The 72,089-nt window shown below is 39.0% G+C and overlaps 2 protein-coding genes and 1 long non-coding RNA gene across 3 annotated transcripts; 1 reads left to right on the forward strand and 2 right to left on the reverse strand.

The window, feature by feature from the left end:
* Positions 1 to 11,858: 11,858 nt before the first annotated feature.
* Positions 11,859 to 17,197, reverse strand: LOC143636169 (uncharacterized). The gene is made up of 4 exons (XM_077103828.1): positions 16,898 to 17,197; positions 13,121 to 13,316; positions 12,961 to 13,047; positions 11,859 to 12,200 (listed from the first exon to the last, which is right to left on the reverse strand). The coding sequence occupies exons 1-4, from the start codon at positions 17,128 to 17,130 to the stop codon at positions 12,066 to 12,068; spliced, it is 651 nt and encodes a 216-aa protein (XP_076959943.1). The 5' UTR covers positions 17,131 to 17,197; the 3' UTR covers positions 11,859 to 12,065.
* Positions 17,198 to 28,952: 11,755 nt separating this feature from the next.
* On the reverse strand, positions 28,953 to 30,785 carry LOC143636212 (branched-chain-amino-acid aminotransferase 2, chloroplastic-like). The gene is made up of 8 exons (XM_077103867.1): positions 30,626 to 30,785; positions 30,299 to 30,475; positions 30,020 to 30,151; positions 29,819 to 29,917; positions 29,616 to 29,732; positions 29,389 to 29,484; positions 29,211 to 29,323; positions 28,953 to 29,130 (listed from the first exon to the last, which is right to left on the reverse strand). The coding sequence occupies exons 1-8, from the start codon at positions 30,731 to 30,733 to the stop codon at positions 29,016 to 29,018; spliced, it is 957 nt and encodes a 318-aa protein (XP_076959982.1). The 5' UTR covers positions 30,734 to 30,785; the 3' UTR covers positions 28,953 to 29,015.
* A 3,154-nt stretch (positions 30,786 to 33,939) lies between these two features.
* On the forward strand, positions 33,940 to 34,633 carry LOC143636213 (uncharacterized). The gene is made up of 3 exons (XR_013154198.1): positions 33,940 to 34,173; positions 34,387 to 34,443; positions 34,530 to 34,633. It is a non-coding gene; the product is annotated as an uncharacterized LOC143636213 (long non-coding RNA).
* Positions 34,634 to 72,089: the final 37,456 nt, after the last annotated feature.

Raw genomic sequence — 72,089 nt, forward strand, 5'->3', positions numbered from 1 at the left:
AACCTAGAAAGAGAATTGGAAATTCTCATACACAAGGTATGTACTAGTCATTTCAAGAGCATACAATAAAGGACAAAATAGTAATATCTAAGTAGAACCTTATCAACAATCATTAAGATATTCTGAAAGAGCTATGATAATTAAGAGATATATGGATATATCATCTTATAAAATTCTTTAATATCATTCTCAGTCAAAAGGGTAAACATATGGATTGTGCCCAACGCAAAACAAATAAACCTTAAGGAAACGTTAAGGTCCGAGAAAAGTTGGGAAGGAAATTCCTCTAAGGATACGACAAATATATGAAACGTTTCTTGTAGCATTAAGTTCACATGTCACGCAGTTTATCATCAGTTTCTTTCATAACTAATGTAATTCCATTTACATAAGGTTGAACCTAAACAATCAGTAAATAATGATGAATTCCCAATCAGATAAGCAACAAGAATATGACGCAATCTGGCCATGAGATTCCTAAACAATATTTAGTCAAAATGCAAGAAAGGATTCATGAGACAATGATCCCTCTTATCGATATAATGAAATGGGAGTTATACAAAATTAAACATTCAAATAAGATAATAATAACTCACACATGCCGAAATCCTTATCATCATGGAAAAACCATTATAGTTTCAATACGGATAGTAAGAACTTCAAGAACCATTTAATAACTTAAGGTTGTAGTTTTAAGAACTTAAAAACCTACGAACCAAAGGAATTCTATTGCAATCAAGGTGTTATACCAACTTTACGATGACTTGAAGAGATCGAGTCCATCGTCATCATTAGTCAATGTACTAAGATCCAAAGTACTTAGTACACATCTTTGAAATTCAAAGGTGAAGCTCTAGAATAGTGGAACATTCTAATCATGAGAAAGGACAGAGAAACCTTGTATCAAATAAAATGGGAAGTATTTAAAGAACTCGTATTATAGAAGTTTTTCCCCATACATGAAGACAATCATATTCAAACCAAGTCTCTAAAACATAAGGTGGATGCTACAAATCTCATGGATTATAATACTAAGTTTCTTGAATGTTATCAATCAACTCCGCATCTAGACAACTCAGAATACAACAAAGCTATTCAATACATATAAAGGTTACCCAAAGAGATAGGAGATATAGTAAGAACCCATATGCCACAAACTACCTCCTCGGCTATGGAATTGGCCAGATATTTGATCAATAGTATGGTAAGAAATACGGAGGTTAAAGAGAAAAATAGTGTGTGAAAGAAAGAAAAGACAACAATCAAACAAAAGAATAACATCAACAAGGAGAAACCATTTAAATTCAAAAGACCAATCTGTCAGAACTGTGATAAACGACATTATGGAAAGTGTCGAAAACAAAACAAGAACAATACATCAGTCAGATGTACATTCTATAACAAAAACGGTCATTCTGAAGACGATTGTGGAAGGAAAACAGTTGTATGCTTCATTTATGGAGAAAAAGGACATTTAAAAAAAATGTTCAAAGACGCAATTAAAGGATCAACAATAGGAAAGAAGGAAAACACAAGGAGCATCTGGCAATCAAGAATAGAAACAAACAAGAGTAGTCTGAAACTCAAAAGCATTAGAAATAGTTAGTTAACTCTTATAAACTACTTGTTAACTCGTATTTAAGTAAGAAGTTTTGTCACAATAAAAGGGTAAATTAAATCCCTTAGCATACAGAATAAGAAAAGAGATAATTAAATTTCGAAAGTTCTCGAAATATAAGAAACTATGTTATTTAATAAATCATCATCTATAGAAATATAAAATAAAGAGAATGATGAATTTAACTAGACATAAAAGTATGTCTTCTCAAAGGAAAATCAGTTAGCAGACATTTGAAAGGTTTAAAGGTATAATCAATGGAAATAAACAGAAGGAAACCGTCAAGATCATGAAGTAAAGGATTACATGATTCAAGAATGGATATCTTGAAAGTTGTCAAGATGAATAAAGGACTCGATGGACCGAATTCAAGATACAATCGAGTTAACATCAGTAAATGTTTAGAATACACAAGGTAAGGTAAATAGTTAAACACAACTGGCCACTGCGCTTAGCAATTTACAATTACTTATGACATTCTGAACTATTGACTGAATACATCATCCAAAGATGTGAGTTAACAACAAATCAAGAATTCAAATCATTCAAGCATCTCTAGTTAAAAACAAGAAACAAATTTGATAGAATCTGATTATAAATCAAGATTTATGAAATCACTTACAACGAATCTCGAGGACGAGATTCATTCCAAGGTGGGGAGGAAGCAACATCCCCAAAATTTTGATCCAAATTTGACAACTTAGTTAAGTTAAAGGATCAAAACTATTCCCTAAAATAAGTGTTGGGAAAATTTAAAGAAAACAAGATCATTCTATAAAATATCCCATAAATAAAGTCACATAATGTTAAGGATATGGGATAAAGAAATTCCATCCCACATTGAAAGATGTAAGAAAGTGGAAGCATTCCACATGGGTATAAATAAGGAAATTAAAACCCATCCCACATGGAAAGTGGTAAAGAAATGGAAGCTCTTTATAAGGAAGAGATTTTCCATAATAATATTCTTATATGCCTAGCATGCACCCAGTGGTCCAAGCGGAGGGTGCGAAGAACCCGAAGCGCACGCGCACGGGCTCGGCCTCGAGCGAAGGGCGTTGGGCGATGGGCGTAATGTGGCGCTTTGATGGCGCACTTTGCACTTCGCACGCTCGCATCGCCGCAAGCCGCTTGAGAGCCGCCTTAGTATTTTTGGACAATGGGAGTTAGGCCTAGAAGTGACAAGCTATCAAAGACTAGGGACCAAAAATAAAAATTTGTATCCAAGGACCCATCGCCATACGCGATGAGTCTGAGGACCGGCCATCGCGTAGCGCGATGGTCCGTGATGACTCAGGGATACGTGTCACACGTGGCAGCAGGGAAGGACACGTGGCGCCCATGTAGAATTGGTGGCTTTGCGGTACGCGACGGCCAAGGGAGAGGACCCATCGCGTACCGCGATGGGACCCAAAATCAGCCTATTAAGGGAGGGCTCACGACTCCTACATTCTAACACCAAAACTTTCTCTCTCTAGAAATATACTCTCTCACTCCTCGGTTTCCATGCCCCAACCCGACAATCGTCACCTCGTAATCCGTGACATACACCGACGATACCTCGAAGCGCGTGCCACCCGAAAATAACCCAACATTCTCTCTCGAAGTACGTGCACGTCATGAGAGACGCCATATGTTGCCTTGTTTTACGTGCCAACCTCGAAGTTCGTGCTAAGCCCAGAAGTTCTGACAATTTAAGCACCAGTACGCGACATAGAGTATAAGTGCTGCTCGTACAAACTTAGGTATCTAACTTCGAATACCCGTGTAAGGTAAGGGTTCTGACCTAAGTCGTTATGGTATTATTATTATATGGCTTAGACCATAATCAGGGGTATAGCCCAAACCTTGATCATAATTACGTTTGCATAAGCTTTAAACATACAAAGGATTATACTAGTGTTTCTTTACAACTAAGAAACATCAGTTTTACATTCATAAGGAAATATAGTTTCCTCACGATTAAGAAACATAGCATTCGTATACAAAGAATATAGTTAAAACATTGTTTCTTCATGTGTAAGAAAGATAAGATTTTACATGCATAGCAGTCAATGAATATTTCTTCTTGAAGAAGAAACATAATATAGATGTTTCTTCATGAAGAAGAAACTCATCATATGATTTGGTAAATAAACAGAAAGACTACGGGTCTAAATATTTTATTCAAACAAATGATCAATCAAGGTTTAAAGCTATTTAAACCAGACTAAAGGTCTATAGCCGGATCAAGAGACGATCCGGATATTTATATACCTATTTTATTATAGGTCAATCAGTCAGTTAGTCAGTCAATCAATCATTCATTCACAGTCAAGGTTTCAAACGAAATCACCATATCATTCAGAACAGACAATCACAGGTGAATACGTTCAACCCTTTTATAACGTGAATACGTTAACCTTTTCAATAAGTCAAAACATATTTATTCTCGATAAGATGAACGGGTGTTTGTCTTAACGAGTTAATCAAATTTCTATATGAGATCAAGTAATCTCTAAAACTTTATAATACAAAAAAGAAAATAAAGTCAACTCAGACCTAATACACATGTGTCTGGATCCGAACATAACCGTTTAGCCTAATCATTATAAGGCTACGTGGCCGCGGGCTAATGGTCATAACTAGTCTCCCAGTAAGGCTACGTGGCTCGGGAACAATTGTTTGTGTAGGGCAGTGGTACATAGAATAGAAGTAGAAATGCTTCTGCTGAGCTTGTAGAGAAAACTATATTTGTATTATAATGTCATTCAAAATGTTTTATCGAGTCATACGTGTTCACCAGCATATAGCTGACGTATTTTTCCCACATTTCAGGGAATACAGATTAGTACAAGTAGCAAGACATTCAGGGAGTTAGATGCTCGCAAGGTAATGATGGCTCAGTTTTTAATTATTAAAATATTACAAACGGTATTTCAACAAGCTTTATAAATCAAACACCGGGTATTTATTATCCGAGAAGTTTTCAAATAAATTAATATTCTATTCAACCAAAGTCTTCAGCTAAAATAACCCACAACTCTGATGTATTTACAAAACAGGTACCAACTTGTGGTCATACGCCTAGGCCCTAAACCGGGGTGTGACAAATAGGGTTGGCATATCGTGTATACCCGTACACGATAAGAGACGAACACGATAAGAGACGAACACGAAATGGGTATACCTGTACACGACACGAAACTTATCGTGTTCCTGTAACCCAAACACGAACACGAACCTGTTAATACCTGGTATACACAATAATACACGATAGTACACGATTATAGCTGTTTAGAAACACATATTTGACAACCTTTTAGCGAAACAAAAGTCGACGAAAGTTCATAAAAGTCTTAAAATAAAATATAAATCCATGTTCCTTAACAAATTTAAGACAAAAACACATAGAATTTAAATCAAAACCTATATTGAAAACAAGTTCCAAACTTTCAAGTTCCAATTGGTCTTCCTTCTCAAATCTTCAATTCCAAACAATCAAACCTACAAACAAAATAAGGATAGTCAATTAGTCATATTAATCATGGACAATTGAGCATATTCATATAGTTTTATCAAGTAACACTATTTGAAAGTTTTAGAGTGAGGTACCTTAGGATTGTTCATTGTTTTTAGCGAGCAACACTACTTGAAGCATTTGGATTTGGTACCTTAGGATTGTTCACCATGTTTGAAGCATTTAATAGAATCAAACTCATATTATTAACTATTTAACTCAGCAACCCACCGAGTCACCAAATCGTTCACCTCAATCTCTTTAATCGTTGGAAGGGTCAAAACCTTCGTGTTGACTGTTTAAAATAATTAATACGTAATCATATTTTATATTATAATAGCAATATATCAAACTGTATTGTTATTTGTTAAAAAAATAATACAAAATATCAAAGTATAATAATAATAAAGTAGAAAATGTGGACTTAAAGTAGAATAAATATTGATGAACGATATGCATCCACGGTGCCATTGAAAGTCCATTTCATTTACAGCCTTTTTGTGAACTAACTAAACTAAAACAGCCTTACCAAGAATGAATAATGAACGGAACTGGAGGCGACGAGTGACGGCATGAGATGGAAGGCCGGTGTGAGAGGGAAGGTCGGCGACTGGCCGACGACGGGAATTCTGGTGATGGCCGGCGACGGGCCAGCGTGAGAGGGAAGAACTGTGTGAATGCGTGAGGGGCTGAGAAGGAGGGATTTTGAGAGTGGCTGTAAGAAATAAGAATTAGGGTTAGGGATAATATAAGTTATACTTATAAATATTATAATTTATTTAATTTAAAAAATAAACAGGTACCTAACAGGTTATACCTGTTTAGACACGAAAATTAACAGGTAATTTCGTGTCTACCTGTTTAGTACACGAAACTTGTTAAGGTCTTACCTGTTACCTGTTAAAGTCGTGTAGGTACGTGTCGTGTATTCGTGTCTCGTGTATAAATTGCCAGCCCTAGTGACAGATCAAAAGTATAATTTTTCCATGAACAACTATGAATATTTTTATAATCTTTAAAAACTCATAAAATTATCATAAATATCATAAATTATAATATTTACACATTAAACCCTATACTTTCATAAATGTCAATAAATATCATTGATTATAATATTTACACTTTAAACCCTATACTTTCATAAATGTCAATAAACATCCTAAACTATAATAATTACACTTTAAACCCTATACTTTCCTAAACGATAATAAATACACAAAACTATATGATATTACAGTTTTAACCTCGTACCTTCTTATTTATCAAAACCATTCTAAGACATTTTGAGTTAGTATACAAATAGAGTATAAACCGGGTATGTATGTATCTGACAAGCAAACGGTTCTGCCTAAGGTAAGAGTGGCGTAAATAATCCCATTGGACCCGTGACTCTTACCTGGGAATCAACTTGCTAGAGGTCATGCTCTTGGTTTAGAACATTCTAGTATGCGACACTCTAACTAATTTAAAAATCGAAACTTAATCTAGGGCATCTCGTAACCGGTTCAACTAACTCTTGCTCGTGTTCGTGTTCATCTATCAAGAAAGGTGAGATCATAGCCCCTTTTACATGCTTTTAAATTCTTTATACTTTGGGATGGAAACATGCAACATTTTATTCTATGTTTTATAAATGCTATTTGATTCAAACTTTATTCATAATATTCATTGTGTGTGATCATTACAAGCATATACTTAATCGCATGTACAACCATTAACTTGTTAAGCCCGTGGTAGTATGATGATAGATCTATTGGCCCGACCCGCCCACTCAGGCCTCAGGTAGAGGCCTGTGTGTTCAGAATCCGACAATCGTTAAACATTAATCATAATAGTCTAATCATGGATTAGACGACTCGCTAATCGTGTCAGATGTTTGGTTGTAATCACTAAAGTATATAAAGTAACTTAACACATATGAAATATTTTCAACATAATAAATATTTTTCTATTTTAAAACCTATGTTCTCCCCAACTATTTTTAGTTGATACTCTCGCATGTTTTCAGGTAATGAAAATTAAGGAAGACTCTTGAAGTTTCATATAGGGAATAAGTCAGACTTAGAAGTTTAATGAATAAATTGCTATGTCATGTTTTCTATTTTGGATTATGGTTGGTTTTAACAACTTGTTGGTTTATTTCAAGAAGAGTTTTTACATTTAATACCATATGCATGATTTCAATCTACGCACGCCCCGGCGTTTCCGCCTTCGGCCGGGGTGTGACACTTACTTACCGCTAGTCGAATTTTCGTACAACAATAGTTATCATTCAAGCATCAGTATGCCACCGTACGAAATGCTATATGGTCGGAAATGCCGAACCCCTGTATGTTGGGGTGAATTTGGACCACGAGAACTAGCACACAAGGATGTGGTGAGAGCCACAAACGAAAAGATTGACGCGGTCTGGGCCTATTTAAAAGCGGCTGAGGATCGACAAAAGTCCTAGCGGATAAAAGACGAAGGCCCATTGAATTTCAAATAGGGGATAAAGTAATGTTGAAGGTATCTCCATGGAAAGGGGTCATCCGTTTTAGAAAATAGGGGAAACTGAGCTCGCGGTTCATTGGACCATTCAAGATTATTGACCGGGTGGGCAAGGTGGCTTACCGTCTTGAACTACCAGAAGAATTAAGCGGGATTCACAATACATTTCATGTTTCGCATCTCCGAAAGTGTTTAGCCGATGAGACGGCATATGTCCCCCTCGACGACATAGAAGTTGACACAAAGCTCAACTATGTGGCACGGCCTATCGCAATACTTGACCGGAAGGTCAAAGGCCTAAGAAACAAGGAAATTGATCAAGTCAAAGTGAGATGGGAGCACCGGAAGGGATCAGACACCACTTGGGAGTCCGAAGAAGAAATGAAGAGACTATACCCTTCTCTTTTCGTTACGTATACATGTTTTGGGGATGAAACTCTTTTAAGGGGGGTGGACTTGTAACACCCCAAAATTTTTAAATTTATATAATTACACACACACACACGATTATCGGTTATTAACGATACGATAAGTAGGAGATCTTGAACCTAGTTAAAATTGTGGGAAAAAAATTCTAATAAAAGGATAGGTTCTATCCATTAAAAAGTAAAATGTTAAATTAAAAGGGCCAAAGTGGTTAAAATGAAGCCTAAAGTTCTAAAAAGAAAAATTTAAAACAAACACACACTTGTGTGTGTGCATAGAACGACTAGAGAGAGAGAAGAAGAAGACACCTTCTCAAATCCTAATACTGTGTTCTAGAGTCTCATTTAACGAGGGGGTGGGAGGGGGAGGAAATTAGGAGAGAAAAGAAAGGAGACGAAAAGCTTTTTATTGTGTGTTCCCGAGTTTAATGAGAAGGAAAGGAAAATCAAGGAATTTACATATTTCATGTGATCCCGAGTTGAGAGGAAAAGAAAAGAAAGTTATAGTTTTACTATCATACCCTTTAAGTAAAACTAAAATAGAATTAGTTTTAAGGGTAATTTAGTTTTTGAAAATATTTTCTCTCCTAATTTCTCCAATTTGAGAGGATGAATATATGTTTAAATTTTTTAGTATTTTCCCTCCCCTCCCCTCCCATTCTCTTCTTAAAAAAATCTCTGTAACATGATATTTTAACATTTTCTTCACCTTCCTCTCCTCTCCCCTCATTAAATGATACTCTGGAACACACCGTAAAATCAACAAATTGAAAGGGTAATCAGGCTATGAACCAATGCATGTGTAGAGATAATCAATCATCCATACATATGTAACCAAAGGTATGTTGAAATTTTCGTTTTGGTTGATTAATTTTGTGCACATGAACTTGAGAGATTGAGTTCTTGAGTAATTGATGTTAGTATGGCCTAAGAAGGGTGTTATAGAGACCCATAGCCTTAATCCTAACTGAAATTGTAAATAAATTAGCAATAATCAAGTGTTAGAGTATCATCTTGGTGTAGGAGGAAATGAGTTCTATGAGAAAAAAGAAATTATTGTAGCTTAATTGGATTAGTTTCCATCTAATGGATTGAGAATCCAACACTAATGTGATTATAGAGAACATACCTACTAGTTGGGTATAAATCACTTGGTTAGAAACCTCTAAATTGAACTATTATGGCTAGCCAAATGTTATGCCCACAAGGTGTTTGACAAAATGCCTAAGTGGGTTATTAGTTATGAATAATGAATGAGAGTTGTTAATAAAACATATGGTAATGTGATTTGGCAAATTACTTGCTTTAGACACGAACCGGAATGGTTCTAATTATAATTGGGTTGTGCTCTTTAGGCAACTCGAGGGAAGCTTCGGGAGGTCAAGTCGGGACGGACGCACGCTTGAAAGGAAAAGCTTAAGGTACGTGGCTATATGCTTCGTTATTGATTTCAATTATATAATCTTGTTAATTCAAAGGATTTGTCGTAAAAAAATGTTTATAAGTGTGAATGGTTTGCTCATAAGTGATAGTATTCACAAAAGCAAACCAAACGGGTCAAAGATATGTACACGCAAACCGGGTAACAGAAGTGTGATTAATAAGGACGATGAGCCCGGATAATGGGTTGTAATTAATATAAACGCAGACCGAGTAACGAGAGCGTGGGCCATAAAATAATTAACCCGGATAATGGGTTATAGTTGGAAAAAAGAATAGTTTCTTGAAAACAATATGAATGAATCAAGTTTAAGTACTTGAACATATACCGGGTCAAATTAGTGTAAACGCAAACCGGGTAACAGAAGCATGGAACACGAGATTAATAAGCCCGGGTAATGGGTTGTAAATGTAGAGAAATAAACCTATAAATAGATTGCGTACGATTTAAGTTATAATGCTTAAATGTCAAAACGAGTTAAATAAACGCAAACGCAAACCGGGTAATGGGAGCGTAAAAACCTAAGAAATTTGAATCCGGTTAATGGATTATGGTTTAGATATCTTAGACACGATTTTCTAATGATTAAATTGAGTTTGGATGAGTTTTGGATAGATTTGGATGCAAATTGGGTGAAAAGAAAGCATGCCCAGGTGACCCGGACGGGTTGAAAACTGACACGGCCGGGTAAAGGTTCTGACAGAAAGCATGCATAGGTGACCCGGCCTGGTTGAAAACTAACACGGCCGGCTAAAGGTTCTGAGAGAAAGCATGCCCAGGTGACCCGCCCGGGTTGGAAACTGACACGGTCGGGTAAAGGTTCTGATAGAAAACATATCCTGGTGACCCGGGCGGGTTGAATTCTGACACGGCCTGGTCAGGAAGAAAAATAAAAGTAAATAAATAAATAAAATAACAAAAAAATATATATATATATTTGTTCAAATGCTTTGATTTCTAATCGTTTGAATGAAATTGTATGATAGGTAATTATTAGGGGTGGCAAATGTGACCCATTGGGTTGAATGAGTTGTATCACAATGTATATAATGGGTCACAATGGGTCAAAGTAAAAAAGGAAAATGATTGAAACGGGTCAAAACGGGTTGAAATTTCTCAAGTTTTTTTTTTATTTTTTTTTATGAAAAGAGAAAAACGGATGAAACTTTTTAGTACTTTTACTTTTTGATTTATTTTACGAGTTATGATTTTTTACTTATTTTTTTATTTTTTTAGTGAGGGGTTTTTGAAATGAGTCAAAGTGGGTTTTTGAAAGCTCAACCCATTTTGATCCATTTCAAAAACCACTCACTAAAAAATTCAAAAAAATAAGTAAAAAAATCATAACTCGAAATATAAATCAAAAAGTCAAAAAGTATTAAAAAGTTTCCTCCTTTTTTCTCGTTCCATAAAAAAAACTTGAGAAATTTCAACCCGTTTTGACCCGTTTCAATCATTTTCTTTTTTTTAGTTTGACCCATTGTGACCCATTGTATACATTGTGATACAACTCATTCAATCTAATGGGTCACATTTGCCACCCCTAGTAATTATGCACTTTAGACCCCGGATGAAGATCGAGCCATGACAAGAACCGAACACTTCCCGAAAGTTATTTAGCTTCCGTTGTTCTTTAAGTATTTTGTTCTTGAACTAGTGGGCTTGTATTTTGGATAAGGATTAATTAGTAGTTCACGTGTTTTTTTATATATTATCGTACGCTTAATCGTTTGTTTAAATTCGCTCGTTAAAGACGTTATATTTATTTGTTTTTGAGACGAGCCTTACACCATCATTCCATCTTCAACTCACATTATCGTGTATTATCGTGTATACCAGGTAGTAACAGGTTCGTGTTCGTGTTTGAATTACAGGTACACGATAAGTTTTCGTGTCGTGTACAAGTATACACAATTCGTGTTCGTGTCTTATCGTGTAGGGGTATACACGATATGCCAGCCCTAGTTCTTGCGAGAGCTCAAAACAACCGAACGTTTAACAATAAATCAACCACTGCGCAAATGTTTTCTTGGAAGAGATCAAGCTGCATGCATATTTATGGTTGAAGAATCAAGCGAAATGTGCTAGTCTTAAATGGAAATCATGGCGTGATTTCAATTTTATTTATGAGTGAATATTTGGTGTTTGTATCAACCCTACAAATGCCAAAAGCTACCTATTTGTTTATTTATTTTAACGACGAATTTCTTCTAATACTTGTAGTCAATGGGGCATGAACCCATGACCTCCCGCTTAAATGTTTAAATGTTTTGCCACTGCCAACACAAAATCTACCTATTTTTAATGACCAAAATATAAATGATCTGGTTTGGGCCGTTTGGCTTGCATAAATTGATTTGATTTAGGTTTAGAGGCTTAAAACTATTACTTGGCTCATGATTTGACATGAAACTCATCAAACACATACCCCCAAACACCCCTAGACCGCACATTGCTTCCGACACAACTAGATTACAAAACAATCCTTCTGACAATCGACACAGATACAATATTCGATCAAACTCCTACATTAACCAAAAGTCAACTACCATTAACCTTACAACACCCGCTGTTAGCATCGAATAATCATATTCACCTCTTCCTCTTCTTTTTGGTGGATTTAATATCAGTGTTGAATGATGCTTCAATCTTTGCTCCAATAGCAGAACTCCATAAAGCTCTTTCTACATCTGAGGGTGTGAACACATCCCCATCTGCACTTAAATCCTATACAAGAGAATGAACCAAGAAACACAGTAAACATTGGTGTTGCCAAAATACTGTTAAGAATAATATCTATTACAGTGCAATTTCATATATACTCCTAAAAACTTGCAATACTAACAAAAAAGATATATCAAATGTACCAATTTATAAGACTTCAAATTTCATATTCACTCATTTTGCTAAATACAATTTATGATATGACCATTATACCCTTCTTTTCCTTTTACAAGTCAAACCTTCGTAACCGAAATCCTTACATAAGATAAAGGTATTTATGTCAAAAGACAAAAGAATATGAGATTATTCAAGTTTTGACAAAAAGGGATGAAATTAGAGGAATGCTAGATAACGAACTTGAGAAGATGGGATGAATATACTTAGTTATACCGACATGTTTTCTTTAGAAAGATAATGATATTGTAACAATTGAAGTGGTGTTTGGATTTTCATTTTGCGATAATCAGTTTTTAATGTTTGGATAGACGGATTCTGCTTCTGAGTATTCAACTATTTAGTGGTCAATTAACATGGGCTGCAGCCAACCCGACTGTCTTTATCCTAAGTTTATATATGATTATTACATATTCACACAACATAAAGCACATTTAAATCGTATTTCCACCACCCGGTTCCACTAATTAACCGGACCAAGAGCAAACTTTAACTATAAATTCATCCATGACAGAAACAAGTGAAAGATCAAATTAACTTAAATCAAAGATCACATTTCTTGCAACCATAAAGCAAATGCAAAACTAACCTTTGCTTTCGCCTGAAGTTTGTCAACAAACACAAGGTATTGTTTCAAAGTATAATCTTTCGAGTTACCAAGAGCTGCCACCATTGCCTTCATCATCATTAACAACCAGTTTTCAATCAAACAAGCATTAAACTTCAAATCAAAAAACAATAACTCGTACCTCATCGGACATGAAAGGCGCAACATCCGGTGCATAAGCAGCCAAAACAGCAGAAGCAGTTGCAGGACCAACACCTTTCAATACAGTCAACTCCGAAACAGCTTTCGAAACATCCGGTAATGCTTCAAAAGCCTTCTGAGAAGCCGATTTCACAGTCTCCTCATCCAACGATGACACAAAATCCAGCAATCTAGGCCTGCAATTAACAATTTCAAAAACCTATGATAACTGTTGGAACTAATTGTACCAATTAGTCAATTACAATAGAGAGACCGGTAAGCGGCCACCCCCCTTTTGCATGGACAGCTTATTGAGGGCCCCTAGCAGTTACGTAGCCAGAAAATTTTTCTTACGGGTTCGGAAAATTTCAATGGACGGACAACCGGTTGTGTATCACTTAAGTTTGAGTTTTCTAAGAGTTCGATGTCGAAATTTCTATGGATACGATGTTAAAATACATGAATATATAACACTAAAAAGAAATTTGTACAGGTTCAGCCGAACCCATTCTCCAAAAGCTACCTTCGCCCCTGTGTTGGCCTGTTTTTGGCGCGGTAGTGTAAATTAACCTGTTTTTTCCCCCAAAAAATGTACACGTAGTGTAAATTTACACTGAGCCCGCCCCCTCGCATATGCGAATTTCCATACAACTTGAGTCCCCCTCCCCCCCTCCCCGGCAGCATTTCCGTCTAAGCTTCGCCACTGCCCTTTTGTATGGCAAAACCGATCCTTCTGAAAACAAAGTCAAAGTTATAGTTCTTCGGTGTCGATAAGTGTTATGTACAACCAGGTGAACTCTTTTCAGAAAAACGAATAACTCTAAACATTAAAACACTAATAAATAAATAAAGTAAACTTGCCCTTAACCCCTTCAACTTTCTTTTAACGCGAAATATGCCCCTAAGGGCATGTGTAGTGGGGCGACAAAATGAAGGTTTTGGGGCGAGAAACAGATGTCGCCCATTCTTCCTTCTCTTTTATTATTATTATGTTCATATGTGTCTAACACATATTTACCTAATTCGCGGTATGCCTCGGTACGGGTTCGCGAATCGGGTACGCAATTCGTAGATGCTTACGTTTTCGGTTCGCGGGGGGGGTAGGTTCATTTCGGTACGAACCGGTACAAACCGGTACGATGTACCATGTATTTCAATTCGATGTATTCGTTTTCTACTAAAGTTCAAACTATAATGCCTTTCATATATATATTAATACTTGCAATTTAAAGTTCAAATTTCGAAACTTCAAATATAAGTTCAAAAATACATAATACTAGAGTCTAGACATTCAAGATAAAACTTCAAAACATAAGTTCAAAAATATAATGCCTTTCATATACTTATTAACATAGTTGTCAATGGCGAATAGCGATAAATAGCGACGGGTCACCTATATGCTACATAGCGAATAGTGCTAAATAGCGATCGCTATTTCACATTTAGCGATAAAGGAGTAGAAAATTTGTAAGCAAATAATTAGGCTTTATATTCACAAAATAAGCTTTTACGGTGGAACTTGTGGTAGGTGCAGCTATTTGGTCGATAAACAAGCCTTAAAAATAGGTTTCTACAATTTTTTATATTAAAAACTAAAATAAAAATAAAAAAGAACCCTAAATACCGCTATAATCACGCTAAATGACCGATATTTAGTATATAGCGGCCTATAGCCGCATCGCTACATAGCGCGCTATAGCGCCCGCTATCACTGCTATTGACACCTATGCTTATTAATACTTGCAATTAGGCCGTTGTTTTCCAAACACCATCCTAAAACCTTACAATTGGAATTTAGATTGCTAAAAGATTGGAATTGGGTTTTAGGAAATTGGAATTGTATATGTAATGTAATTACCGCCCAAGAAATTACCGCCAAAAATTACCGCCGATCCAAGTACGTATGTACCATTTGGATTTGGAACGGCGATTTTAAATGCGTAAGTTCGCCGAATCGGGCTTAATCGGAACGCCGAATCAGGCTTAATCGGAACGCCGAACCAAAGCGATTGAATTCGCTTTCGAATTCCGATTCGGTACGAACCGATCCAATACGAAATTCGCGGCTAGGGTAGCGAATTAGGTAACTATGGTCTAACATATATATATAGGGGCTACAACACTGATAGAATCTAGAATCTGGACTCAAGCAAAAGATTCGATTACTTAGATAAAAGACCCAATTCGAGAAGGGTTAGTCTCCATATTACAATTACAATAGACTTGATATATTTTAGATAACTTAGACTCCTTGAAATAGAAGAGACCTAGATTTATTTATACTAAAAAGGTCATAAGGAGTTTCTCCACTAAATACGCCTCTTGACTTTGACTCCCCTAATTCAGCATTTCAGCCCTTGACTCCCCTAATTAAGCGACTTTGACTCCTTATAGATGACTTTGACTAGGTCCAATAAATATCTTTGACTTTGACCCGACCCTTCTTGTGTGATGGGTTCGTATCAATACTTCCCTCCCGCAGAAACGACTTGTCCCCAAGTCGAGTCGAAACGGATTGATGAGGTTCTTGTAGACCAGGATCAAAAACCTTGAATGATGACACCACCAATGGAGCTGACTTTGGTAGCCAAGCATTTGGTGATAAATGAGCTGTCATGAGCTACTGGAAGGTAACTAAAACCATCGTCCCCGCTGCTGTCATTTGTTACTTAAGAGTTTGGCCGTTAATAGAGCAAACCATGAGCATCACCTTCAAATTTGCTTGTAGTGGAAAGCACCCACTCCCGATCTCCATGTTGTTCAGCGTACCCTGAAACTTCATTGTTGTGTTTGTTTCACAAAAGAGTGCATGTAGGCTGATTTCAGGGATGTCTTCATGGTGGTTGATGGATTCGTCATCTTTTTCAACAATCTGATCTTCTTTCTCAACAACTTCAAGTGTGAGGGTTTGAAGGTCGGTCTTGGGATGGTGTTTGTTGCTGAAATCAGGGAGTATGTGAGGTGTAGATATGCAAGAGGTGATGATGTTTGGCACAATAGTAGTTGGAACCTTGAAAGTGGTAGGTTGCATCCCTTTTATGTGTTGAGCATCATCAAATCTGCCAGAATCGTGACCTGATTTCCCATGTTGTGGAAGGTAGTGTGCTTTAAGGGCCGCTATCTCATCCCTAAAATGACATTCTATAGCTTCAAGGCGAGAGTTAATGGCCGCTAGTTGGGCAACAATGGAATCATTATAAGAACCTCCGTCTTCAGTGGTGGAATGTGCCATCGTTTCCCGACAATGGAACCAAATGATAGAGACCAAAACATAAACAAGAAATTAAAGGATAGTTGGCCCGATTCGAGATGGGCTATTCTCCAATTAATCCTATTCGAGAAGGATTAGATCTCCATTACAAGGATTTTAACCAAGTAAATTCATAAATACAAAAATCGACCTCCCTAAACCTAGAACAAATAATATAAATAAGCATCAACAGAATAATAACCGGCCCTAAAATTAAGCTAATAGAATAATAACCGGCCCTAATCTTCAGCATCTCATTTACTCACTTTCCCCCTTTTTCAATAGCATCTTTGACCAAGATTTGGTATCTTATCAAACACCATTACACCCCAAAAACAAAAATACCTACCATTTGCTGACCGGGCGTCACATGGCGCAAAACGCCCCATTTTGTAGCCCCTCCACTACACATAGGCTAATTGAATAAAGTAAACTTGCACTTAACACCTTCTACTTTCTTTTGAGATTAACTTTCAACAATAAGCATTTCGAGTGTATGAGAAATAAGAAAAAGTAAAAAAGCAGTACCTCCATTTACCGCGAGTGAGCTTCCATTTCATGAGGGTGGTGAGGTCGGAAGTGGTGATATATGGGTTAGGGTTTCGTTGGTGGATAAGTGATGGTAGGTCGGTGCGGTAGAAGTGGTCTAGGCTTACCAGATCTGCTTTATTATTACTACTGACGGATTGGATTCTGGTATCGTATGATGATAAAGCCTCCTTCCATTCATTCAAGTCGCTGCTCTTCAACTTCAACTCCATCTTTGATCAGTGTAACGCTGCGTTTGTGTTTGTTTTGAGTTTGAAATTATTCTCTCAAAACTAATTGTTGACGTTTTGGCGGCCGGACTAAAAAATGCCCCCGTTCTCAATTAAATAATTTGACAATTATGTTAAAATAACAGGCCTTTCAAAAGCCGAAAACGAATCAAATAATAATAAAAACATCATTCAACCAATGAGTCCTTTTGTAAGATTTTCTTTTAAAACAAAATTATATACAAAATATAGATATATAAATATTTTAACAATTACGGGTCTTTCGAGAGTGAGTCTGGGTCTGTCGCCCTCCTCTCCCCCCCTTTGGGCCGGGCCTGAGTGATATCAAGACATATAAAATTGTTGTCTTTCATAAGACTCCAAAGCAAAGGATTTACGCTAGACGCTTAAGTATCAACATTAAGGCAAGGCTTAAGGGGTGTTGATGGCGTCATTTTGGGTGGTGATGTGCTTAGCTTTGGAGATGCCTAGGTATCAACGTCTCGACTCTCGACTCAATCCTGGCCTATGCAGAGTCGACTCTAGCATAGCCAAGCTAATCATTTCCTTTTAGGCTCATATAGTCATATGTGCTTGTCCAGGACACATGTCAGAAAAAAGTTATGACACATCAGTTTTTATAGTTTTAAGTGACGGTTTAAACGATGTCTAATTAAGCCTAACTCTCTTATTTGTCTTAATGTGATTGACATGTTTCCTTTATTGACTAGTTTTGAAAACCTAAGACTCTATGCCTATTTAAGATTTTTAGTCAATATGTGTATTTTTAAAAGGTTACAATAAAAATAAAATTATAATAAAATATAAAATTTTATTTTGTATAAATTCTTAAATAAATGATAGTATCTTGTAACGATGCAAGCCAGCAGTGTATGCGACAATACGAGAATTGCCATTTGTTATTACAAAACAAGCCTTTTTATATGTTTTGCTCGTCTTACAAGATTTGAACTAGATTTTATTCAACTCTGTTTTCCAGTGACAACTGACAAGTGAGGTGGATTGAGGACCATGAATCCATGATTATGTGAGAGCCGAATGATTAAAGCCCAAAGCCCATGATGAGCATTGAAGGTTTACTATCTAGTATTAGCTTGAGTCCTTGTAGTTGTAAGGGCCCAATTAATATAGCCAAAAGCCCATGAAAAAACATTATTATTGATTAAAGCTTCAATAAATTGACTAAATCATCCATAAAATGCATATCCTTTAATCCTACTTTTCAATCTATACATTTTATTTTCTATGAAACTTAAACCCTCACCACTAGACGAAAAAAAAGCCTTCAATTCCTATACTGTTCCATTTATTTTATAATTCTTTTCTTTCAAACTGTTTTATGGTCATTACTTTAGATACCATGATGTTAAAACATCATACTTTATATTATGAACAAATAAGCCGGTACACTGTTTGTAAAGATTAACCGGTGAACAAAGTTTGTCGTATATTTTTTCATGTGTCACACCATATCATATGTACATGTTGTATCTCTATAACCTATACCATTATCATCAACAGTTCAACAACACAACAGATACAACAATAAAACAAATTAATGCTCAAAGACGTGACGTCCTTACGCGCAGTACGCAAGCTGGTCCCGCAGGAAATGCCTCCCAATGGTGAAGGACTCCGCCTGTCCCCGCAGCCTCGGATACAAGCCATTAGGGAAGGCCACCCGCGCAGCATGGCTACACGCACAAGGCACTTAGCTCTCGATCACAGTGTCACCTGAAGGAATGAGCAAAGCCGGGAGCAATCCCGCACAGAGGCGGGAGGGGGAATACTCCTGCCCAAATAAGCCAGTCTGTATACTGAAGGATCTTTTACTGTACCTGACGAGGTATGGGCGAAAGATCTGATCAGGGATACGACAGCTCACTGATACAGTATGGCGAGCAGCATGCTCCTGTACTGTGTCACTATTAGCCGCTGCCTACTCACCAACTACTGTCATACCACGTGCGTAGCCGGCAGTTGGTGGAAAGGGAATAGTATACAGCAGGCCTGGTCACTATCAGCCGCTGCCTACCCACCAACTACCAGCAGGGCACGTGCGTAGGCTACTGTTGGTGAATAGGAACACTGTAGCAGCCGGCCATACCTCCTTGGAAACCTACCTTCGGCTATAAATACCTCAAATGGTATGATCATCCAAACACACATTATTACATTATTATCTTATCATATTATACCTGATATCTGCTCTAGCAATCTCTTAATATACTTTTATATTTAAAGAGCAATCTAGTCTGATTCTCACGCCGGAGGGTGGTCACAAGGAGGAACCCCCCCCCTTCTCAGTGACGAGCTCACGGTGTCTGTTTTGCAGGTTATCAGAAGAACCATCTTCCAAGGGTCTAACCCCTCGTGGGAAACAGCTATCCAACCCCCAGGTTACCAGTAATCTGCCCGGGGTCCGGTTAGTGTTTCTTCATTGGCGCCATCCGTGCATAAAGCTAGAACTACAATTTTCTCCAGTTTTTTCAAACTTCTACAAAGATGGTTAAAGAAATTCCGGTAACCACAACCCCAGCTACTGGGAGGAATACCGGCAACACAGTTTTTACGAACACTACCCCGGCTACCGAAGCCGGGGCAAGTGAAGTAAATTTTACGAACACTACCCCACTTACCAAAGCTAGGGCAAGTGCAGTAAATGATCGCCTACTGAGATCCACCGATACCCAGTTTGAGAAACGAAGACTCCCCCGCCAGACTCTCGATGAAGTTAAGGCATGGGCGGAGGCACGACAAAAGGAATTCCAGGCTGAGTTGGACGAACGCTTGCGTTCCTTGCAACAGGCCGACGAATTCGAATACTGGGAGGATGACTCGGAGGAATCCGACTCCGACGCGAACCCTCGCCATAGGGCAAAAGGGAAGCGTAAGGAAACGGAATCCCAACCGAAAAGGCATTTTGGACAAGCCTTCAAACCAAAAAGCACAGGTGGAAGTCCACGAAACTTCTCCAAAACGTTCAGACCAAACGTTGCAAATGCAGGAACGTCCAAGTTTGCAAGGGACATTGCGGAAGCAATCGCCCCAAAGAGTGCCAAACAAATGCCTAACATAGGCACATATGACGGTTTATCTGATCCAGACGATCATTTGAACAGGTTCATAGCGGGGGCAACCGTCAGCAATTGGACGGAACCCACGTGGTGCTACATGTTCCAAATGACGCTTGTTGGGGCTGCTAGAGCTTGGTTTGATCGTCTACCGGTCAACCACATCTACGACTAGGCAGACTTCCAACAGAAGTTTAGCCAACACTTCAGCCAGCAACGGAAGTATACCGAGGAGCAATGGACAATCCTCAAATGCATACGAGAAGAAGATGAATCTCTGCCAAACTTCATCACTCGCTTCAACTCAAAGAAGCTAAGTTTGGGCAATATCAGCGAAGATCTTGTTCGCGCTGCCTTCATCCAGGGCGCGCATGACCCAGAGCTCATCCGCACCCTAACGGGTAAAGATGGCATGCCATCCACATGGGATGCCATCATGACAGCAGCAAAGCGCTATGCGGAAACGGAGAAGCAACTGGGTAGAGATCTCCCACAGAGCACAAACCTCTACACTCAGAAGACGAGAGAAGACAATGTCCTCACTGCCCGACTAAATAAAAAGCGGAAGCTAGGCATTTGGCAGTCAAGGGTAAACTTTGACACCTCATCCGGCTTGCAACATCGATTGGGCGGAAGGGATAATGTACAGCCGCACCGAAACTCCAGATGGACGCCACTCACCAAAAGCGTCACTGAGATATTCGCCACTGAAGAGCTCCCGTGGCCAAAGCCTCCAATAATCCGACATCGTCACGATGCTGATCGAAGCAAATACTGTGACTTTCACAAGACAAAAGGCCATAACACTGAAGAATGCATAGACGTAAAAGACATGGTCGAAGCATTTGTCAGAGATGGGACGCTCGCGCACCTCGTGGCGCAATAAAGGCTGAGCTGGCGGGTGCGTGTAGAACCCCAGATGGGGATAAACGAATAAAAATTCCAGCTTCAATGTCGAGACTACATGCTGCGTAAAGAACGAGATCCCGAACCAGGTGCGTATCGGCTCGATGGCACTCCCATCCCAACAACATGGAAGGGAGCTCATTTACACAATTTGCATGTAAATCAATTCCAATTTGTAAAGAAAAGGCCAAGAGCCACTTCTAATGGAAATGATTCTCTTTAGAACATCGAAGCTGATGATTTTACATTTAATACTTTTCTGAACACTGGTGACGGCATTCACATTACGTCGAGTCGTTGCGTGGGAAGGCGGTCCTACCCGCACGAACCCAAAAGCGTGACAAACCTTCACGCAGGTCAGTTGAAGGGGAAAAGTTCAGCACCCAAAAATGAAAGTGCCGGTCTATCCGCACGAATCATAATGAGGAAACTGAACAATAACCTATCAACAACCGCGCGTCGAACGGTTAAACTATGCAACACTGGTGACGGCATTCACATTACGTGGATTCGTTGCGTGGGAAGGCGGTCCTACCCGCACGAACCCAAAAGCGTGACAAACCTTCACGCAGGTCAGTTGAAGGGGAAAAGTTCAGTTATCCCATTAAATGAAAGTGCCGGTCTATCCGCATGAATCATGAAAGGAAACTGAACACTAACCTATTGACAACCGCGCGTCGAACGGTTCAAAATAAAATCCTTAAAAGGATGAAGAAAACCTACACGCAGGTCAGATATGGGTAAAGTTTTGCCATCCTACTAAGTGCAAGTGACGGTTCTACCCGCACAATCACGAAAGAGGAAGCAAAACCTCACCTGTTATCAACCACGTTCAAAGGTTAACTCATCCTCAAAGGATGAAGAAAACCTACACGCAGGTCAGATATGGGTAAAGTTTTGCCATCCTACTAAGTGCAAGTGACGGTTCTACCCGCACAATCACGAAAGAGGAAGCAAAACTTCACACCTAATATCTACCACGTTCAAAGGTTAACTCATCCTCAAAGGATGAAGAAAACCTACACGCAGGTCAGATATGGGTAAAGTTTTGCCATCCTACTAAGTGCAAGTGACGGTTCTACCCGCACAATCACGAAAGAGGAAGCAAAACTTCACACTTAATATCTACCACGTTCAAAGGTTAACTCATCCTCAAAGGATGAAGAAAACCTACACGCAGGTCAGATATGGGTAAAGTTTTGCCATCCTACCAAGTGCAAGTGACGGTTCTACCCGCACAATAACGAAAGAGGGAGCGAAACTTTAACCCACTATCAACCACGTTCAACAGGTTAACTTATTCTAAAACACTTGGAAAATTGCTAACTTAAACTAAGTATGCAAGTCATATGAGTTTATAAAGCAAGGAACCCAAAAAGGGAAATAACAATCTTATCCGCAAAAAGATTTATATTTCAATAATATATTACAAGAAGGGCCGGGTTACTACCCGCCTAAAAGAGTAAATCTATACAAGTCTATCTTAGCAATGGGAAAGGATCTTCAGGATCAAGCTTCAGGGCCGCTTCCACTTGGACCCACTCCGTCAGAGGAACGGGGTGGTTCGAGGAAAGCTTTGAGGACAGCTAACCCATCATCAGCAACAGCTACTTCGTCCACCTTTTCCACCACTGGATGCGGGAAGGCGGCGTATTGGTTCAATGCTTGGTCATAAATGGCTTCGGTATCCACATCGAACAAAGGGAAGTTGGAAGGCGGGACGCCTTTCTCAACAAACCCTAGACCAAGCAGGAAGCCGGCCTTTTCCCCATCCTCATGAGAAGCGTTGAGGGCTGCGCTCATGGCATCATCGTAAGAGGTCTCTGAAAAGACCCGATGCACAACCTACAAAGAAAAAATACAAAGTATTAGAACCTTTTCTCTTACAAAGAAAAGCGTGAAGACAAAGCTAAACATACCTGAGGCAACGCTTCTCGAAGAAGCCATTGGAGGGCAGCTTGAGCTTCGTTACGGGCGCGTTCGGCTTCGCTCTTGTTGAGGTTGGCAAGTAGCACTTCCTTTGCGGCAGCCTCTTCGACGCCCTTAAGCTTCCGCTCGGTCTGGTCAAGCACCCCCCTCTGGTCCAGGATTTCCTGGAGTTTCTTGGCATCTTCCATTGCCAAGGCATCATGAGCGCGTTGGAGAGCCTCTAATTTGCCTTTCAGCTCCTCATTCTCCACCCGCAAAGGCTCAGCAACGGCTTCAGCCTTGGCAGCCCTCTCGGTTGCGTTTCGCGCAGTCTCCCTGGCCTGCCGAAGCTGTTCATTCACAGCTTGGGCAGCCTTGGAGCGGGCCTCGAGTCGCGCCTGAACTTCAACTTCGAGGGCCTTGAAGGCCTTCTCCTTGTCGGCGGCAGCTGTCGCCAGCTGTTGGTTCTCCTCCCGAAGAGCCCGCGTTTCAGATACTTCCTTTGCGCGAGCTGCTTTTAACTTGTCATTTTCACGACAAAGCAGCTCGACGCGTGGCTGCATCCGGGCCAGGAGAACCCGAAGCTCATTGGTTAGCCTACCCTCCTGGTAGCTAACCATGGCTTCCCCCAACGCACCATGAGGAGCAGCGTGGCGAGCCCAGTCCACGCACTCCACAGGTGTGCGAAGGGTTGTTCCTCGGCGGATGTTCCATCGTGGAACATACACTTCATTGGAATCCGACACTGCAAAAGAAACAAAGGCAGTAAGGAAAAGATGATAAAAAACATAACGGAAAAAGAAAGGAACCCTACGCACCTGTAGGGTCAATGACAGGCCGATAGCCGCCAAACCCATCACCTGAACCTAAAGGAAATCCATCCAACAGGTCAGGCCACCTTCGCCTTCCCCTTCCCGCCGGCAGCCTTCTTTTTCCGCACCAACGGAGGACCATCTGCGGATTCCTCATCAGAACACAAGATTAGAGGAATTCCAGCAGAGGTTTCAGCATTGAGGGGTCGAGGGTTGAATAACGCCTTACCTGGCCGCCTGGCGCTCAGGATCTCGTGGCCTGGCGGGTAGACCTCCACGAACCGATCCGCCGTCTGTTCAAGGATGGGCAACTCGTTCTCATCTAGAGCACGAGTACCCATCTGAGCGGGACTATCAGCCTCCCGCGGATGCAGGAGCGACTGCAAGTCGTTCCCCTCTGAAATAAAAGAAAAACAGTTAGAAGACAAACCTATATAAACAAAGAAGACAGAGCATACCGTAAGGGACAGAGTTCAAACCGTATTCAAGGACGATCGGGATCTTTTGCGCCTCCGCATCCTTCCACACCCGGCTCATCTCGAGCATCACCATCCCGGACTCCGCAAAACGGTAAACCGGAGATTGGACTCGGGAAATCTTTGAGAACCATTCCGCCTCCTGGTAGTTGGAGGCGTGAAGGCTGGGGAGTGCTTGCCCATTCTTAAACTGCATGGCAAGGGGGATGGCGCGAGCGGAGATATAAAAGAACTCCCGCTTTCATGAACAAAGACTGCGCTCGGTTGCGCAAATCTTCAAACCCTTGATCCGGGTTATCAGAGTATACCACCCCTGGATGCACCTCCAAGAGTAGAAGGTCATCAGGCGGTCGACGAAGGGCTCAACGCCCAGAATCCGGCACACCCACTCGAAGTGGCGAATCTTTGCGATCGCCATCGGGTGTACCTCGGTCAGGTGTACACCGTGCCTCTCCAGAACACGGTACACAAACTTCGTCAAGGGGAACCTAAGATTCCCATAGACAAAGAATGCGGCATATACCCCGATCTTGCCTCTGGGGGCATCATACACCGTCTGATGAGGTTCAGGAAACTCAGGCTCGAAAGACTCGAGCATGAACTTCCTGACGATGTACTGATATAGATCGACAGGGAGAGCACACTGGCACTCGCCAGCAGTACTCTTGTCATCCTTGTCGGACGTGGATGACGGGTTCTCGGCGTACACCCCAGCCTCCTGGGCTGTAGCCTCAAGATCGTGAGCAGAAGACATCTTGCAGGTATGAAAGAAGAGAACGATTTCAAGAGAATGCTCGACTGAAAAGGTGAGTATTCGCCGGAAATCGTTTTGAAGATGAAGAGAAAAGTGAAAGTGTGGATTACAAATGACCCTCTCCCCCTTTATATACTAATCGCAATCAATGCGATGAATTTAATGCGGAAGAGAGAGAAATCGCAGGTGCAATGAAACTATGACACGTGGCAAAAAGCAAGCTGGCAACAGCTGTTGAAAGGACGCGTGCAATTAATTTCGCGGCCACGCGCCCGAAAAATCGCGCCCACGCGCCTGAAAAAGCGTCTGGAATGACCATGTACTGTCACGTCACCATAACTTCCTGCACGTCCTGACACAGTCAGAAGAAACCGTCGGACGACGTTTCAACAGTTTGGACTGTTCTTATCCTTTCACCAACTCTTCGAATTTCAAAAATTCAAAAAGATTCAAAAGTAGCAGGAAAATACCCCTTACCTTGGCAACCAAGTAACTGTAAGACAGGTGCGATTACAGTGTCAAGGCAAAACCCTTCACATACTTAGCACCTGCAGGGAATTAAAGCTAAGAATACCTCGGCGACCAAGTAACTATAAGACGGGTGCGGGTACAGTGTCAAGGCAAAACCCTTCACATACTTAGCACCCGCAAGGAATTGACGCCAGGAATACCTTGAAAGTAAAGTAACCGTAAGACAAGTGCGGGTACAGTGTTAAGGCAAAACCCTTCACATACTTAGCGCTCCGCAGGGAATTGAAACCAAGAAGGATCTTCTGGGCAATGCTTGCGGAAACGGGAATAACATCCCCACATAGCGGGAACGTCGAGAACTACATTGTTTGAAGCTCCAAGATGGAATTGGTGGTTTTAACATAATTGATCACCATGTTCAAAACTACCAAAACCTCATGGAGAATCCACACAAGTGGGACTCAACGCTCCTGACTTGCGAGGAGGTTACAGACCTACCCGCATCATACCCAAAGATCAAGCAGGAAAGTCGGGAATTTCTGCAAGTGACATTAGGACTTCCGCAGGAAGAATCCCCATGGAAAACCTTAAAACTAAACCCTTTTCAAAACCCTTTGCTTAAGTCCAAAAGTTCACCTCACTTTATTAAACATTCATGAGAAGAACATTGGACTGGGGGGACTTGAAGAGGTAGGTCCCAGCAGAGCCCAGTTGGACCCGCAGGACTCACCTTGAAGAGAGACGTCTGCGCAGAAACCAACTGGATCCGCAGGACCCACCATGCTCAGAGACGTGACGTCCTTACGCGCAGTACGCAAGCTGTTCCCGCAGGAAATGCCTCCCAATGGTGAAGTACTCCGCCTGTTCCCGCAGCTGCGGATACAAGCCATCAGGGAAGGCCACCCGCGCAGCAAGGCTACACGCACAAGGCACTTAGCTCTCAATAATTCAGTAGTCACCTGAAGGAATGAGCAAAGCCGGGAACAATCCCGCACAAAGGCGGGAGGGGGAATACTCCCGCCCAAATAAGCCAGTCCGTACGATACTGGAGGATCTTTTGTACTGTACCTGACGAGGTATGGGCAAAAGATCTGACCAGAGATACGACAGCTCATTGACAACAGTATGGCGAGCAGCATGCTCTTGTACTGTATGTCACTATTAGCCGCTGCCTACTCACCAACTCCTGTCATACCACGTGCATAGCCGGCAGTTGGTGGAAAATGAATAGTACACAGCAGGCCTGGTCACTGTCAGCCGCTGCCTACCCACCACTACCAGCATGGCACGTGCGTAGGCCACAGTTGGTAGAACAGGAATACTATTCAGCCGGCTATACCTTCTTGGAAACCTACCTTCGGCTATAAATACCCCAAATGGTATGATCATCTCATCTTATCTTGTATCTTACATCTTATACCTGATATCTGCTCTAGCAATCTCTTAATATACACTTATATTCAAGAGCAATCTAGTCTGATTTTCACGCCGGAGGGTGGTCACAAGGAGGTACCCCCCCTTCTCAGTGACGAGCTCACGGTGTCTGTTTTGCAGGTTATCAGAAGAACCATCTTTGCTGGGTCTAACCCCTCGTGGGAAACATCTATTTAACCCCCAGATTATCCGTAATCTGCCCGGGGTCGATTAGTGTTTCTTCAATGCCCAACAGACATTGCACCCCGCTTTTGCATGAATGGGTGCACATGAGGGCAGTTTTACAAAAAGCCCGACTATGTATCAATTAATCTTCGATTAATCGTTACTCTCCACTCTACTGATTAATTTTAGGTTAGTCGGACAATTAATCGGTCAATGGTCCAATCTGGACAAAATCGCGACTAATCGGATTTAATCGGCGTTTTCTAGTGAGATTCTGGTCAAAATCGGCGGTTGCCGACGAGATTTCGACCAACATCAACGATTTCCAATGAGATTCGAGCCAATTTGCGGCAAAAAATGTATATGTGTATATATAACTGAAAATTACATATAAAAATGCATGTGTGTGTATAATTGAAAATTATACATTAAAGTTTGATCCGATCAATCCTAACTAATCCCGATTAATCAATAGTGACTAGCGATTTCTATGATCTGGATGAGGGCCACCACGCACTTCAATCTCATTTTATGACCCCCACCACTTACTACCTCAACTAATTTTATTTTTTTTAAATAATATCAAATAAATTGAATGATAGATAATTGAGTATAACATGGGTTGAGTGGTGGATTGAATAATGGAGAAGGGGACGAGGTGATACTGACGTGGCGTGATGAATGATGGAGAATAATGGAGGGTGACCCATAATACATGTATAAACTTAATTATTCAATTCATTTAAGCCTATTTATATATATATATATATATATATATATATATATATATATATTCTTCGTCCAATAAAATGATTTACAAAATTTAATTGTTTAAACCTTATATAAAAACCATTTTAGTTAAGACCCAAATTATTTCTCGTCTTTGATCCAAAACATTTCAATAATTCTCAAGGACGGCTCTGGTAGCCATGGACGTAATATGTATGTCCCTTCAGACGATCTGATCATCTAAAAGACTAGTAATGTATAAATGTGTTATTATTGTGAGGGAATATGTCATATGTGTATGCGCTTTGGTTTATTTCAATTGGGTCTATAGTTTGTTTATTGAATAAAATTTCAACAAGGTAAATTAAAATAGTAAGAAATGTATACATAAATCTTATTATATATAATTTTTAACAAACGATGTGTCTTATACCTACGGGTAATTACATGACAATTAAATGTACTTATAAATCCTAACGGATAATTTTTAACAAATTAATTGGGTCAGGTACAAGAAATGGATGGCATGAAGTTACCAATATTTGTTTCAAAATTAAAGTTGTAAGAAATGTCAGACAACCGGAGTAATGACAAATGAATCATTATGTAACTTATGTTAATCACGTGTAATCGACTAATCATCAATTCATCTTTCAAATATATCTTATACGTCCCCTTATTTATGCATCCTAATATAGACTGGATATATTTATATTAAAATGCCAGAGTGATGAGAAAAGAACATTAAGAGATAACAAACTCTTAATTGATAACCAATTTGATAACTAATGTAATTATGTCTTGATAATATAGATGGATCGTTGTTGTGTAGAAGGAACCGTATCGATAGGGAGATTCGTAAATGTAGTCATGTTCGTAATGTGTTCCCTTCAGACAGTCTCATCATCTAAAAGACCAATATTGTGTTATTATTTTGAGGGGGATGTGTGTATACTCTTTGCCTCTTTGATTTATTTCAATCGGGTCTAAAGTGTGTTTATCGAATGAAATTTCAACGGGGTTTACGGTTTAGGCGTCGGAAATGGTTACCTAATTTATAAATTTCGAAATAAAGTTAACTTTATTTTTTAAATAAAACATGAATTTCTCGTTACAAATATAAAAGATATCAAGATCTCTAGTTTATCTCAACAACCCAATTAAATTTGTCTTCGGTCTTCCCATGTTGAATCCCTACTAGTGTTTTGTACAACTTCTGACTCACCAACTCATCACCGGTTTTATACTCCACTCTGCAAACATAATAACACAATAACTTAGGATGTAAACAAAAAAAAAATTATGAAATATTGTAAGTATTTTTATTCTTTACTTTCGATCATTGTATGTTACGCTACCAACGGTAGCAACACTAACAGCTGTTCCAGTAGTGAAAACTTCGTCGGCTTCCATTAATTCATCTACCGTAACCAGACGTTCCTCAACCTATAACATTTGAAACACTTTTAGACTATTGTCAGAAAATACATCTAACTATATACAACTTTTACCTTGTATCCTAAATCACTTGCAATATCAATGATGCTCTTTCTAGTGATTCCTTCAAGAATTGTGCCTACCGTTGCAGGAGTTGAAATAACATTTCCCTATACACAATTGAATATTTAGTTAGATATATAGAGTGACATTCATTACTAATCATTTTAAATTTGTGAATTGTAAGAACTGGATAAACAAATATGTAAGTGCAAAATTGGATAAAATTTGGAAGACTTACCTTAACAAGGAAAATATTACAAGAACTAACTTCTTCGATGTACTTTTTATGAACCGAATCAAGATACACTACGTCGGAGAACCCTTGTTCCTTTGCTCTTTGTATAGCTTTCATTACCTACACAATCATAAGTCATGTGCTTAATCTTAATATTCTACGTGACTAGTGTTTAAAAACGTCACGTTAATAAGTTGTTTTTGTACCGGGGCATAATTGGTTATACTTTTGACGCCTCCTGCCCCACCACGAGTTGCACGATGAAACTCGTTGTTAACGTATAAGTTCAATGGTGCCGTACCCTCCTGTATTTTTGTAAACCAAGACCGTATAGTGCAAAGTTAAGTTTTATATATTCAAGAAAAACAATTAATAAAAAATTATGTGATATAAAGAGAAATAAAAACCTTAAAATAATTGCCTACAGGTGAGGCATATACTAAGAATGTGTACTCCGGAGCAGGAGATACACCTAATGTTGGTCCACTTCCAATGAGCAATGGCCTAAGGTATAGTGATCCTTTTCCTGGTGGTGGAATCTATAACAAAACAAAGTTAAATTAAAGAAACAAAATTGTTATAAGATTTGTCAAAAGTTAAAATCTTTAAAATTTATTAAAGTTAACTTTATTTTGTTCTTTTGTTGAGTTTCAATTGATTTATTGTTATCTAGGAAAGTGAAATACCCATCGTTTGTTTGCTATAGTGGTTTGTTTCACCGCATCTACAAATTGTTGTACTGATGGGGCTTGCATGCACATTCTCTCGGCTCCAATTTGCATACGAATTGCATTTTGATCTGGTCGAAATAGCAAAATCCGACCGTCTTCTCCCCTGAAAGCCTTAGTGCCTTCGAAAATCCCCTGTGTCACCAGTTCTTTTAATTATTAATATTATTATCATGATCGTTATCACAATAAGTAAAACTCTAGTATATCCATACAAAATGTTGCAATCGTATCCCTCCCCCCTTTTTTCTTCTAGAAAAATCTTTAACACGGACTATAAATTACCTGGCCATAGTTTAGAACTCCAGCAGCCGGGCTTAATTCAACGTTGCCATAATCAGTCACTTGGCCTTGTTCAAAGGTGTTGTTCAATGTGCATTTAGACTTGTACATGTAATCGGTTCGGGTCAAACCAAAACCCAAGTTGTGCCAATCAACATCAGCATATTCTTCGTATCTAAAAAATAAAAAAAATTAAAATTTTGATATAAAAATGAAGGTGAAAAGTATTAATTTTATGAGCGGGTGAAAACTATTAATAACTTTTCATTTTATATATTAAGAAAAGTAAAAAAAGACAACACTATATATCACTTATTAATTACCTGATCATATGTTCACTTTCTCTAAGAGCAGAAGCAGCCAGTGCTGTCAAGGATCTTGCTGCAACCTTATTAATAACAAAACCACAGTTAAATTTAGGTTTAATTCATACGCTTATTAAGTAAACATAATAATTGTGATACGACCTAGTTCGAGACGATCGATCTAAAAAAAATAAAAAGTAATAGAGAATGAAAGATTGCATGAGACAATTTTCTAATAATTTTATTCCAAAACAAAAGAGTATTTAAAGGAAAACAAAAGTTGAGCAAAAACAAACAATCTTCTACAAAGATACGAAATTCAAATAACATTAATTAACGTAAGTAAATAATTATATTTTTCTCTTAAAGTTAAAATTCTCCAGTTTTGCTACATCATTCTTGTAAACGGGCCAATTTACGACTAGTTCGTTTAGGCCTTTTATTGTAGTTTTGTACTTTTTGGCCTGTTTTCGGTTTCTCTTGGCCCTGATCAATCAAACCCGATGGCATAGGTCTTATTGAATTCAACGTATCAAATTGTTAATTTGTTATAGTTGTTTAATGAAAAAAAGCTGAGTCGATTCAACATAAACTTGTGCTCGAGTTCATAACTGCGCTCGACCTCAGTATACCTGACCCGAGATATTTTGGTTGAATTTAAAATAATTAATATATATTAAAAACATAGCGGTTGCTTGGCAAGTTTGTGTTGAACATTAAGAGTCTGATCGATTAAGAGATCATCTCTAAATCGTTCAATTCTGAAACTTACCCATTAATAGGTTCCATAAATCATTAAAGATATGTTTTAAGTTAACTAAATATAGTCCTCTAACCGATTTAAAGTAGCCTTTTAGTGAAATCATTAAGATACTACCAACCAGCCTCCTGAGTTTTGTTTGAAAATATACATCTCGTAATTTTCAAAAAGTCCCACTTGACCCCTGCAACAATTTATATCGTGTTGTTCTGTTTTGACTTTTTCATTTTTCCGTTATCAATTATATTATTTAAAAAACTTTTGATTTTGTAACTATTAAAGTATTAACGGATCGATACGCAAAAATCCCGGACCACGTGCCAGTTTCATGGGAAAAAAGGAAAAAAAAATAAATCCAAAACTAATAATAATAATAATTATAATAATAAAAGCTTCTTAAAACATATTATCACAACGACATGCTATACAAATTCTCACCTACAATTTCCTTATTTGAATCACCAAATAACAATATACACATCATGCATACAATTTGTATATTGAAATTGGAAATGAGATATTAATGAAATGGGGTTTACATGTGCACAAGAAACATCAGGTCTTTCTTCGCAAAATCTAGTATGACATTAAGCGTAAACACGTATCTTAATTTCCTCAAAATCTCCATTAAAATGGAGATTAATAATAAACATGATCATTGATTGTAAAAATAAAAGACAACGGATTTTTTATAAAAAAAAATGATACCTTTGACGAAGAAATCTGAATCATGCGACAAGGATGGGACTTGATCGAATCATCGTGTAGGATGTGTCGAAAAATTGAAACCAGAGAAAAATATGGAGAACTCAAGAATGAAAGTGATTTGAGGAAGTAGAAGGTTTGGTTGGCATTTTATAGGACGTGAGCACCGTGTTGTCACCAAATTGTTAATTACCGAATTTAATATATTAAGGAATGATCTACTATTGACTTAAATTGTAATCTAAAATATTAATATATTAATACATATAAGAATCACTCGTTCTAAGTATGGATATTAATTTTTATAACCACATGATATCGAATATGATGCTTAATAATCTAATATGATATGGTAATGGCTAGTTTAAAAACTAATTTTTATAACCACATGATATCGAATATGATGCTTAATAATCTAATATGATATGGTAATGGCTAGTTTAAAAACTTGAAGTGGCTTAGCTGGAAAAAATCGTTTAATAAACGAATTGGTGTTTAGGTTGTATAGAAAAGTAGATACATCAATTCGTTGATACGATCAATATTTGTTTAAGAAACAAAAATTTTAATATACAGGTATAAATTTAGAGTATAAATAACTTTAATGACTCAAAAAGTGCTTTTTGTCAAACGTACTTATTGATTTTTTCAATATAGTTTTTAAAAATCGTTGGCTTAACTTTTGTGATGCGAAAAACCAATAAATCAATAAATTGTTTTTTAAAAAGTATTTGGGTAAGCTCATTTGTGGAGTTTTAGGATAAAGGGTTGGTGAATATGTAATTTTTCAATCATAAAGTTAAAAGATATTTCTAAAAGTCAATATTTGACTTTTAAAAAACAAGTTTATAACATTTTTCAAAAAAACTAAACTAAAGACGACAATTGTAAATTTGTAATTGTCTCACACTTTTTTTTAATTTAGTGACTATTTACAAAAAGTTAATTTTTCAATCTCAGTCTAATCCATGCTTTTCATAATTACTCATTTTAAGTATGGGTGTTAATTTTTACCAACACATGATCGGGAAATGATATCTAATATGATTCATTCAATTATATATATTATTGTTTTCAATGCAAGTAATCATATTTTGTTTGAATCTCAGCCCTTAGATGAAGCTGAGAAGCAATCTCAGCCGTTATAAGTCATGAAATATCTTCTAGAAGGGGAGGATACCAGCAGTTTGCCAACTTCAACTCCCGCTCATGTCTCTCCGCATAACACTCCTCTCAAACCCTAATATGTACACAAATGAGGGAGTGGTTCCTTGCTCTCTCATACGCACATCTTCACTTCATCTTTCGATTGTGAATTGACGAATAATGATCATACAACAATCAAGTTTCTCATACCAATGGTAAGTTTTAAATTTCTACCAATCCAACAATCTATTGTTAAATTCGTGTGTTTCTTCTGGGATTGCACCAAACCTTAGGGTTCATATTGACAAAACCAGATTGCAGGTTTAATTGTCAAATTGCAGATGCATGGATAGCCAAAATTGCAGATTCGGTTACCAAAAATAAAGGAATTTGAACAAGTGTTCATTGTGGCGTCGTCATTAATTCTATGGCTTACAATTTTTGGTTGCGATTGGTATAGCATCAAGTAACATTTGCATCAATAAGATTTCAGAAGTTATTAGATTGCTCCATTTTGATTATGATTATGTCACTCTTCTAATCCTTTGGTGACATTTTTTTATTTAATTGCAGTATTTGCTCATGCTATGCTTGGTTTTGGTGGGGATTATTATCTATAGAAATGGTTATTTCAGGTTAGAGATCCTAATCTGCATTTAATTTCTTTGCTCAAACATAAATTTGACTTGAATGTAAACCAATATTCAGTTGAGCTTACACGGTTAACCTAATGTTCTTTATGATTTACCATTTTATTTGAAAATAATTATATAATTACCATGATAAAAAAAAACTTTCATGTGACTTTATAATGATATTTGGAATGTTTGTTTCTTCATACTTTTTAGGCCGAACAGGACACCGATGAAGTTATTGCTCAAATCACTTTACTCCGAGAGAAAAATGTAAGAAGTTTGATGATAGTTTACATTAAAATAACAAATTGTTGTTTTTTCTAATTATAAATTATAATGTAAAATTATGCTGCAAGGTGATCTGAGGAGTCTGGACGAATGCGTACCCTAACAAAATATTGATATCCTTAGATACTCACTCATGATGGGATCTCGGTGCTCCGATAACACACAAATGAGTTCGTACCTGCTTTGGTAAATTAGCTATTCATTTTTCTTCCTTTTACTTAAAGTAATGATTAGCTTTTAATAGAAATAAAAACTAAATATAGATCCTTTTATATATAACACAAACTGAACTACATCTGGATAATGGGTAAGCGAGCAACAAGCTGCGCCGCTATCCCCTTTTGAATTGCAAAGCCTATTCTACTAAATATAAATCCTTGGTTCCTCGGGCTCTGCGAGTCACTGTGGACCACCTTCTGCACCCGCTCCAAAAAGCGAACCGCCTCGGGAGCTAGGGATCCAAAAGTGTCAAAGACAAATGGAATGAACACGTGCTGATTCTCCAAACACAATGTCTCATGCTTAGCAACCTTCCTAGACTCCGCTCTCAAAACCGCATGTCCCGGTACGAAGCTACTGTCTCTTAGCCCCACCAACGGGGACACTCCAGTGAGGTCAACACACGCATGCTTACCCCCTGCCCAGCCAAACACAAGAACATCCGCAGGATGCAGGGTAAATCTTCCCTCACGCGGATCAGTCAAAAAGTTAACAGGTGCCACTTTCTTGGCTGAGATCCCGGCACGTCTAAGCACATCCCATAACACATCTCTAACCCAGTCATGACGATACTTGAATCCCGGCAATTTCTTACAGTGGAGGGCATGCTCACCGAATCTATCCAAACAAGCTTTTTTACAAATGGGGCATAATTCATCTGGAGGGAAAAAGGGAATCATAAGCCGGTATTTAAGGATGGCTCTGTATTCAACTGCCGACATCCGTTGCCCAAGACCTTCAATGGGCACAACAGTCAAAAAATCCTGAGCATGAGCCCTCTTGAGACAAGATAAAACTGCCTTTTGTCTCGGGGTCATATCGAATCGCTCCTCCAAATCATATACGTGTTTACCATAAAAAGCACTCGCCAAGGTTTGTTGAGGTTTCTTGGGGGCGGTCTCCTTATCAATAAAACCGCCTATATCAAGGTTTGGGAGAGTTGTTTCAATATTACCAAGTGCAAAAGAGTAGTCAGGATCTACCCCCGTAACACCAGCGTTTCGCAGGACGTGGTCTTGCAATTTCCACGACTGAGACCTGGAAGCCACAAATGCATATGCGGAGACATCCTCAGCCGAGAAAATTCCTAAGCCTCCGCAACGCATAGGAAAGGAAGCCAACCTCCACTGGAGGTCCCCAAAATGCGGTCCTCCACACACAACAATATCTTCAATTGCCCCCCCCCCCCGCGGGCCCGCATCAAAGATGGACACAGCCTCTTTGACATGTTTAGGTTGACAGGTCCGGAGCCCAAACACTAACTTAGCAACCCCCATGCACGAGCGTAACAAAAGGAGCTCACTTTGGGGGTCTCTCAGGTCCGGCAGGCGTTTCATAAGTTCAACCGCCCTCAAAGCTCTTTTAGTTGCCAAATACCGAATAAACCCTGCATCCCGACTAACCGCTCCCCCCCAAGAGTTTAACTCTCATCGCAGGCCTGCTAATCTCTCCAGGGAATAAACCCGACACTTTCTTCGAATCATCACATGACGGCCAAAAAAACCTCTGTTTTTCGAACATTAAGCCTAAGCCCTAGAGACGCCCCCTCTGAGCGAATAATGCCCAACGCTCTAGCGACCTCCTCAGCCTTACCAATAATAGTGTCATCGTCTAAATACCAAGCTTGGAAGGGCAATGGGCAGGTCCCCTGCACCCTAAAGATGAGCGGATGAAGAACCAACGCAAAAAGAAGAGGGCCAAGGGGGTCCCTTTGCTGCACCCTAGTAAAATCCCCGATATGAGTATCCCTCACATATAAACGGGTGGGGCGGGCATATAAAAACTGGACCATGGGAAGATGGATGGACATATGCAGCTAACTTCCCTGAGAAGGGTCGTCCGATCCACCTCGTTGAAGGCGTTAGAAAAATCAACAGTGAGCATAGCCAGGGACCCGTCAGAATGAAACGCGCTCAAAAATCTGTTAGCACTATGCAATACCGCTTCTGCCCCATTAGGGATCCCAACCCCGAATAGGAAATCCCCTAGATAAGCAGCAACCTATTTCCCTATTTTACTCATAGCGACTTTCGACACCAATCTTCTCCAAATGGCCACCACTGCGATGGGTCTAATTCCATTGTCAGGCTTCAACAGGGGGGTCAACGGTGCCGAAGCAATGAACTCCGCTAGAACTTTTGGACAAAGCCCCCCAAGCCACAAGTTGACAACATCAGTGATGTCCTTTAAGAGCCTGGAGGCGGTCGGAGACCCCTGGCCACAGAAAGCATCTAAACTATGTTGGGCCCGCAAACCATCCCTCCCACAAGATGTACCTATCGGGAAGGTTTTAATACATTCCAACACACAATCACCGTCCACCTGCAAGGCTGGTTCCGATGGCACGACGGAGGGCATGGCCGGGGGGTCCACCACAGAATGTTTATCAATCAATGCTCTCAAAGTATCCCCCCCGGCAGGCGCGACCCCGGATGAACACAGGACTTTGATTGCCGCTGTGTAATGGTCGTCCACTACCTTCCGGAGGCACTGCTTGATATTGCCCCCTCCCTCTTCTTTATGTTGGCATTCCCACATCACTGTAAGTTCAAGGAGCGGTAGCACCAACTCTTCTAAACCTGCCCCATCTTTCCAAATAGCCAAAGCCCGCATAATGGAGCTACATTGAAGCGATTTCCTGTTACCGGACCTTCGTTCTTGCCTAGTAGCTGGTTTGACAACACGTAACGTGCAACGAGGCAACAACAAAAGTTTAACCCAAGCCTCAATAGACCTCGGGGAATCCACCACTTTACGGAGCCCCCTGACAAAGCCTGGGGCAAAAGCCATGCGACACGCGGGCGGGATACTCTTGACAGTGGCAATAGGAATGGCGAGGACGCGCTCAAGGAGAGCGACATCTACCACAAACGTCTCAGACTGACCACTCCCAAGTTCCACCTGCGAATCGCGGGGTTGAGGGATCCACACAATAAAATCAAAGTCGTCTCCTGCACGTGGGGTGCATTTAACAACTTCTTTTCCGTGCAGACAAGGCCTATTCAAGGCATGCAGGGTCATGCACTCCCCGCATAACCAGTTCTTAAGCAAGCGCAAGGTTTCGACAACGTCATTGTAGAGTTCCAAGTCCGAAGCAAGACGCTCCTTTAACTGATCTCTCCTTTCCTTTACATTGAAGTGATCCCGCTGAAAATACATGAGTAACCTAGAGTACCCCTTGTATCCCGGGATACCATCTTTGCAAACATGAAAATTTTTAAAAGGGCAACGCCAAATCCCCGTGCCCGAGCTAGGACCGGGCTCTCCACCACATGCCCTCATAAATCACTTAAGAAATTAAAATTTTTTTGTTTTTGGAAACAAAGGAAATTAAAATAAAATTTGGTGTTGGCATTTAATCAAACACCTGACGGGCATTACTAGCGAAACCTCCAAACTAATGCCATTCAAAACAAATCGTCCAGAAAATGAAATGCTAGAAGACCAAATAAGCAAAAACCGAGAATGGGTGATGACGGTGGCAAAATAAGGGTGGAGATGGGGGGTAACGGCAGTGGCGGTGGTGGGTGAGAGGCGGAGACGGAAAGGGAGGGTTACGGTGGAGCTGTGAGGCGGAGATGGAGGTGGTGGGTTAGGGAACGTTAAATGCGTTGGGAATCTTGTTAGTACAACTATTTGTGCATACGTACACCACTAGGGTTTCCTATCCATTTTGTCCTAATTGCTACTAATGTGCAAACGAACACCTTTTGAAATGCGAAAGAAATGCAAATTCAAAATTCAAATGCAGATTCAGATTCAGATTCAGATTCAAATGAAATTGGGATGTGGAGCCTGTTGTAATCAACTTAATTCCTTATTAAGTATATTATCTTTTGATTAACATCCATCAATTTTTTAGAATATTTTTGATTGGATCTTTTTATTTACTTCCAAATGTTATTTCTATATCATAATGTATCATCAAAATAAATATTATTTTAGTTTCAGGTGTATGCCAGTAAAACCGAGAGGTGACTGGCCGAGCTGCTTACATGCTCAATAAAAGGGTGGTCCTAAAGGGTAGGTTGTATCACATACTTAGTGTAAAGCAGGATGTTCTGATCTTAAAAAATGATGCGTAAAACATTTTTTTTCAGGGTTTCCCTTTCATAGATTTTGCTGACTATGATGCATTGAACAAGGCTATTGAACTCTATGGAACTAAATTTAATTGAAGAAACACAAGTGTGCAGGAAGCAAACCAAGAGGTGATGGAGAAGGTTCTGGACGTGGTGGAGTTTGTAATGGCTTAATCGCGGTAGGAGTGGCGGAAGAGGTAGGTTTGGTGGCAGAGATGGTGGTTGTGGTGGTGGCAGAGGACATGGACCTAGCGCGCCTCGCTTGAGAACACCCGTTACAGGTTTATGCTCTTTATATTCCCTTTTAGTTTAACCAAGTCATTAGGCAAAAGCAGATTCTTACAAGCAAATGGTATTATTTTTCAGGAAAGAAGACAACTTGTGGTGACGATTAAATCCTAAACGTGTGTTCATGTAGGCTCTGATGCCTGTTTGGTTAAATATAATAAACATTTACAAGCTACATGCTATGAATTTGACCGTATACCATTTCAAATACAAGGTTATACATCCATTCGTATCTTCTCGGGAGGGTGAGTTCAAGGACAATGAAGCCGATGGCGACGTGATAGAAGAAAGAGGCTTACATGGACGCTGTTGCAATAGACGGAAAAGGTTTGTTTTCCGTCTTCATCCATTATATGATTTTAATTTTAATTTTAAATATAAAACTGATAATTGTTACCTAAAAAAAAAAAAAATGGTAACAGCAGCAACATGTCAATCATCTACCGACAAGATCCAGCTTGATGTAAAGCTGATCGAATCGGAGGTACGACTATTTATTTTTATTTTTTTTAGTTAGCTTTGTAATGGCACACTTCTATTTCAATTTATATTTTTGTTTGAAAGATGTAAAACCCGGTCTTGGATACCAGAAGTGATTGAATTGTTGAAGTTTCATGCAAAACAAGGTAATAGCTGGAAGTATATAGCCGGAGAGCTCGGTAAGCATATGTTTCAAGTATAGGACAAATGGTGGCAAATGATTAAACTTACAAATTTAGAAAGAGGAAAATGGAGTTTGTTTTTGGTGTTGTAGTTAATTTTCTTTTGTTATGCACATATGTTTTTGATCTGAAGTGGATACTTTGCAGTTTGCAGAATTTTTATGTAGCGAGGGTGTTAATAATGTTAATTTAGTAATGCGTTTTTTGGGTGAATATATCTGTTAATTTTTAACTTTATTAATACTAAGAAGATAAAATACATCTACTTGATACTTGGTTCTGTATTGTACAGATAACGTGAATAAAATATACTTATGTCATAATAACAATAAAATGCCCGTCCACCGGATGGGTATAAAAATAGTTTAATTGGCTAAGCAATATATATATATATATACATATATATATAGTATTAGTATCATTACAGAACTCTTAAATTATATAAGAACTTGAAGGAACCCTTGAAAATTAACGTTTTTTACAAATTTTTTTGTATGTTAGTGCTATTTGAGTATAGTTTTATCATTTTTTATATCTATAATTACGATTACAATATTGAAAAATAGTTTTTACACATATCTAAACTTTTTTCTGCATATATGTAAATTTGTTATTACATAAATTTTACACATATGTAAACTTGTAATTTATATATGTAATAACAAATTTATATATAAAATATGGTAAAACTAGTCGTAAACAATGTTAATATATGAAAAAAATTAAAAAAAAAATATTTGTTTCTTATGAGTTCCTATAAGTTCTTAACTTTTTTAAAGTTCTCAAATGATACTAACCCTATATATATATATACACACGTAGGTTTAAGTTCAAGAAAGAAATCAAATTATTGCAAGAAATGAAAGAAATAAATATGAACCACTAGTTTTATTTTAGGTTTTAAATATTTAAAAACAAATAAAAAAGATGTAAATGCAACAATAAATACAATCTCTCTCTCCAATTAATACAACTAATATAACCATAATAAATCTCTCTCTAATTAGTATATCTAACTAATTTAACTATAATAATTAAAACGATAAAAACACTACTTTAGTTCTATTTTTTATTTACACATTCTTCATTTTATTCAACATGAATACAATTTATTCATATAATAATATGTTTTATATTAAAAAAATATTTTTTACTCAATTTATTAGCATGTTTTTTAACACTAAATATCAAAACATAATATATATTTTTTTTCAAATGGTATGTCTATAAAAATTATTGTCATAAATAATAATAAAAAAATATCATACAAATGTGTCCATTAAATGTAAACAATAAATATACAACCTATACAAAGTTATATAACCTAAACTTGTTTTGAGCGATAAAAACGTACAACATACAAAAAGCCTACAGCTTACATATGTAATTCGATATCAACAATTATATAAACTACACAAAGTACACATATCCTACACATGCGTAGGTTACATATTTTTCCTATGTAGGTTATATGTTTTTTTATTCTTAGAACAAGTGTTAGTTATATATTTTGTGTAGGTTGTATATTTTTATTGACATTTAAAGCAAACAAGTGTAAGATAGTTTTTATATTATTCATCACAATGTAACTACGTGTTAATGGATATTGATATGTTGAGTTTGAAGAAATTGATTTTGAATAAAAAGAAATTAATGTATTAATAAATTGTATTTGTGTAAGATAAAATTTTCGTATGTAGGTTATATGTTTTTCGTGTGTAGGTTATATGTTTTCGTGTGCATATGTATTTCATTGATGATAAATTTTGTGTGTAGGTTATATGTTTTTCGTGTGTAAGTTATATGTTGTCTTATTCTTAGAACAAGTGTAGATTATACGTTTTTGTATAAGTTGTATGTTTTTTGTTGATTTTTAATGCAAACACATGTAAAATAGTTTTTTGGTATTATTCATTATAATGTAAGTATGTTTTGATGGATATTAATATATTGAGTTGGAAGAAATTAGTTTTGGATAGAAAGAAATTTTAATGTATGAATAAATTATACTTGTGTAGGATAAAAATTTAGGACACAAAAAATAAGTTATAAAAATAAATGAGTTTTTAATATTACCTAATTATAATAATTTAATTAGTTATATTAATTAAATATATATGTATTATGGTTTATTAGTTATATTAATTGAAGAAAGAGAATAATTAATATTTTCTTTATTTAGCTTTAAGCATTTAAAAATTAAAACAAAACTAGTGGTCCATATTCATTAATCACATTTCTTGCAATAATATCATTTCTCTCTTGAACCATCCCCTATATATATATATAATACATATAAATGAAGACATAAAAATCCTACGTGTCGCGATGTGGTCGCTCCCCCTTTTTTTGGAGTTACCAGATTTGCTTGATTTTTAAATGGAGGCTTCTCATGCATTTGACCCGAATTCATGGGTATGGGTCTTACCAAAACCTGATATTCATTAAACGAGTTATAACATCTCATTAAATTAAAAATTATTCTCACCAAATTATTTATGTAAAAATCCTATAAAATAGGATATAATAAAAAATAATATCTTATTTAATTTATATATATTATTTAAATTAAAAAACCAATTTGATAGTAAAAGAAATAAACGGGTCTTGGGTCTCATACAACCATAAGTATATTATTAACTTTTATAAATACTATTTAATATAAACGAAGACATAAAAATCTTACGTGTCGCGATGTGGTCGCTCTTCCTTTTTTTGGAGTCACCAGATTTGCTTGATTTTTAAATAGAGGCTTCTCATGCATTTGACCCGAATTCATGGGTATGGGTCTTACCAAACCCTGATATTCCTTAAACGGGTTATAACATCTCATTAAATTAAAAAATTATTCTCACCAAATTATTTATGTGAAAATCCTATAAAATAGGATATAATAAAAAATAATATCTTATTTAATTTATATATATTATTTAAATTAAAAAACCAATTTGATAGTAAAAGAAATAAACGGGTCTTGGGTCTCATACAACCATAAGTATATTATTAACTTTTATAAATACTATTTAATGTAAACGAAGACATAAAAATCTTACGTGTCGCGATGTGGTCGCTCCCCCTTTTTTGGAGTCACCAGATTTGCTTGATTTTTAAATGGAGGCTTCTCATGCATTTGACCCGAATTCATGGGTATGGGTCTTACCAAAACCTGATATTCCTTAAACGAGTTATAACATCTCATTAAATTAAAAATTATTCTCACCAAATTATTTATGTAAAAATCCTATAAAATAGGATATAATAAAAAATAATATCTTATTTAATTTATATATATTATTTAAATTAAAAAACCAATTTGATAGTAAAAGAAATAAACGGGTCTTGGGTCTCATACAACCATAAGTATATTATTAACTTTTATAAATACTATTTAATATAAACGAAGACATAAAAATCTTACGTGTCGCGATGTGGTCGCTCCTCCTTTTTTTGGAGTCACCAGATTTGCTTGATTTTTAAATAGAGGCTTCTCATGCATTTGACCCGAATTCATGGGTATGGGTCTTACCAAACCCTGATATTCCTTAAACGGGTTATAACATCTCATTAAATTAAAAAATTATTCTCACCAAATTATTTATGTGAAAATCCTATAAAATAGGATATAATAAAAAATAATATCTTATTTAATTTATATATATTATTTAAATTAAAAAACCAATTTGATAGTAAAAGAAATAAACGGGTCTTGGGTCTCATACAACCATAAGCATATTATTAACTTTTATAAATACTATTTAATGTAAACGAAGACATAAAAATCTCACGTGTCGCGATGTGGTCGCTCCCCCTTTTTTGGAGTCACCAGATTTGCTTGATTTTTAAATGGAGGCTTCTCATGCATTTGACCCGAATTCATGGGTATGGGTCTTACCAAACCCTAATATTCCTTAAACGGGTTATAACCTCTCATTAAATTAAAAATTATTCTCACCAAATTATTTATGTAAAAATCCTATAAAATAGGATATAATAAAAAATAATATCTTATTTAATTTATATATATTATTTAAATTAAAAAACCAATTTGATAGTAAAAGAAATAAACGGGTCTTGGGTCTCATACAACCATAAGTATATTATTAACTTTTATAAATACTATTTATAATTAAAAAACCAATTTCATAGTAAAAAAAATAAACGGGTCTTGGGTCTCATAAAAACCATATAGCTTTTAAACCAGGTTATAACATCTCATTTATTTGTGAAACAAATTATCATCAAACCATAAGTATATTATTAACTTTCATACAATAAAAAAAATATAAATTAAAAAAATAAATAAATATTAGAACAAACAATATAAAACAACCCTCGTAATACGGGGGATAAAAATCCTACGTGTCGCGATGTGGTCACTCCCCCTTCTTTTGGAGTCACCAGATTTGCTTGATTTTTAAATTGAGGCTTCTCGTGCATTCGACCCGAATTCATGGGTATGGGTCTTACCAAACCCAGATATTCTTTAAACGGGTTATAATATCTCATTAAATTAAAAATTATTCTCACCAAATTATTTATGTAAAAATCCTATAAAATAGGATATAATAAAAAAGAATATCTTATTTATTTTAAAAAAGATATATATGTATATATATATTATTTAAATTAAAAAATCAATTTGATAGTAAAAGAAATAAACGGGTCTTGGGTCTCATACAACCATACGTATATTATTAACTTTTATAAATACTATTTATAATTAAAAAACCAATTTCATAGTAAAAAAAATAAACGGGTCTTGGGTCTCATCAAAACCATATAGCTTTTAAACCAGGTTATAACATCTCATTTATTTGTGAAACAAATTATCATCAAATCATAATTATATTATTAACTTTCATACAATAAAAAAATATAAATTAAAAAAATAAATAAATATTAGAATAAACAATATAAAACAACCCCCGTAATATGGGGGATAAAAACTAGTGTATATATATATATATATATATATAAATATAACTTTAGAGTTTGTTTAATAACTTTTATAACTTTAAAAGTGTTTTATGTTAAAAGTGTTTATTGACTTAAGACTTTTCTAATAAGTATTTTTTTTAAACGGATTAGCTTTTGTGGTGAAAAAGTAATAAGTCAACTTTTTTGTTTATATATATATATATATATATATATATATATATATGGTTTGGGTTAGCTTATTTGAGGTGTTCTAGGGCAAGGGGTGGTTCCTTTAGTAAATTTTTAATTTAAAAAAAAACTTCTTAAAAATGCATGATTTGTGACTATAAAAACTAACTTTTAAACATTTTCAAAAGGTTATAATAAAAAAGATTTGGTGATTGACAAATATTATTTTTTAACTTATTGACTTTATAAAAAAAATCTAATAAATCAATAAATTGTTTTTAAACTCAATCCTAAAACAATTACTCCTAAGTATGTGTGTTAAATTATATCACCACATGATACAGAATATGATATCTATTTTTTTTATTTGTATATTCTTTCTCTAGTTTTTAATTTAGTTTTGGTCCAATAATCTATGCTTGATTAAATGGATTATAGATAAAAAAAAAAGTATGATACCAATAATTATAAGATTTTTATTTTTAATTATATATTTTATTTATAAGATTTTTATTTTTAATTATATATAAAACTTTTGACCCCGTAGAGTGTGGCTCGCCTACCCCAAAGTCGGCCCTACAATTAGTGAATAAATTAACTCAGCATGTACAAAACAAGGGAAAAACTTCACACATCACTTTACAACTCTAAAACTAGTTTTGTTATAAACTCGTGTAAACTGTTTAAATAAATATGTCACATAGACATGTCGGAGCTACATGCATATGATTTTAAGTATATATGGTTACAATTTTACATCATCAATCCACAGAAAAAACATGTCTAGAACGTACCACCCAAAGTGTTATATATGGAAAGAAAATGATAAGTAAAAGTAAAAGTGTAAAACCATATAAAATAGTTGTATGTCACTTTAGAAAGAGATGTAATCCTCACACGTCACCCTCATGCTGACTAGACATGCCTATACGGGCCGTATAGACTACGCATGACTGACATGAGACAAAAAACAACTTTTTGCAGCTTATATGACTATATAGGTCTAGACGAGCCGTATAAGAGTGTAATGCCTCGTATTGCTCCCTAACACACCATAAAACATATACGGTCGTATAGGGCTATAAGACCGTATGAAAAACTTTCGTAGAAAAAGTCAGCCCACTGTTAAGCGCTGTCGAAAAACGACTATGCAAGCCCATACGAGCCGTATAGTGCTCCAAATTGCTTAGCCAAATATGTTATGCAAATTTTAGTAGACAATTTGTTTTATTCTAAAATATCATATACTTCAACTTTTTAAGTGAAACAAAACATGAAAGTGTAGAAAAGGAAAGTGGCTAAAATTGCTAAAAAAATATGGTGCAAGTCAAATAATATATTTGGATGATGGCTACGTATGATGTTAAAGTCATAAATCACATAAATATATGGTCGTTAAAAATCCGTGTCCAAAAAATTGTTTGTACCGCCTGTATATGTGTATACGACCATATATGCCTATATGACCCGTATAGGGCTATACGAGGTACTGCAAACAATGACCGACACAAACTGACACAATTCAAGTGTTATACGACCGTATAGCGTATACAAGCCGTATAGTGAAAAAATGGTGTGAGAAAATCCTAAGCCTTTTTGAAATCAATATGACAATCTAAAATAGAATAAACTGTAAGAAAATACTAAGTACATAAATATATAATTTTTTTTCTCGTGAAAGAAAGTAACATGTTTTTTCTATCAACTTAAGATTTTTAATAAAAGAAGCCCTTTTTTATTTAAAAAGAGTTTTCCTTACTAAGTTAAAAAAATATATATCCACTAAAAAAATTATTCACAAACAAATTGCAAATCTCGTTGCATGTGACCAATCCATATATTGTGCGGTGGAATAATATCTTCGAAGACTTTGGTAGCTGTAGCCTGTAAATCTGTAATACTTAAATTGCATGCATCTCTCTCAGTATGTAAATTTGTATTTAAATTAATTAGTTAAAATATATCGGCGCGGTTTAATGCTAACTTTATCTAACATGCGTATATTAACTCGTTTAAAATGCACTTGTTGCGTTCAAAATAATTAATGCGCTCGAACGAACAAATTAAGTTAGTTATAACAACTACCAAGAACCGGCCGGCATATATATATCTATAATATATATAAACGAAGACATAAAAATCCTATGTATTTGCAGTCACCAGATTTGCTTGATTTTTAAATTGAGGTTTCTCATGTATTTGACACGAATTCATGGGTATTGGTCTTACCAAACCCAGATATTCCTTAAACGGGTTATAATATCTCATTAAATTAAAAATTATTCTCACCAAATTATTGATGTAAAAATCCTATAAAATAGGATATACTAAAAATTAATATCTTATTTATTTTAAAAAATATATATATATTATTTAAATTAAAAAACCAATTTTATTAATAAAAAAAATAAACGGGTCTTGGGTTTCATCAAACCATAAGTATATTACTAACTTTCATAAGTATTATTTATAATTAAAAAAAACAATTTTATAGTAAAAAAAATAAACGGGTCTTGGGTCTTATCAAAACAATTTAAACCAGGTTATAACATCTCATTTATTTGTGAGATAGTTTATCCTAAAATCATAAGTATCTTATTAACTTTCATACAATAAAAAAAATATAAATTCAAAAAATAAATAAATATTAGAACAAAAAATATAAAACAACCCCCGTAATACGGGGGATAAAAACCAGTATATCATAAAAGAAAGTAAATTATCAGTATTTTTGTTAGGTGTGTCGTGTGTTGTTGACTAATTCTTTGCTTTAAACTTTAATCCCATACTTAGTTTTAAATATGGGTCTCGCACCGCACATGCACAAGTATTATAATTAATACAAGCTCTATTTTATTATTCGTATTGAAGAAACACTAATCGACCCCGGGCAGATTACGGATAATCTGGGGGTTAAATAGATGTTTCCCACGAGGATGAGGTCCAGCAAAGAAAGTTGTTCTTCAGGTGACCTGCAAAACAGACACCGTAAGCTCGTCACTGAGAAGGGGGGGGGGTTCCTCCTTGTGACCACCCTCCGGCGTGAGAATCAGACTAGATTGCTCTGAATATAAGTGTATATTAAGAGATTGCTAGAGAAGATAAGATAATGAGATATCAGATGATGTCCTTGCCATTCCAAGGTGTTGGAGTATTTATAGCCGAAGGTAGGTTTCCAAGAAGGTACAGCCGGCTGAATAGTATTCCTGTTCTACCAACAGTGGGCTACGCACAAGCCATGCTGGTTGGTGGATAGGCTGCGGCCTGACAAGGCCGGCTGTATACTGTTCCACCAACTGTAGGCTACGCACGTCCCATAGTAAGGGTTGGTGAGTAGGCAGCGGCTAATAGTGACAAACAGTACTAGAGGGTGCTCCTCCTCGTACTGTTGTCGGTGAGCTGTCACCCTGTGATTGGTTCATGGGCTGTTTTGGTCAGATCGTCTGTTTTGCCCATACCTTGGCAGGTATAGTACAAAAGATCTTCCAGAAGCATACGGACTGGCTCATTTGGGCGGGAGTATTCCCGCCTTGCTCATTCCTTCAGGTGACATTACTGAAGTATCAAGAGTTAGTGCCTTGTGCGTGTAGCCTTGCTATCAGTGCGGGTAGCCTTCCCTGATGGCTTGTATCCGCAACTGCGGGAACAAGCGGGGTACACCATTGGGAGGCTTTCCCTGCGGGAACAGCTGGCGTACTGCGCGTAAGGTCTTCATCTCTGAGCATGGTGGGTCCTGCGGAAGCAGTTGGTCGTTGCGCAGACGTCCCTCTTCAAGGTGAGTCTTGCGGGTCCAACTGGGCTCTGCTGGGACCTACCTCTTCAAGTCCCCCCAGTCCAATGTTCTTCTCATGAATTATTAATAAGTGAGGTGAACTTTTGGACTTTAGCATGGGGTTTTGAAAAGGGTTTTAGTTTTAAGGTTTTCCGTGGGGATTCTTCCCGCGGTTTTCCTAATGTCACGCAGAAATTCCCGGCTTTTCTGCTTGATCTTTGGGTATGAAGCGGGTAGGTCTGTAACCTCCTCGCAAGTCAAGAGCGTTGAGTCCCACTTATGTGGATTCTCCATGGGGTTTTGGTAGTTTTGAACATAGTGATCAATTATGTTAAAACCACCAATTCCATCTAGGAGTTTCAAACAATATAGTTCTCGACGTTCCCGCTATGCGGGGATGTTATTCCCGTTTCCGCAAGCATGGCCCAGAAGATCCTTCTTGGTTTGAATTCCCTGCGGAGCGTTAAGTATGTGAAGGGTTTTGCCTTGACACTGTACCCGCACTCGTCTTACGGTTACTTTACTTCCAAGGTATTCCTGACGTCAATTCCCTGCGGGTGCTAAGTATGTGAAGGGTTTTGCCTTAACACTGTACCCGCACCTGTCTTATAGTTACTTGGTTACCAAGGTAAGGGGTATTTTCCTGCTTTTGAATCTTTTTGAAATTTTGAAATTCGAAGAGTTGGTGAAAGGATAAGAACAGTCCAAACTATTGAAACGTCGTCCGACGGTTTCTTCTGACAGTGTCAGGACGTGCAGGAAGTTATGGCGACGTGACAGTATATGGTCATTCCAGGCGCTTTTCAGGCGCGTGGGCACGAATTTTCGGGCGCGTGGCCGCGAAATTAATGGCACACGTCCTTTCAACAGCTGTTGCCAGCTTGCTTATTGCCACGTGTCATAGTTTCATTGCACCTGCGATTTCTCTCTCTTCCGCATTAAATTCATCGCATTGATTGCGATTAGTATATAAAGGGGGAGAGGGTCCTTTGTAATCCACACTTTCACTTTTCTCTTCATCTTCAAAACGATTTCCAGCGAATACTCACCTTTTCAGTCGAGCATTCTCTTGAAATCGTTCTCTTCTTTCATATCTGCAAGATGTCTTCTGCTCACGATCTTGAGGCTACAGCCCAGGAGGCTGGGGTGTACGCCGAGAACCCGTCATCCACGTCCGACAAGGATGACAAGAGTATTGCTGGCGAGTGCCAGTGTGCTCTGCCTGTCGATCTATATCAGTACATCGTCAGGAAGTTCATGCTCGAGTCTTTCGAGCCTGAGTTTCCTGAACCTCATCAGACGGTGTATGATGCCCCCAGAGGCAAGATCGGGGTATATGTCGCATTCTTTGTCTATGGGAATCTTAGGTTCCCCTTGACGAAGTTTGTGTACCGTGTTCTGGAGAGGCACGGTGTACACCTGACCGAGGTACACCCGATGGCGATCGCAAAGATTCGCCACTTCGAGTGGGTGTGCCGGATTCTGGGCGTTGAGCCCTTCGTCGACTGCCTGATGACCTTCTACTCTTGGAGGTGCATCCAGGGGTGGTATACTCTGATAACCCGGATCAAGGGTTTGAAGATTTCCGCAACCGAGCGCAGTCTTCGTTCATGGAAGCGGGAGTTCTTTTATATCTCCGCTCGTGCCATCCCCCTTGCCATGAAGTTTAAGAATGGGCAAGCACTCCCCAGCCTTCACGCCTCCAACTACCAGGAGGCGGAATGGTTCTCAAAGATTTCCCGAGTCCAATCTCCGGTTTACCGCTTTGCGGAGTCCGGGATGGTGATGCTCGGGATGAGCCGGGTGTGGAAGGATGCGGAGGCGCAAAAGATCCCGATCGTCCTTGAATACGGTTTGAACTTTGTTCCTTACGGTATGCTCTGTCTTCTTTGTTTATATAGGTTTGTCTTCTAACTGTTTTTCTTTTATTTCAGAGGGGAACGACTGCTGCATCCGCGGGAGGCTGATAGTCCCGCTCGGATGGGTACTCGTGCTCTAGATGAGAACGAGTTGCCCATCCTTGAACAGACGGCGGATCGGTTCGTGGAGGTCTACCCGCCAGGCCACGAGATCCTGAGCGCCAGGCTGCCAGGTAAGGCGTTATTCAACCCTCGACCCCTCAATGCTGAAACCTCTGCTGGAATTCCTCTAATCTTGTGTTCTGATGAGGAATCCGCAGATGGTCCTCCGTTGGTGCGGAATAAGAAGGCTGCCGGCGGGAAGGGGAAGGCGAAGGTGGCCTCCACTGCCGATCCGGTGCCTCGGTCTGATTCAGAGACCGAGAGCGAGGAGGTGGCGGGGAACCCTGGTGGTGATAAGACCACTGCTCCGGAGGCTGCGACGACTGTCACCTCCGGAGAGCCCAGGATGACGACGGTGAGCGGCGTAAAGAGGTCGGCTCCATCGGGTTCGTCCCCGCCTGTTCGCACTTTTAGGCTCAAGAAAACCCGTAAGTACAAACTTCCTTTATTTTTAACTTCATAGCTTTCCATCATTAATACTTATCTTCTTTGTGCAGGCGTGGATGCTACCGCATTCCAGGGTGGAGCGGGGAGGAATACCTCCGGACCCATGACGGTAGGCTTGGTCAGCCTACCTGAGGCGACGACCCAGGCGGCTGCGCCTGCTTCAGTTGGTTCAGTTGCTCACCCAGTTGAGCCAACTGTTCCAATTGTGATGACATCACCGCCGGCTGTCAGTGCCATATTTACTGAATCTTTCACTGAGCCGGCGGTGACTTTTTCTGCGGACTCCTCCGCAGCGGCGACCACGGTTGTGAGTTCACCTACGGTGAGTTCACCTCCGTTGGTTTCTACTACCGCGGCGGCCTTCACCATACCTCCTCCGTCATCGGCAACGACGGCCGATCCTTCAGGTATGCTTGGGGCTTCTCGCCAACCTCTGCCTCCTTCCCATCTGCCTGACCTCTTGGACGGATTTCCCTTTTGTTCAGGTGATGGGTTTGGCGGCTATCGGCCTGTTGTCGACCCTACAGGTGCGTAGGGTTCTTTTGGCCTTTTTTTTTTTTTTTTTTTTGTATCATCTTTTCCTAACTGCTTTTTGTTTTTTGCAGTGTCGAATTCCAATGAAGTGTATGTTCCACGATGGAACATCCGCCGAGGAACAACCCTTCGCACGCCTGTGGAGTGCGTGGAGTGGGCTCGTCACGCAGCTCCCAGTGGTGCGTTGGGGGAAGCCATGGCTAGCTACCAGGAGGGTAGGCTAACCAATGAGCTTCGGGTTCTCCTGGCCCGGATGCAGCCGCGCGTCGAGCTGCTTTGTCGTGAAAACGACAAGTTAAAAGCAGCTCGTATCCAAGAAGTAGCTCAGGCGCGGGCTGTCCGGGAGGAGAATAGGAGGCTCTCCGCCGTTGCTGCGGAGAAGGAAAAGGCCTTCAAGGCCCTTGAAGTTGAAGTTCAGGCCCGTCTCGAGGCCCGTTCCAAGGCTGACCAAGCTGTTAACGAACAGCTTCGGCTGGCTAAGGAAACTGCTCGGAACGCAACTGAAAGGGCCACCAAGGCTGAAGCTGTTGCTGAGCCTCTACGCCTCGAGAATGAGGAACTTAAAGCCAAACTAGAGGCGCTCCAACAGGCTCATGATGCCTTGGCGATGGAAGACGCCAAGAAGCTCCAAGAGATCCTGGACCAGAGGGGGGTGCTCGACCACACTGAGCGGAAGCTAAAGGGCGTTGAAGAGGCTGCGGCTAAAGAAGTGTTGCTTGCCAACCTCAACAAAAGTGAAGCCGAACGCGCCCGTAACCAAGCTCAAGCTGCCCTCCAGGAAGCTCTGGTTACCAAGGAATGGCTTCTTCGAGAAGCGTTGTCTCAGGTATGCGTAATTTCATATCTTTACACTTTTCTTTGCACATAGAAGAGATTTTGACACTTGTATTTTTTCTTGTAGGTTGTGCATCGAGTCTTCACGGACACATCATACGACGATGCCATGAGCGCAGCCCTCAACGCTTCTCATGAGGATGGGGAAAAGGCCGGCTTCCTGCTTGGTCTAGGGTTCGTTGAAAAAGGCATCCCGCCTTCCAACTTCCCTTTGTACGATGTGGATACTGAAGCTGTTTATGACCAAGCAGTGAACCAGTATGCCGCCTTCCCGCATCCGGTGGTGGAGAAGGTGAACGAAGTTGCTGCTGCTGATGATGGGCTAGCTATCCTTAAAGCTTTCCTTGAACCGCCACGCTCTACTGATGGTGCGGGTCCAAGTGGAAGTGGTCCTGAAGATCCCTTTCCACCATTAGCGTAGATTTTTGTTTTTGTATAGCTTCTTTTGTATGCGGGTATGCACCCAGCAATCTTTGTAATATTTGAATTTTGATGGAATAAAGATTGTGTTAATTCCTTGCCTTGTTTATTTTACGCATGTTTTGATTTAACTTAGCAATTTCTTTAGTACTTAGATAAGTTAACTTTTTAACGTGGCAAATTATAAGTTTATGTTTCGCTTCCTCTTTCATGATTGTGCGGGTATGACCGTCACTTACACTTAGTAGGATGGCTTAACTTTACTTATATCTGACCTGCGTGGAAGTTTTCCTCATCTTTTCCTTTGAAATTTTCTAAGTGTTTAGAATAAGTTAACCTTTGAACGTGGTAGATAATAGGTTGAAGTTTTGCCTCCTCGTTCGTGATTGTGCGGGTAAGACCGTCACTTGCACTTAGTAGGATGGCTAAACTTTGCCTACATCTGACCTGCGTGGAGGTTATCCTTAAACTTTTGAAATTTTTACCGTTTTGTGTTTATGCGGGTTTTGCCGCCTTCCACACGTAACGACTTCTTCCCATATTTATGCGGTGAATACCGGCACATCAGTGTGGGAAGTTCATAAGTATAAAGGTAAGGCTATCAACACATTGTGAAAGGAGAATCATTTCCATTAGAAGTGGCTCTAGGCCTTTTCTTTACAAGTTTGGAATTGATCTACATGTAACATTTGCGTAATTGAGCTCCATTCCATGTTCTTGGGATGGGAGTGCCATCGAGCCTTTCGAGCCGGTATGCGCCCTTTCCCAGAACTTCTTTGATAATGTATGGTCCTTCCCAGACCGGGGCCAGTTTTCCTGGGCGTTGTTGGTTCGAAGCCTCGTTGTTACGCAGTATGTAGTCTCCTACATTGAAGTTGCAGAGTTTTACCCGCGTGTTGTAGTACTTTTGCATTTGCTTGTAGTTCTCTTCACGCACTGCGGCTAAGTCTCTGCGTTCCTCGGTTAGCATAAGGTCTAACCGTCTTTCCGCATCATTGTCTTCTGGCTGAATCAAGACCCTTGGTGAGGTTAACCAATTTCGACCGGGACCATGGCTTCAGTGCCATAAGTGAGACTGAACGGGGTTTCTCCCGTACTGGCCTTTTTCAGCGTTCTGTTTGCCCAAAGGACGTGCGGAAGCTCGTCCACCCAGCCGGATCTGTGTTCCAAGAGTCTTTTCTTTATGCCTTCGACGATGCTCTTATTTGCTCTTTCTACCTCACCATTACCCTGGGGTGCGCCACTGAGGTAAAAGTGTGGGTGATTTGAAGTTCTTCCAGCCACTTTTGTAGCTTCTTGTCAGCAAAGTTGGTGCCGTTATCGCTCACCAAATTCTGTGGAAGTCCAAAATGACAAATAATAAATTCTCAAATAAATTTTTTTATATGTTTCGCGGTTGTTTGGGCTAAGGGTTTTGCTTCTATCCACTTGGTGAAGTAGTCGATGGCTACCACTAGGAACTGAACATTTCCTGCTGCTGTAGGAAATGGGCCTGTCACATCGATGGCCCACTTCTGAAATGGCCATGAAGAGGTGACTGGAACAAGTTCATTCTTCTGGCGATGCGTGTTGGGTGCGTAGAGCTGACAAGACCTGCATTTTCTGATGTATGCCAGCGCATCCGTATGCATCCCCGGCCAAAAGTATCCCGCGTTGTTTAGCTTAGCTACAACAGCGCGTGGACCTGCGTGTACTCCACAGATGCCTTCGTGTACTTCCCTTAGGAGGTAGTCAGCATCTTGGTTGTCCACACATCTTAAGAGTGGGCCAAGAAAGTTACGTCTGTAAAGGATGTCATCGATGAGTTGATAATTCAGTGCTTTACAGCATAGTTTTCTTGCCTGTGTTTTTGACTCTGGTAGTGTACCTGCCGCAAGGTATTTTATTATTGGTGTCATCCACGTTTCCGTGCCGGTTTGGATAACACAAATTTCCTTGTGCGGGACCAAAGGAGCCTCGAGGAGTTCAATGCGGATGTCCTTTCCCAAGTGGGTGAAGGCTAATGATGCAAGCTTGCTTAACGCATCCGCAGATTTGTTTTCACTACGCTTGACGTGTATGACTTTGCAATCGTTAAAATCGCGCATAAGGGTTTTTGCTTGTGCGAGGTACAGGGCCATTGTGTCGTTCACGGCCGTGTACGTCCCGTTGATTTGATTGGCTACTAACATGGAATCCACGTGGGCTTCCAAGTGTTTCACTCCCATCTTACGCGCAATTCTCAGCCCGGCCAAGAATGCTTCATACTCGGCTTCGTTATTCGTACTTGGAAAATCCAGTCGAATAGCGTAAGTGTATTCTTGGCCTGCTGGGTTGGTTAGTTTCAGCCCTGCGCCTGAACCCTCGTTACTGGCTGCTCCATTAGTGTAGAGTCGCCAGACATCATTGATGTCCTGTGTTGGAGAGGGTTGAGCCTCTTCCTGGCACTCTTTTTCCCGCGATGCAGGCACTTCCGCAATAAAGTCGGCCAAAACCTGGCCTTTTATGGCTGGTCTTGGCTTATACTTTATCGCGTATTCCCCCAACTCAATTGCCCATTTGGCTAGGCGTCCCGATAACTCGGGTTTGCGTAGAACGTTTGCAAGTTTGAAGTTGGAGAGAATGGTGATTGGGTGACCCTGGAAATATCGTCTTAACCTGCGTGAAGCGTGTATAAGTGCTAAGACTAATTTTTCGAGGGTAGCGTACCGGGTTTCTACGTCTGTTAGGATACGGCTGACATAATAGATTGGCATCTGGATGCCTTTCCGTTCAACTAGCAGGACCGCCCCGGTTGCTCTATCTGTTGCGGAAAGGTATAGGATTAACCCCTCCCCCGCTTCTGGTGCTGTGAGCGTTGGGAGTTCGATCAAGCGTGACCGAATCTCCTGAAAAGTTGCTTCCGCTTCTGGTGTCCAGCGGAAGTGCGTTTTCTTTAAACAGTTTCTCAACGTTGACACGAAAGGAAACGACTTATCCGCGTGGTTTGCCAAAAAGCGATTAAGTGCGACTAGTCGTCCATTCAGTGTCTGAGCCTGTTTGATGGTAATAGTTGATTCCATTTTGATAATGGCTTCGACCTTTTCAGGGTTCGCTCTGAAGCCATCTTTAGTGACGATGACCCCCAAGAACTTCCCTTCTTCCATTCCAAAGGCACACTTGCTCGGGTTGAGCTTCATGTTTATCTTCCTGAGCGTGTTGAAAGTTTATTCGATGTCTTTCAACATCGCTTCTGCGTCAGGGCTTTTGATGACCAAGTCATCCATGTAGACTTCCAAGTTCCTGCCAATTTGGGCATGAAACTGGTTGTCCATCAGGCGTTGGTATGTGGACCCGGCATTCTTAAGTCCAAATGGCATCATTTGATAACAAAATGTACCATCGAGCGTCCGAAAAGCGGTTTTGTCCTGATCATCAACGGCCATGTGGATTTGATGGTACCCCTTATACGCATCCAGGAAGCATTTAAGGCGAAACGGTGCTAACGAATCCACCTTAAGATCAATTTCGGGTAACGGATAACAATCTTTGGGGCATGCTTTGTTTAAGTCCTTGAAATCTATGCACATGCGCCATTGTTTGTTATTCTTCGATACCATAACGGGATTTGCAACCCATGTTTGATATCTGCTAACGCGTACGATGCCTGCGTCAAGGAGTTCCTTGACTTGGGTTCTACACGCGTTAGTTTGTTCTGGCCCCATTACTCTGCGCTTTTGTACGACTGCCGTAACAGCCGGATCGCACTTGAGTTTATGCTCTGCCTTACTTCGGGGTACACCAGTCATGTCAGCTGGTGTCCACACGAAGATGTCAGCGTTTTTCTGTAGTAAGCGTTTGAGTAAGGTGCGTGTGGGATCAACAACTGTTGGGCCAATGGTAACGGCCTGGTCAGGGTATTTGCTGTTGAAGGCCCATCTTTCCGGTTCGGTGATGGTTGGTTTAGCCATCTTTGGTTTGGGTTTAGATGAGACAGATGCGATGCATACCTGGGAATGCCGGTGATCATCGCTACACCCTCAGCTGTTGGCCATCCCATCATGCCGTGGGCTGAAGATACCACGGCGTTGAATCTTGCCATCCCGTCTCTTCCGAAGAGAATGTCGTATGTGTGGTGTGGCTTCCTCATCACGACAAAATCCACGTCTTCTGTGCGTGAGTGATTCCCGTCCGTAAGAGTGACGGGGAAAGATAGGATACCCAGGGGGGTGTTTGTGCTGCCGTCGAACCCTTCCATCGAGGCGTAGACCGTTTCAAGGCGTTCCTTGTCTTCGTCATCTAGCTTGTCGAAGAACTGCCTGTACATCACCGTTGACGAGGCGCCGTTGTCAGCAAGAGTGCGAGAAGTGATGTAGTGCCCCAGCTGGCTTTTGATGACGATAGGGCATTCTTTGCTGGGTCCTCCTGGCACTCGCGGGAAGCGTACCTCAGCTTCCTTCCACGCGCATGGTTCTGTCGCTCGCCTTTTTCTTCCTCTGATGTTGCCATGAACCATGTTGATGCTGATGTCAACGGGCTTTCGTTCGTTGCCTCTGTACCTGTTATCATTCCTTCCTCCCTTCTTGATTGATGCCACAAGGTGTGCAAGTCTTCCATCATTGACGAATGTTTCAACAATATCCTTCAAGGATGTACACTCCTCCGTACTATGACATTTTGTCCCGTGGAAGTCACAGGATTTGCTTTGATCCGCATTAGGTCGCTGCCGGATCATTGGAGCTTTTGGCCATGGTAGTTTTTCGGTGGCAAATATCTCCGTGACGCTTTTGGTGAGTGGCGTCCACCGGTGTTTTCGGCTTGAAGGGTGTGTGTTATCCCTTCCGCCAACAAGAGGGCGAGAGCTGGATGAGGTGTCAAAGTTTACCCTTGACTGCCAAATACCTAGCTTCCTCTTTTTGTTCTGCCGGGCGATCCGAACATTGTTTTCTAGTCCTTTGCGTGTAGAGGTGTGTACTCTGGGGAAGATCCCTTCCCAGTTGCTTCTCCGTCTCGGCAAAGCGCTTGGCCGCCGTCATGATGGCATCCCATGTGGATGGCATGCCGTCCTTACCCGTCAATGTGCGGATAAGCTCTGGGTATTCGGCGCCCTGGATGAAAGCGGCGCGAACAAGATCTTCACTTATGTTGCCCAAACTCAGCTTTTTGGAGTTGAAGCGAGTGATGAAGTCTATTAAAGATTCATCCTCCTCTCTAACGCAGTTGAGGATCGTCCACTGTTCTTCAGTATATTTCCTCTGTTGGCTGAAGTGTTGGCTGAACTTGTTCTGAAAGTCCGCCCAATCATAGATGTGGTGGACCGGTAAACGATCGAACCATGCCCTGGCCACTCCAACCAGAGTCATCTGGAACATATAACACCACGTGGGTTCCGTCCAGTTACTGACAGTTGCCCCCGCAATGAATCTGTTCAAGTGGTCGTCTGGGTCGGATAGACCATCATAAGTGCCGATGTTGGACATTTGTTTGGCACTTCTCGGGGCGATTGCTTCCGCAATGTCCCTTGCAAACTTGGACTTTCCTGCATTTGCAGCAGTTGGTCTAAAGGTTTTGGAGAAGTCACGTGGGTTTCTCCCCGCGTTCGTTGGTTTAAAGGTTTCTCCAAAATTCCTTGTCGGTTGGAAGTCTGTTTCCTTACGCTTCCCTTTTACCTTATGGCAAGGGTTTGCGTCGGTATCGGATTCTTCCCGCTCATCGTCCGAGTACTCGCACTCACTGTTCATGTTGAGATGTTGGCGAGTACTGCCGAATTTGTCAGCCTGTTGAAGTGAACACAAGCGTTCATCCAACTCAGCTTGAAACTCTTTCTGACGTGCTTCGGCCCACGCCTTAACTTGATCGAGTGTTTGGCGAGGGACCCTCGTCCGTTTCTCCAACTGGGCATCAGTGAACCCCAGTGAAATATTGTTTACTGCACTTGTCCCGGCTTGGGTAACCGGGGTAGTGTTCGTAAAATTTGTATAACCGCCGGTGTTCCCCCAGTTGTTGGGGTTGTGGTTACCGGGGTTTCTTGGTCACTTACTGGCTTTGGGACCGGAGTAACGTTAACCATTTCTTCAAAATTTTGAAAAAACTAAGAATTAGTTCTAGCTTTTATGCACGGATGGCGCCAATGAAGAAACACTAATCGACCCCGGGCAGATTACGGATAATCTGGGGGTTAAATAGATGTTTCCCACGAGGATGAGGTCCAGCAAAGAAAGTTGTTCTTCAGGTGACCTGCAAAACAGACACCGTAAGCTCGTCACTGAGAAGGGGGGGGGGGTTCCTCCTTGTGACCACCCTCCGGCGTGAGAATCAGACTAGATTGCTCTGAATATAAGTGTATATTAAGAGATTGCTAGAGAAGATAAGATAATGAGATATCAAATGATGTCCTTACCATTCCAAGGTGTTGGAGTATTTATAGGCGAAGGTAGGTTTCCAAGAAGGTACAACCGGCTGAATAGTATTCCTGTTCTACCAACAGTGGGCTACGCACAAGCCATGCTGGTTGGTAAATAGGCTGCGGCCGATAGTGACAAGGCCGGCTGTATACTGTTCCACCAACTGTAGGCTACGCACGTCCCATAGTAAGGGTTGGTGAGTAGGCAGCGGCTAATAGTGACAAACAGTACTAGAGGGTGCTCCTCCTCGTACTGTTGTCGGTGAGCTGTCACCCTGTGATTGGTTCATGGGCTGTTTTGGTCAGATCGTCTGTTTTGCCCATACCTTGGCAGGTATAGTACAAAAGATCTTCCAGAAGCATACGGACTGGCTCATTTGGGCGGGAGTATTCCCGCCTTGCTCATTCCTTCAGGTGACATTACTGAAGTATCAAGAGTTAGTGCCTTGTGCGTGTAGCCTTGCTATCAGTGCGGGTAGCCTTCCCTGATGGCTTGTATCCGCAACTGCGGGAACAAGCGGGGTACACCATTGGGAGGCTTTCCCTGCGGGAACAGCTGGCGTACTGCGCGTAAGGTCTTCATCTCTGAGCATGGTGGGTCCTGCGGAAGCAGTTGGTCGTTGCGCAGACGTCCCTCTTCAAGGTGAGTCTTGCGGGTCCAACTGGGCTCTGCTGGGACCTACCTCTTCACGTATCTACCATGAATTTAGAATATATAAGTAGCCAACTAGTGCTGTCAAGTATGCTTCATCGTTACAACTTTAGCTTATTTTTCCCTTTTCTTGTTTTTTTTTTTATTTTGTTTTGAACGGTCGTTACAATAAATAAAGGCATGAATATAGAAAAAAAATAATTAACTAAAATAGAACTTAATTAATGTGATGTTATTATGTTAGTTCTTTTTCAATAATTTATGACTAAGGTGCTGTTTGTTTTTGCAGACATAAACTGTCTGCAAGCTGATTTCATCTGTTTTCATGTCTGCAACTGAAGATGTGGTCTGAAGATCTGCAAGCTGAAAATATAAGACTGTTTGTTTTTATAAGCTGATACTGTCTGCATAACTGTCAAACTTATCTCACAAGATAGAAGTCATTTATTCAAGTTACATCTAGTTTTTAGTCTTTGCTTTCCATGCCGATTTGGTTTTGGTGGGTGGTGGAAGGTGGTGGTGGTGGTGGATGGTGGTAGTGGCGGCGGACGGTGGGTAGTGGCGGTGGATGGTGGTGGTGGACAATGGGTGGTGGTGATGGATGGTTTTGGTTGGTGGTGGACGGTGGTGGTGATGGATGGTGGTGGTGGTGGGTGATGGATGGTGGTGGTGGCGGTGATGGATGGTGGTGGTGGTGATGGATGGTGGGTGGTGGACGGTGGTGGTGATGGATGGTGGTGGTGGTGGCGGACGGTGGTGGTGATGGATGGTGGGTGGTGGACGGTGGTGGTGATGGATGGTGGGTGGTGGACGGTGGTGGTGGCGGTGATGGATGGTGGTGGTGGTGGCGGTGATGGATGGTGGTGGTGGTGGGTGATGGATGGTGGTGGTGGCGGTGATGGATGGTGGTGGTGGTGGCGGACGGTGGTGGTGATGGATGGTGGGTGGTGGACGGTGGTGGTGATGGATGGTGGGTGGTGGACGGTGGTGGTGGCGGTGGATGGTGGTGGACGGTGGCGGCGGGGTACGGGGGTGGTGGTGGCGGCGTACGGTGGGTGGTGGTGTTGGCGGACGGTGGTAGGAGCAGTGGATGAGAGGGTGGCTGCAAAGGGAGAAGAGTAGGGTTTTTTTGTGAAGATGTTTTAAGCAAGATTTCCTTGCTTTTCTTTTAAGATGAAAGAAGATAACTTCAGATCTGTTTTAAGAAAAAAAACAAACAGTCTTCAAGGGTAATGTCTGCGCGCCTGCAGACATTAGCTCCCTTGAAGATGTTTGAAGAAAAAACAAACACCCCCTAAGTAGATAGGTGTCTATAGACTATAGTAGTTATTGTGAATCTATTATTAAACTTCTGTATTAATTATTTTTAACAAAATGCGTTAATTTCATTTTTAATAATACAAAAATAATATGAGCATGGGTGAAGAGAAACTGATCCAATTTCCTTAACGGGTCCTGGATTTAATGAGTCCACGGGGTAGGATACAAATACAACTTACTACGATATGAGCACAATCTCCGGAAGTCCAGTGACAGAAACCTGCAAAACAAGCACCGTGAGCTCGTAACGGGAAGGACAATAGGGGGGTCTTCCCGTAACCACCATCCGGCGTGAGAATAAATACAATTCTGATGAAGAGAAAATACTTAAGTATTTTAAGTAGACAGTGGGAAGTGAATGAATACCTCATGCAAATTGTGATGGTATTTATAGCCGAAGGGTATGGGAATGTGATTGGACCAGCTGTCCCGTTCTAGAAGATATCTCATAACCGTCTGGACACGTGCCCTCATATGATAGGTTGAGTTATACGTCCCATGTGCATGGTTATAACAACCTGGACACGTGCCTCTCTATGATAGGACGATATATATCTGACCATGTGCATGGTTATAACAACATGGCCAGCTGTCTTTTATTCATTGGCGGACGGGTCACGTATTCCTCAAGAAAGGATCTTGGTAAATCTTATATAAGATAATTAGTTAATTACAGTTGTCCTGTGACATTGTCTTCCGGTCATCTTAGCGGGTGAGTATGCTACCCTGCGGATAACTTCTGAGGGTGTCAGGATGCTTCCGCGCATGGTCTCTAGGACGTATCGTTGTTCCTTCTTCATTGAGTTATGCGGGTGATCCATGTGATCCGCGGGTGACATGTAAGGAGTTTACCTGTGACCCGCGGGTGACTTAAGGGTATTTGGGTCTTTTTGGTAGTCTATCTCTATAATTGGGTAAGATGCTAACTAAATTGAACCCATGAGTAAAATCATACAACATCAAAACGCCAAGAATCGAACATGGTTCTCAATGGTCGGAAGAGACGATTCTTGAAGAATTTCTTAAATAACATATGTGAACAATGGTCTGGTTTGGAACGATGGCAGAAGTGTTTCAACACTCAGGTTAGGAACTAGGGTTGCAAGTCAGATATAATGGATAAATTGGTAATTTGATATGAAAAAGAGAAATATGTAATTGATTTTTATTTGAAATGAGAAATATGTAAAATCCCTTATATTAATTACAATCTCACATTTATGTTACGACTTTTTAACATATAAGTGAGGGTCAAGTTATTCCACAAAGGGTAACAAAAATGAAAAGTGTGAGAAGCCATAAATACTTGACATGTGTCAAGTGGGGACCAAAGGAAAAATGGTATAGATGTAATTGTACACATATTCTCTCTTCACATGCAAGACACATGCTAATACCCCCATCATTTTAGAACGTCTATAACATTTTTCATATGATATTTAAAAAAAAATCATCTTAATAATAAAGGTTTTTTTATCTTTAATATGAGCATATTTTTTGATATATAAAATTTAAAACAAAAATTACGTCATTGTGTCGTTTCGCACACCGTTGTGTCTTTTCGTTTATCATTGTGTCTTTTTTCTTCATTGTGTCTTTTCGCTTATCATTGTGTCTTTTTTCTTCATTGTGTCTTTTCGCACACCATTGTGCCTTTTCCCTTATCATTGTGTCTTTTTTCGGCATTGTGTCTTTTCGCACACCACTGTGTCTTTTCGCTTATCATTGTGTCTTTTCGCACACCACTGTGTCTTTTCGCACATCATTGTGTCTTTATTCGTCATTGTGTCTTTTCTCACACCATTGTGTTTTTCGCACGCCATTGTGTCTTTTCGCTTATCATTGTGTCTTTTTTTCGTCATTGTGTCTTTTCGCTTATCATCGTGTCTTTTTTCTTTATTGTGTTTTTCACACACAAAGAATCTCTATTTTTTAATTGTCCGGCTATAAATTCTGCAAGAATATTAGGGTTTCCATAAGGCTTTTCAATTCGTGTGATAGCAATGTTAAGTTTTCGATTTACAGATCTAGTATGAATCGTACATGGACGGTAGTTGGAGTCGGCGGCTCTCCTAGGGTTCCCTTATCGGGGATCCCTGGGGAAGAGGATCAAGTTGGCCCTTGCGAACAGCTTGATGCACTATATCCTTTCAACCTTTTGAGCGAAATACGGCAAAAGGAAGGAAAATCCATGGACTGACCCCATCATCTCCACCCCGTAGGAACTACGAGATTACCCCAAGGACGCCTTCGGCATCCAGGGGTCATGGACCGACCATAGAACCCTGTTCAATAAGTGGAACGCATTAGCTGTCCGCTCTCAGGTTGGACAGTAAGGGTCTGAGAAGGGCAATCACTCATTCTTAAAACCAGCGTTCTTAAGGCCAAAGAGTCGGCGGAAAAGGGGGGAAAGCTCTCCGTTCCTGGTTCTCCTATAGCTGGATCCTCCGGAACCACAAGAATCCTTAGTTAGAATTAGAATGGGATTCCAACTCAGCACCTTTTGATTTGATTGTGTCTTTTTTCGTAATCGTGTCTTTTCGCACACCGCTGTGTTTTTTCGCACACCATTGTATCTTTTCGCTTATCACTGTGTCTTTTTTCGCCATTGTGTCTTTTCGCACACCATTGTATCTTTTCGCTTATCATTGTGTCTTTTCGCACACCATTGTGACTTTTCGCTTATCATTGTGTCTTTTTCGTCATTGTGTCTTTTCGCACACCATTGTGTCTTTTCGCTTATCATTGTGTTTTTTTCGTCATTGTGTTTTTTCGTCATTGTGTCTTTCAACTCATTATTATGTTTTTTTAAATACTAATAACACCGTTGTGTAATAATAATATGTAAAAATAATGATAAAATAACAACAAATTATCTAATACATAAAACACAATGATTAATACATGTTACACAATAACTTGAAACGTAAAACACAATGACCTAAAACGTAAGACACAATGGTGAATACGTATAACACAATGACCTAAAACGTAAGACACAATGGTGAATATATATAACACAATGATTTGAAACGTAAAACACAATGGAAACAACATATTACACAATGGACAACAAAAAAACACAATTAAAAAAACCCGTTAGTTTTTTTTTATTTTGATATAACAACATGATACTCATATTAAAGATAAAAAAACGCTTATTATTATGGTAAATTTTTTTTAAAAAAATAATGTCGTATAAAAAAGTTATGAACATTTTAAAATGATGGAGGAATTGACATCTGTCATGCGTGTGTAGAGAGAAAGTTAACAAATGTGGGTTATTACCTTCATGCCATTTCCGTCAATTTTTATATATTAAATTAATCTCAGCCTTCAAATCTAAGATCAATGGACTGAATTTCTTCTCACTATTCTCATTTTTGTTGTCCTTTGTATTTTAACTTTACCCATATAAGTGAACTAGGTTATAAACCCGTGTATTACACGGGTTTTAAAAGTTAAATCTCATTCATTATCTTATTATATGATTCTGGTTCTTCAAGTTGCAATAATCGTGTTAGAAAAATCACATCAAAACCGTTGAAAAGTCTTAAGAGCTGAAAATTATAAAAAAAAATTGCTCCTAAGTATATTATTGTATTAGTTTCAAGAGTTTCCATAAGTAATAAAGGTACAAAAGGATTTAAATTGAGGGTCTAATGATATTAAATTATTAACCATCTATAGCCAACAAAAAATTAACTTGTGTTGCTTACGTCATGTCTTTTTTTTCTAATTCATGCCTTAGGTTATAAAATTAGAAGCAAGAGCAACTACATATTTGGTAATATCGACAAAGAAAGTGTCATACTAATAAAGTTATATGCATTTTATCACACTTTTTTTTCGGTTTCAAACATGTCATCTTATTAAACTTTTAATTTTAGATGATATTGACACATTTTACTCAACTCTTACGACATACAAGAAACTAAACAGTTATAAAGAGTTTTATATTTGTGTGTAAATGCAAAAAAATTGTGTTAAGAAAACATGTTCGGAACCAAAAGTAATATTTTTCTTAAAATAAACATTTTTGACCCTAATTTGTATCGTCCAAACCGGTTCTTATATGTTGCGCCTACTGACAGGACTCGTCCCTTTTGGTAGCTATAAGAGAACACAAATAGCAAATTTGACCCATTTACTTAAAGTGTCGAATACAAGTTGATTTTCCCCGAAATGTTCCAAGTCATACTAAATGTGGGTCTGTTTCAAATGAAACTTGTTAAGACCCATTACGTAAATCAGAGTAAAAAACTCTTGCAAAGATTTTATTTGCAACAAATAAGTATCTCACTGAAAACCAAACCATCATTCCTCCCATATATAAATCAATTTTGAGATTTTTGTATAGAAGATAGAACACAAACAAATCATAATAATAAACAACTAACTTATAAGAAACAAATTAGTATGGAACACCCTACTCATGATCTTACTCATTACAATGATTTTGTATAAAATGGGTTTGCAACACCGATAAATGCAACCATTTTTCTTATCACTTATAATAGTCAAGTATATTTTATGGTCTTAACTTGTAAAATTAAAAAAAAAAAGTGTTGTGCCTATAACAGACAACACAATGTCATCACCACCAGGATACTCTTCCAAAAAGATATGAATTTTGCTTCATGAATATAAATAAATATCATCAAGGAAACAAAATTCACCATGACACGCTGTATTTTAGGGAACAAAACAACTCATTTTCTATATCAGCTTGGCCCGAAACTCTAGATGATGCAAGTTTTAGCCAATGAATGAGCACAATGAATTTCAATATCAGTTAGCATGCGACAAAATAAATGCACATAATTATTAGATTCGAAAGAAGAAATATTGTGTGCATCATCATCAATCTGCTATTCTCTTTGAGTGTTGAACTATGTCATTTTAGTAAAAATTATCAATACATATAAACAAATTTTAGTATGTATTGATAATTTTTATATCAATACATACTAAATTGGTAACTAATAAACTAAAAACATACAACACAAATTTACATATACTAAAATGAGTTTCAAAAGTTCTACATATGTTCTTTTAATTATTACTTTTACTTTATTTACTACTATGAAATTATAGATAAACCATTAATATGGAATGTTTAACATATTTATTAATTGTATTAATTAGATAGTTATGACTTTCAAAGTTGAATAATAATGATGTCACTTGGCAAAAAATTGAACAATTAGGTGTCATATGACACAACTATGATTTTTGTTTATTATAATAGTAGATATATGACTTTTTAGTGTAATCTCCGTCCGTATTTTACACGTCATCTAGCCCCGTAAAATCAAACATTATGCTTAGTTTAAGTTATACACTCTTCTCTAACTCTGCTTGTTTATGTTAGTTGGCTTAAATACATATAACGAATTTACAAAACATTACAACCAAATAATATACAATCACCAATAAAATGTTATTACGTTAACATGATAGTCAATGCTCTTAGCCATATAGTCAATAAAAACTGAAGTACTTTGCAACTTGATTGACAATGTTACATCAATAATATCAAGCAATTGTCGTTTCACGGACACATTTTTTTCGTTTATTCATGTGTAGGTCAGCAACTATTCTTCCTCAATCGACCTCTTTTAGGTAAACAGTAAACTACGACTATATGAGAGAAATATATATTAATTTCTTGTTTTATAAATCTAAAGCTTTAGATGTTAACATGCTTCTATTTTTTTGTAATGACTTGAAGAGGCTGAATATGCATTATAGCAAATTATCAATCATACTTTTTTAAAAGACGTTTGTTTCAGTGGTAGCGGTGTCTCTCTCAAAGGTTTATAACTTATAACACTTGTTGTACCCTATTGGCTATTACGCAAGTTTGAATCCCATTTTAATGGTGTTACCCACATTTTTCAGTGCACATATGAATCATGATTCACACATGGGGTGTAGTATCGCCCAATTTTTGCTTTTACAGTTCAGGACCTAATCGGTTTACATAAAACAACTCCGTTATGTTATAAAAAGAATAAGATTTACATGGAATTATGATGACGACATGTTAGTGTATATAGAAGACGAGAAACGAGGCAATCTTTGAATTTGAAGATAAAGCGGTGGTGGTTTCTAAAGTTTCCATAACACTAAATCTTAGTTTTCCTTTGGATTAAAACTAGATCCTCGTTTAAATCTTTAAATTGGCAAAAGATTGATGAAAATTTGCTTTATTATTCGGTTATTTGAATGTTTGTTTTGGTTCTAGCGTTTTGCTAGCTAGCCAGTTGAATGAAAGTTGTCGTTCAAAAAACAAAAATGAATCCATCAATAGCAACGATACAAGGTTAAAAAATTAACGGTATTTTGTTCATTTTACCATATTCTAGTATTTGTTGTCCCCGCCGTGTAGCTCAGTTGGTTAAGTGGCGTAAGACTTGGAACAATAACCTAGAGATCGTGGGTTCAAAACCGATCCTAAATGCCAATTGTCTTGCCGCCGAGTGAGACTGAGTAACCTCTCACGTGATAGGTCTGAGACGGCCTAACGTTTGCCGGTTTACGTGTCAAGAACAACACGTTTTAGAAGAATATTCTAGTATTTGTTTATTAGATCTGATATATGATTAAGTAGAAATATACATACTTAATGACATAAATTATCCTGATAGACTATAATAATGATAAAAAAAAACATTAAATTATAAATGACCTTTAATTACATTCAAAATTACAATATCTCCCTTAACTTACTTGACGAAGTGTAAAATTGCATGAATGGTAAGAGAACAAATTGGGATGGTAAGAGAACAAATTGGGGGTACCGTTTGAAGTTTTCCTCTAGAGCCATATATATATTTGGGTATTTATAAGTTCACCAACTTCGTACTAAAAAAAAATAGAAAATAATAGTAAAAAAAGGTTGAACTTGTGAACAATCAACAACGTAAAGTCAGGATTTCATACTTGTAAACGTAGTCAAAGATATTGCATTTGTAACAAAGTCCAAATTTAAAGTTTAATTGTATCCGTGGACTTACACCAATCCCACTAGTTAAAGTAAATACCTGTTACTTCGGTGGCACCAATCTTATAGGTTGACACAAATGTTAATCAAAATAGTTAAAAGAAAACGTATCGTATCGTTTCATACTTATTAATGACATTTGGTAAATATGGTATAAGTTATGTTCCCATCTAGGAATTGGAAAATAAGTATAAACTTCAACTTGATGCGTAAAACATTTAACTAGCTAAAAGTGGTTTTTCAGCTTTCCATCCATCATTCAGTCTTACCACTTAACACTTGTTATGTCCTTCCCGTCATTTTTTATCATTCCAATTAAAATAATAACAAAATAAAATAAAAAGAAAAGAAAAAACAAAATCACAAAAATTGATTAGGTGATGTGGAATGACCCACATGACCGTGGTTATGCTGGTCCCATCACGCATTAAAGAGACGGGGGCGGTACGGTGTTCAAATAAACTCTTGAATGATCATCCTGTCACATTCCTTGAAGGGTGTGGAATGACTCACGCCCCATAGCCTTGGGGTGGGAGGTATGCTCCATTTGAACGCAAATGAACCCACACCAGTGAGTCAGTGACACCACTAACCAACAAATACGTTTCTTGTATTTAATCCAATTCAACCTAATTTTGCGGTGGGGAGGGGGTGGGTTACACTGACCTAGCTCAACCCACTCCCTGCCCTTGTTTAATTAAAAGTATTTTTTTTAATTATTAAAAAACCAATACAAAAATAATTATAATTAAAAAATAAAAAATATATTAAAATAAAAATAGCCACCGATATTTAATTATTTTACTATAAAACCATAACAATAGTTACAAAATAATTAAACAAATTGTCTTAAAATTAACCAACAATTAACGTTTGTGAAACGTTGACCGAAGTACAACTAATAGTCGGCGAGGGTGGAATTCATAACTAATATCTAACACATAGTGCGCTGGTAGAGCACGTTAAACCTTACGCATTTATGGCATATACTCTTCATTTTGCAAATAACTAGTCAACGAAACAGTAGATCACCCACCCATACGGGTATGAAAATTTTCACTAATGCTCAACCAAAGCTAACATTTGTTACGGTATTGATGGTCTCTACCCACACCATCGATAACATAGCTTCCTTGCCGGGTGTCCATGGTTCCCTTCTCCGGTTTGGTACATGATAGTTACGATTGTTGCGTCTGTTCGCGGGGTTGTTTGGATTCATTGTTAAAAGAAAGAGAAAAGTCAGAGAGAAAGTGGTGTATCCTTTGTAAGTTAAAATGGGTATTAATAATATAAAAAATAGGTATTTATTTAAAAACATTAAACGAAAATGTTACAGATTTACAGCAGTCAAAACTCAAAATACACACCCATTTCATCCACTTGCACCGAGTTTAAGAACCTGAAAAATGAACTTAGAAGCCAAACTTCAGGTAGGTGCTATGACACCCCTAGCGAGCTTGCGAAGCCGGGGGTTAGTTGCCCCGCCCGGCGCCCACGCTTAGGTAAGTTGAGGCGCATCTAAGACTCAAGTTAATCTTTCCAACTTATCATGTCACAGGGTATAGGGCATAGATCACACATTGTTATTGAAGTTGGTGAATGACAGCAGTGTTTACGGCAAATTTAAACTATTAAATTTTGCTATAAAATTACTCAAATTATTACATAGAACATAAATTTAAAAAATAATAAATATGTTTACGATTGACATGAACACAACACGTTTATCTAAGCATGGTCATGGTGCGACTCGAATATGATTCGAAACTGATAGACGAAACTCAAACAAGTAAGTTTTGTGTTATATGGATTAGTCTTTTATTTTGAAATTAAGGCTTTATAGAAACAAAAACCGGGAAAGCTGTAAGAAGCAAACACCCAAACTTATATATATTAGTTGCCGTTTTATAAAAAAAAGTACTTTTATTATTTTGGGCACCTGAGTGCCTGACTTCATTGCAATGAAAATAGTCAATGCTGCCATGTGAACAGTTGTTTATTACTTGAGAGTTGAGACAGCTACAAATCTAATAAAATCTTATAATTATTTTTTAAACAAATCTAATAAAAGCTTATGATCAAGGTTTGGGCTATACCCTCGACAATGGTCTAAGCCATATAATATAATAATATAACGACTTAGGCAGAATCCCTACCTTATACCCGTATTCGGAGTTTAATTACTAAGATTGATTGAGCAACACTTCTACTTCTTATCGCATACTAGAGCTTGGCATGAACTTCAAGGTTGGCACGCAAAACGAGGCGACATATGGTGTTCGTCGTGCCGTGCACGTACTTCGAGAGATTGTCGAGTTATTCTTGTGTGGCACGCACTTCGAGGTATCGTTGGTGTATGGCACGGATTACGAGGTAACGATTGTCGGATCGGTACGAAAACCGAGGTAGTGAGAGAGTAAATCTACAGAGAAAAAGTTTTGGTGTGAGAATGAAGGAGCCGTGAGCCCCCCTTTTATAGGCTGAATTTGGGCCCCATCGCGGTACGCGATGGGTCTTCTTCCTTGGCCGTCGCGTATCGCGACGCCGCCATTTCTGCATGAGCGCCACGTGGCCTGCCACGTGTCCTTCTCTGCTGCCGCGTGTCACCAGAGTGTGACACGTGTCCCTGAGTCATCACGAACCATCGCGGTACGCGATGGCCGTGTTCTTGGATTCATCGCGTAGTGCGATGGGTCACTATATACCATTTTTCATTTTCAGCCCATTGTCTTTGATAGCTTGTCATTTCTAGGTCTAAATCTCGTTATCCAAAAATACTAAGGTGGCTCTTGGCGATGCGAGCGTGCGAAGTGCAAAGTGCGCCATCAAAGCGCCACATTGCGCCCATCGCCCAAAGCCCTTTGCCCGAGCCCGTGCGCGTCGGGTGCTTCGCACCCTCCGCTAGGACCACTGGTTGCATGCTATGCATATAAGAATATTACTATAGAAAATATCTTCATTATAAAGAGCTTCCATTTCTTTACCACTTTCCATGTGGGATGGGTTTTAACTTCCTTATTTATACCCATGTGGAATGCTTCCACTTTCTTGCATCTTTCAATGTGGGATGAAATTTCCTTATTCCATATCCTTACATAAGATAACTTTATTTATGGAATATTTTCATTTCCTTATAGAATGAACTTGTTTTCTTTATCTAAATTTTTTCAACACTTATTTTAGGGAATAATTCTGATCCTCCAACTTTACTTAGTTGTCAAATTTGGATCGAAATTTTAGGGATGTTACATCCGCCATTAGAAACTTGAAAGTTTACCAAATGGATGTAAAAACGGCTTTCTTGAATGGAAATCTAGAGGAAGATATTTACATGGAATAACCCGAAGGCTTCATAGCCGTTGGGAAAGAAAAGAAAGTATGTAAACTTGTGAAATCCTTGTATGGATTGAAACAAGCTCCTAAACAATGGCACCAAAAGTTTGATCATGTCATGCTTGATGTTGGGTTCAAAATCAATGAATGTGACAAATGTGTGTACGTGAAGGACACATCCGATGGATATGTCATTTTGTGTCTATACGTAGATGATATGCTCATTGCTGGTAGTGATGACAAAATCATAACATCCACTAAGAACATGTTAAAAGCAAGATTTGACATGAAGGGCATGGGTCTTGCGGATGTGATTTTGGGAGTTAAAATCACACGAACCCAAAATGGACTTGTTTTAAGTCAATCCCATTACGTAAGCAAAATTCTTGAGAAGTTTAATGCGAATGACTCTAATGTAGCTAGAACTCCCATTGACACGAGTCAACATATAGCTAAGAATAGAGGTGAACCCGTTAACCAGCTGGAATACTCAAGAATTATTGGCAGTTTGATGTATCTTATGAGTTGCACTAGACCCGACTTAGCATATGCTGTGAGCAAGCTAAGT

Source organism: Bidens hawaiensis, unplaced genomic scaffold, assembly GCF_021521415.1.
Source record: "Bidens hawaiensis isolate Kalapana, Puna unplaced genomic scaffold, B.hawaiensis_p1.1 tig00007801_1, whole genome shotgun sequence".
In the NCBI taxonomy this organism is placed as follows: Eukaryota; Viridiplantae; Streptophyta; class Magnoliopsida; order Asterales; family Asteraceae; genus Bidens; species Bidens hawaiensis.

Coding starts and splice junctions, on each gene's coding strand:
- LOC143636169 (XM_077103828.1), bottom strand. CDS start 17,130: ATGGAGTTGAAGTTGAAGAGCAGCGACTTGAATGAATGGAAGGAGGCT. Junction 13,317..16,897: donor CTCACTCGCGGTAAATGGAG/GTACTGCTTTTT, acceptor TGTTAATTGCAG/GCCTAGATTGCTGGATTTTG. Junction 13,048..13,120: donor CGCCTTTCATGTCCGATGAG/GTACGAGTTATT, acceptor ATGATGATGAAG/GCAATGGTGGCAGCTCTTGG.
- LOC143636212 (XM_077103867.1), bottom strand. CDS start 30,733: ATGTACAAGTCTAAATGCACATTGAACAACACCTTTGAACAAGGCCAA. Junction 30,476..30,625: donor GAGTTCTAAACTATGGCCAG/GTAATTTATAGT, acceptor CTGGTGACACAG/GGGATTTTCGAAGGCACTAA. Junction 29,733..29,818: donor GTATAACCAATTATGCCCCG/GTACAAAAACAA, acceptor ATGATTGTGTAG/GTAATGAAAGCTATACAAAG.